This window comes from Danio aesculapii, chromosome 13 (assembly GCF_903798145.1).
Source record: "Danio aesculapii chromosome 13, fDanAes4.1, whole genome shotgun sequence".
In the NCBI taxonomy this organism is placed as follows: Eukaryota; Metazoa; Chordata; class Actinopteri; order Cypriniformes; family Danionidae; genus Danio; species Danio aesculapii.
The window spans coordinates 29,092,019-29,164,107 of NC_079447.1; the positions used below are offsets into that span (position 1 = coordinate 29,092,019).

The window sequence follows — 72,089 nt, forward strand, 5'->3', positions numbered from 1 at the left end:
TCACCATGGTCTTCTCCGGTGGTCCTGGTCCCCAAGGAAGATGGAACTTATCGTTTCTGTGTGGACTACAGGCGTCTTAACAAAAAGACCATCTTTGATGCTTATCCCATGCCTCTAATTCAGGACATCTTGGAGTCATTGGAGGGAGCTACCTGGTTTACATCCTTGGATTTAAGATCTGGATATTGGCAAGTCGAGATGGCAGAGGAAAGCAAAGAGTTGACTGCTTTTATCACCACCAAAGGCCTATTCCATTTTAAATCGATGCCATATGGACTGAAAAACTCTGCTGCAACATTCCAACGACTAATGGAGAGAGTGTTGGGAGAGTTGAGGGGTAAGATATGCTTTGTCTACATCGATGATATCATCATTTATTCAAAAACCCCAGAAGAACATAAGAAACACTTACATCAAGTATTAGAGAGACTTACTCAGGCCAACCTCACCCTGAACATGAAGAAATGTCAGTTTTTCACCAGACAACTGAAATTCCTTGGACACCTGATCACAGAAAGAGGGATAGAAATGGACAAAGAGAAGATTCAAGCAATCGTGAATTTTCCTACACCATCTGACCTGAAGTCCCTCCAACGGTTTTTGGGGTTAACAGGTTGGTATCATCGCTATATTCCTCATTTCGCTGATATCACCGCTCCCCTAAATCAGTTGAAGAAAAAAGGAGTGAGATGGGATTGGAATGAGGAATGTCAATCAAGTGTGAATGCTCTGAAGCAATCCTTACAACATGCACCTATACTTGCACAACCAGACACTACTAAGCCTTTCCAGATTCACACAGATGCTAGTGATGTGGGACTAGGAGCTGTACTCATTCAAACTTGTGACAACCAGGAGAAAGTAATCGCCTATGCTTCAAGGACTCTGTCTCCAGCGGAGAAGAACTATAGTACATCAGAGAAAGAATGTTTGGCGGTGGTCTGGGCAGTAGAAAAGTGGAGACATTACTTGGAAGGGATGCCTTTTGATGTTTTCACAGATCATTCTGCATTGACTTGGGCATTTAATTGCCCAAAGACCTCTTCCCGTCTGACACGCTGGACCCTGAGGCTGCAGCAGTTTGACTTTAGAGTTCAACACCGTAAAGGGTGTGTAAACTTGGTACCTGACGCTCTGTCCAGAGCTGGTGAGTCAGTACCTAAACCTTGTCTTTTCATCACTTCAACAACTGCATCAGAGTTGCCTATCAGTCTGGATGAAATACAAAAAGCTCAACAAGATGATAAAGCTTTACTCCAGTTAACATCCACTCCATCACGCTGTGCTGCCAAAGATCAAGCCATTACCTTTGAGAATATTCAGGGTATTTGGTACAGAAAAGTTCCCCTAAAAGGTGAAGGGAATAAGTATCAGCTTGTGGTACCTGAAGAACTCACTAAGAACTTTCTTCACTATTTCCATGATAATCCACTAGCTGGTCACTTGGGTCAACTCAAAACTCTTCTGAAGATCTTGGAAGTGGCATGGTGGCCATCTGTAAGAAAAGAGGTCTGGAGCTATGTTAAAAGTTGTAAGCTCTGTCAGCAGTACAAGCCCAGTAACAGTAAACCCTCTGGACTTTTGCAAAGTAATTTAATTACTGAACCAGGACATACTCTAGGAACTGACCTGATGGGACCGTTCCCCATAAGCAAGAACAGAAATGCTTACATTCTTGTGATTGTGGACTACTTTACAAAGTGGACAGAATTATTCCCCTTGAGAGACAGTAAGACCCAAAAGATTGCAAAGATTCTCAAAGAGGAAATCTTTACCCGATGGGGTGTCCCAAAGTATTTAGTTTCAGACAGAGGTCCACAATTTACTTCTTCCATCTTGGCTGATGTGTGTAAATCCTGGGGCTGCATACAAAAACTAACTACTGCTTACCATCCACAAAGCAATCTGACTGAGAGGGTAAATAGGACTCTAAAAACCATGATCGCTTCCTATGTAGGCCAACAACACCAGAACTGGGACAAGTGGTTGCCCGAGTTGAGGTATGCTATCAACACTGCTCAACAGGAGACAACTCGTTGCACCCCAGCGGAGCTTATGGTAGGACGTCAGATCCATGGACCTCTGGAAAGACTCATTCATTTGCCTCCATCACCTGATCAACCATCATACACTGTACTGGATCGACAACACCACCTTCAACAGGAGGTTGTGCGTAGAATGAGGATGAACCAGGCTAAACAAGCTAAGTACTACAATCTTAAAAGGAAAGATGTACAATTTAAGGTGGGTGACTTAGTTTGGTTTAAAACTCATCCTATATCCAGTGCAGTCAGTAAATTCACCTCCAAATTAGCTCCGAAGTGGGAAGGACCTGGGGTGATTACTAAGAGAAAAGGGCCAATAAATTACTCTATATCATGGGGTGATCCACCAAGAACTGATTGTTTTAATGTGGTTAATTTAAAACGCTTTTATGGTCGTTCTTCCTCCGAGATGCCGGCTGGGGGGGGGGGATCTATGTAGCGCTGCCACATAATTGAGTTATGCTGACTGAAAAATTCATTAAATGTGTGAATAGGCCATGCGGTTAAACATACTCACACTTAGTTTTTTTGTAGCCTAAATATATTTTGAGTAATGGCCTTATTTTACCGTCTTTATTTTGAAGTGATGAGGGGAAGTGAATGTGTCTAATCTATTTCCTGTTCCAACTGTTGCTGTTTTTTTTCCATAAATACACATTTACATAACATACACACCACAAGGGGGAGATAGTGGGCACATGGACACTACTCAGTGTGTCATCTAAAGAAGCCAGAGGAGCACATGGAGTGAGGTGTTTGCCAAAACTACCTTGTATATTTTTTTTCATTCGTGGGCAAAGGACAATTGTTTTGCGTGGATTTTTGCACTTTTAGGACTCATTAGTCTTGCAGACCCACAGTCAAGACTATCCTAGGAGGACCTTTAACGTACAGCAACAAGGCATGGTTCCAATTATCTGGACTCAAACTTTGGGGTGAGCGCGAACCATTTTGCACGTACACATCCACGGACTTTTGGACTTTACACTCACACACACGGGGATTCACCATTTTTTGTATTGTGTTATTGTACGAATGTTGTTTGTTTTTTTTGTTTGAATGTAAGGACATTTTCAGAGATCTGTGTAGTTATAATCCTTAAAGTATTCTTTATCAATCCATGATAAAATTTGAAAACGGGAACTAGAGAATTGAACCATTTTTTTATTTTTATTTTTGTGTATCCCGTTGATTTAAAGACGAGCGTTACAACATGCTCCTAGTAAATGGTTATCTCTCAAGAGCAATCACTGGCTGTTCATTGGTTATTACAGGGGGGGAGTTCTCGAGATCTACCTGAGCTCAAACTCCCCTCTCGCCTTGCAACGGGAGGGAGCCCCGGGCTCGAGGATCTTATGAACTCAGGGCTCTCTCCCGGGACAGCATGCTAAACAAGCATATAATTAATCATCAGCTAAGTGTGAACTCTTGAAATATAAATAATATAACTAGTGACAAGGAAAACCTGACACTTTTTACGTATGCAGATGATATGGCATTGGTGGCATGTGTAAGAGATACTCAGTTATTGGATAATTATTTACATTTTGTCAATTTTATCACAAGTTGGACAACAACAAGAATTTCTTACAGCTTAACATTAGTAAGACATAGGAAATGTGTTGCGGGACAAACAACATTTTGTGACCCTTTGCTAATTAATGGAAAGGAAGTTTAACAGGTGAGTTCTTTTAAATATTTAGGTGTAGAGATCGACTTTCAATTCTCTTCTAATAAACACTCAGAGAATGTTATTAAAAAGGCTCAGCAGCAGTTGAGTTTCTTAAGAAACGGTTTGATATTATTCCCACTGCTATTGTTTTTTTTTTAAATATGATTTTTAAATAATTGTGTAAGTGTATTGATGTTTTGTTGTTGTGTGTGAGTCTATGTCTATGTCTAAATTTTCTAACCCCTGTGGGATAGACAATGTTTATTGAATTGAATTCAACAGATATAGAAACAAACAAATGACCAAATACTGTACTTTTCTACAACTGCACAGCAAAGAAAGCTTTTCTTCTTTGAGTTTTGCCTTGTTTCAAATCCAAATGATCAAAATAGCAAACAGCAATGGGGTAAGAAACCTTTGTCTTTTTTCTTATTTAAAATAATATTACCCCACAGTTCAGGCCTGCTGTAGTTGTTGTATAGTACTTATTACAGTTTATCAGTTCACTATTACTATTTAGCATTCATTAAATTCAAAAACACTATAGTATTTAATATAAATTACTCCAGTTTCACTAGAGTTGGCACACTACTTTAATTCCTGCAGCAGGCAGACACTATCCATCTGGTTATTAAATGTAAATGATTGTATTATCATGCCATTATTGTAAATAATCAGTCACACTCTTGATAATATTGTAAATACAGGACGCTGTCCAAGAGGACGCTGTGCGTAAGAGGGCTGAATGAATCAGCTTTCCTCTTAAACTTAATCCTAAGACGCACTGCACAGTATATATACATACATATATATATATATATATATATATATATATATATATATATATATATATATATATATATATATATATATATATATATATATATATATATATATATATATATATATAGTATATCATTGTGGCATCGTCTTATTATTACTGTCATGTGTTCGCGCTCTGTGGACCACAAAATCATCGATGCTGTTATGCACATGAAAGTACAGCAAATGACTTAAACAATGGTCAATCAGCCTACTTCTTGTAATAAGAAATAATACTGTCATGCGTGCACAAAGCAAATATTGTCTATATGTGGCCGGTCACACCTTTCCCATTTAGATATGACCGGCTCTGTCGTCATAGGCGCCGATTGCACTCCATTTGATTTCATGCTTGTTTTAACTTGTTTTTCCTCTCCAGTTTCTTGCGCGTCTAATCAGACGACTCCAGCATCTGTTCTCACATATTTAATCATAGATATGCTTATGTACTCACCAACAATGTTATAAATTTAAACCTTTATGGTCTTATATTGAATTACAGCGCGATTTGAGCAGATTTCCAAAGTTAATTGAGCATAAACGACTCGCTGGAGAAAAGTGACCTTTAATCCATAAGCATATTTCAGCTTTCATGACTTATTTACCAAGCATGTGACAGCTCTTCCTTCTCCGGCTTTCTGCTGGAAATTATGGCTGTTTGGGATTTTGCCATTAGAGATGTTGGTTATGGCTTTATGTAGCGATAACCACGTGCTGTCAAGGTTAACGTCAACCGCTGAAGGACATGTTAACTCAATGGCCTTTTTGTGTGGTCAGTCCAGGTGCTTTTTTTCTCAGAGCAAGGATATCTGTGAAGCTCAAGCTGTTACCGTCGGACGGTAATGACCTACTGAAAGGGTTGTTTGTTAATGCCCACACCCCCCCAAAAAAGGTTAAAACTGACCATTTGCAAGATTTGATATTTTCCTTCTGGAGCTTCTTCCTGGACCCTTTAATTCGCTTATTTCTGAGATAAAAGTAGCTGGTGTTCTTGATCGTGAGCACAACCGGCGGTGATCTGCTGCGCCAGTATGTTATTCGTGATCCTGACACTGCAGAAATGACTCTGTTACAAGAATAAGTCAAACTGTGGGACCAGCTGGCCCTGCTATGCTCAAAGGCAGCACATCTCCTATCAGTGAAACGTCCCCTGTGATGATTCATCTTGATAAACATTGGAAAATTCCGTTCCTTTTATGCTTGATTTACTTGTAAATGAGCAAAATACCAAAGAGAACCAAAGCAACTTCATACATTTTAAGTCGTTCAACCTAAGGAGGATATTTATTTAGAAAATGCCCAAGATGCAACTCAAAAAACATTGTAAATATAAAAAAGAACGCAGGTCAGACAAGAGACATACTGTATAATGATACAGGTTAATGGTTAGAATCATTTTCAGAATTTTTTCCCTCCAGCTGATAAATGATAAAACACTAACAGCCAGTAAGAAACTTTACTTTATATTTTTATGAACATGATGTATTGGGCTGAACGGTGGTGCAGTGGGTAGCACGGTCGCCTCACAGCAAGAAGGTCGCTGGTTCGAGCCCCAGCTGGGTCAGTTGGCATTTCTGTGTGAAGTTTGCATGTTCTCCCCATGTTGTTGTGGGTTTCCTCTGGGTGCTCTGGTTTCCCCCACAAGTCCAAAGACATGTGGTACAGGTGAATTGGGTAAGCTAAATTGTCCGTAGTGTATGTGTGTGAATGAGCGTGTATGGATGTTTCTCATTGATGGGTTGCGGCTGGAAGGGCATCCGCTGCGTAAAACATATGCTGGATAAGTTGGCGGTTCATTCCGCTGGGGCGACCCCAGATTAATAAACGGACTAAGCTGAAAAGAAAATGAATGATGTATCTGTGCCCATCGTTATTCTGGCCTCATAATCCACACAGATTCATCATGATCAATATTGTTGCCATTCCTTTTCACAACACTTAAAAGATGATTAGGGGCTGGAGACAGCAAATTATGAAGTGTTTCAGATGTAATTTTGTCCCATTCTTCCAGTAAAAAAAGTCTGAAGTTGGGCAACAATGGGTAAATTCATTCATTTTCTTTTCAGCTTAGTCGCTTTTTTAATCTGGGGTCACCACAGCAGAATGAACCACCAACTTATCCAGCATATGTTTTACGCAGCAGATGCCCTTCCAGCTGCAACCTATTACTGCGAAACACACTCAAGAGTGATGACAGGAAATGAAGTGGAGGGCAGGATTGGGAAAGGTCCAAGGATTCAAACTCGGAAGAATCTGACTGCTATATGTCGATGCAATAACCACTGTCGATTTGCCCTCATTATCTTTAATATAAAAAACCATAACCTTCCCTCGATCTTCACTTTGGGTCAATTGCAACGTCTTTTAGATGGGACCGTCAGGCTATCTGCCCTGCTTTCGTCTATTCATCAATCATCCTATATTTTGTTAGCAACGCCTATCTTCCAACAATCAAATTGGTTCCCAAAGGACAAAATTATGCACCGCGTTACCTTTTTTTTTTTCTATTTCAGGGCCATTTCAATTGGATGCAAGCAGTGGTCGAAAGAGTACTGAAGAATCATACTTAAGTACTGTTACTCGCCTAAAAATGTGGAGCATGTAGAGTAAAAGTATCTGTTGTAAATATTACTCAAAGCATGAGCAAAAAGTAGCCCTTTCAAAAGTACTCAAGAGTAGTATTACGCTGTAAAAAGCTGATGCATTTACATATAATTTGTGGATGTGTGTGAACAACATTCTGTAGTGCATCGAGTTATTGCCCAGCGGGCACACAACGTCATAAGACATTTATATTAGGTTAGATTTAGGACGTGAAGTCAGGTGACTAAAACTTAATGTCTAAAGACGTTATTTTGATGTCCAATAACAACGTTAAATGACGTTGCTATTTGGTTGATTTTAGGTTGTGTTAGAAAGTTACCAAAATCTAACGTCGAGCCAACATATTAAACCAACTTATTAAAGTAAAATACTGAGTTATTCATTAGGTATGGCAAAGAAAATTCAACGCCTGATAGAGGTCATATTGGTAACGTCCACACAACGTCAAGCTGTAACATTATTAGACGTTGATATTTGGTTGGGCGTTAGATTTTCATTTCTAAACAAAATGCAACGTCCCCACAACATAGGGGTACATCAATCTGACGTCATGTTGACAACTTGTGCCTGCTGGGTGTTTTAGGCCATTTCGGTCATCACACAGTAAACATCCGTCATCTCTTCAGTGACATGCATCTAAACAGTCTCTGGGTCATTGCGTGTAAAGATTTTGGACATCTTATTGGACACTTGCTTCCAAACAGTTTGCTGCAATTATAAAGCGCTCATATCTTGTGGTATCTCACTATGAGGCGTTTTACCTTCTATGTGCGATTTGATTGGACAGGAATCACAGGACTGATTTTTCTAATTCCTATAGACAAGAAAAAATAAAGTAGTGACTGCAGGTTGAAGGAAAGTAGTGGAGTAAAAGTACCAATTCTTCACTAAAAATGTACTCAAGGGAAAGAAAAAGTACACATTTTTAAAACCACTTAGTAAATTACAATTTCTGAGAAAAACTACTCAATTACTGTAGTTAGAGTATTTATAATTTGTTACTTTACACCACTGGATGGTAGTCATGATATGGGGAAAAAAAAAAACAATCTTAACTTCCATTTTATGGCTTTTTTTAAGAAAAACAATGAAACCAATGTGTGTGTAAGAGTGTCAACTTTATTTTCTTTCAACAATACAAAACATCACAAAAAATGCAGCATTAAAAAAAAAACTTAGACCGAGAAAACATAGACTGGTTCTTAAACAACCAGCATGAGTCCATATGATCTTTCTGCACATCTCTCTGGCAGCAGTATGGATTCAGCCAAAGTATGCTAAGCATCTTCAGGTTTGTCAGCTGGTGGGCCGCAGGGCTGCAGCATCTTCTCCATTAGGTTAAAGCGCACCCGAGCCTTGCTCTCGTTCTCTGAGACGGCGAAGTAGTTGAGAAGGTCGAAATGACCCATGTAGGAGCAGTACGAGTCTCTGTGCTGGTTAACCAGCCATTCCCACTTGCTGGTGTCTGCGTGGCCCGTGCCGATGTATTTGGACTGCAGATGCTCCAGCTGACTGTGGATGTTGTAACGGTCTGTCATCTTCAATCAGAAAATCTGTCTCTCTGACACAAAAGACAAAACAACAATTATTATTAAATAAAAATAAGCCCGCCAAGAGTCCAAAACAATAATAAAATACTAATTAACTGTCGTCATAAATCTTCATGTGTTGTTTGTACTAGATTTTACACACTTGTGAACTCAGAAGTGTTTTAATCGCTTAAAACATGACAGAATTTAGTATAATACTTCATCGAATAATTTTCATATATATTAATAAGCACAGGTGAGAATAAGCATGTTGATTCATTTTGACTATAAATCGTGTCAGCCTCAAACAGAGTTGTCATTTCTTGTGAGACCAGCAAGACTGAGACGTAATGGCCTAAATAACATTCTTGTTATATACACATGTATATGTATGTATATGTATGTATATGTATATGTGTGTGTGTATATATATATATATATATATATATATATATATATATATATATATATATATATATATATATATATATATATATACACACATACACAAATATATATATATATATACACAAATATATATATATATATATATATATATATATATATATATATATATATATATATATATATATATATATATATATATATTTGTGTATATATATACACAAATATATATATATACACAAATATATATATATATATATATATATATATATATATATATATATATATATATATATATATATATATATATATATATATATATACATACACAAATATATATATATACAATATATATATAGATATACACAAATATATATACACACACACATATATGTATAGACACACATATATGTATACACACACATGTATGTGTATGTGTGTATATATATATATATATATATATATATATATATATATATATACTGTTTTCAACTACTAGATAAAGTACCTGTTTTAAATGCAATTTGGAGTGGAATTTGCATAAAGAAAAGACAATAATAGCGACATGTTAGGGCTGCACAATATATCGTTTCAGCATCGTATCGCAATGTGAACATTTGCAATAGTCCATTGCAAGTATATGCAATGTTGAGCTAGGGCTGGGCGATAAAATTTATATCGGTATTTATTGACCGAACACCATTATCAATATTGATAATAAATACTACGTTTCGGTATGAAGGCTATAGTTTTATTAAAACGTGGCTGCTAAGCACGCACCTTGGAAGCAGTGGCAATAAGCTTAGGGTGTCAAGTTTGTCATTTCAAATGGAGATGTGTGCTACGTGCACGACACGCACATGGGAGAGACGTGCACATGGTGTGCAAGCGGCGTTTTCCAGGTACATCTAGTTAAAAAACAGAGAAACTTTTCCGCAAGCGCTAGAATTAACCAATCTGCTTCACATTTTGTACGGAATATACACATTTCAGTAATAACGGCAGACTAATTACCTCAGACAAACACAAAGCACGCGCCTTTCACTTCTGGTCAGAATAACAACACATGCAAAAAGAGTGCCGTATAGCAGCAGTGAGGAGATTGTACATGAAAAAAAAGGATGTCGCCAGAGCGGCTTTTCGTTTTCTTTTTTTCTTGTGCATCCCAGCCACAAGCTCCCTATCTGAAAGATTTTTTAGAATAGGGGGTAATGTAGTCATTCAACTTTACAATTTGTTATGTTCAGCATGAATTTGAATAATGATGGCTGGTTCCTTTATTTGAAAGCTCAGATTTGATGATCATAGTTTTGTTTAGTGTTTGAGGTTTACTGTATCATTATTATTATTCACACCTTAAAGATGTTGATCTACCTTTACTATTGCACACACTTTGTAACATTTTATTTATAAAGTTTAAGAGTCTCTTTTACACTTAAGTTAATTTTATATCTACACACACACACACACATATATATATATATATATATATTTTTTTTTTTTTTGACTTAAAACTCTTGGCCTTGGTAATGTTGGTAAATTTAAATATGGTGGTTAAATAGCAAAATCCTAATATTCCTAAATGTATTGTTAAAAATATTCAATAGTTATTGATATCGAATGATATGAAACATAATATCGTGATAATTTTTTTTAAATTATTATTTAATGTCTTTAAGGGCCTGTGCGGGATTTAAAAGCATGCAGGCCTAAGAAATTTAACTGTTTTTAACTTTGACAAATTCTATTGAATCGTTTATAAAACGAAGACTATGCAGTATTATTTAACATTTGATTATTCATTTACTGTATACCTGAATACAGTTTGACTTGTCAAACAACAATATAACGCAGTTTATATAATTAGTGTCTTTTTTAATTGAATTTATCTCTGCCTGTAGATTGTTGCTTATATTTTATGCACTTCCCTACAATCATCCCAATCAATCTAAAATGATCAATTCTTTCCAAATAGTTATTCAACACATCTAGTGGAATTGGATTCATATCGCAATATATATTGCAGAACAAAAATATTGCGCAATGTTTGATTTTTTTCAATATCGTGCAGTCCTACGACACTGTATTTTAATATTCTTATTATTTTACAAACACATTGGTAGGTCTAATTCAAAAATTGGAAGAATATGTGTTTTTTCACATTTTTTTAATGTGTTAATAACTCAAAAGGATTGCAAATGTCTAAAAGAATATCCTTATTTTGTTGTTCTCCAAAAAACTACTGTTAAGGTCTAGTAATATTTAAGACCCTTTATGTGTCATTTCAAGAGACAGGTTTGTTTTAACGTTGCACAATAAGTAAATCAATAAAATGAACACATTTTCTAAACCAAATGTGAACAACTGAGCTAATACAGCTCTTTTAAAATTTATTTGAATGAAAAATAGACTATAAATGCATCATGTCTCAATCTAGAATACAGATCAGATCAAGACAATAGAACAAAATTAAATAAATATATAATTTGTCCAATGTTTGCATAACTGTATGCAGTATTCTACAAGTATTACATCAATCTTTATCTTCTTTTAACGGTAGACTGTTACTCTTAATTCCTATTGAATTCTTGCTTCGTAAAGGTTCAATTCAAAGACATATTGTGATATAGATGCAGATTCAAATCCAGATTGTTAAAATTTACCAAAGAAATCAAATCTGGATCATTTAGGCTAACTTATAGCTCATAGGTATTGCACGTTTACAAAGCATGCTTGGTTTAACGCAGTGTGACTAAATCTGTGCGTTATTCTAAATTAAGAACATTTTGCAATATGAAAAGAAATTAAATCTATTATTTCATAAATTAAAACAAAGACCTATCATCATAACGTATGCTAACGTTGCGTAAACAAACTAGCAAACTAGGTATGCTAATGTTGCTAAATTACATTACTTCAAATGATTTTCTCCCTCGGCTAAAACTAGTGGCGGTTATTACTGTAAATGTTATCGGTATACTTACCTATGATGAAAAACTGTGATGTGTTGGGGAAAAACGAATGATTCCTTCAGCAGTTACTGTACACAACAGCTGCGCGAGGAAAACAGACTTCACCCGGTCAGGAAATAGTTACTCGGAATCTGTACGTGAGGAAAACATCACCGCAGCCAAGAGTTCCGCTTTGGTGTAAAGCGCTGCTCATGCTGCAGTGATACGGGATATCATGTGATATGATAACGACTGGTTGATTATCCTTCGTATTACATAAATGTGGGATGTGTATAGGTGGAATATTGATTCTTGCTTACATTACGTTTTATTATTAGGTTACGTGACTATCATAAATACTCCTCTAGGAAATAACAGGGGGTTGAAAAAAACAGTCAGCTTAGCAACAGCTTGAACATTTGACTGATATTAATAGAAGATGCATAACAAAAATAATGTTATTGTAAAATATCTAGGTTATATAACGTCATTACATACATTTTAAAAGTCCTCCATTTTAGGTTTCTTGCATTAACTGAAGAACTCTAGGTCTTCGGCTGACTAATAAATATTGTATGATCAGCAGTCTAAAGGAAACTATTTTTAATGTTATTGAGAGGAGTACACTTTACCGTCTGATTGAAGTATGTGATGCCCAAAAAATCCACTAGTTGTCATCAAGTCAATCAACAGCACTCATTACAACATTTCTTTTACCATTGAAGTAAAAAACAAAGAAATCCCTCCTGCCATGTAAATCGTTTTTTGGTGAAAATCTGCAAGGTAAGCTTATGTTTGTACATTTTAAAAACTTTACATTACAAAGTTGTTACTTGCACATGATCACTGTTCCTTGCTGGTGGAATCAATTTCCATTCCCTTAATCTTTAATCCCTGTCAATATCTGAGAGACAGCTGAAAAATAATGTGTTCAATCAACACTTAATTGCACCCTACAGAAAAAAAATCAATACTTTCACTTCACATTATTTCTCTATTCTTGCTTTTATTACTGTTAATAATGCTTGAAACTAAACATTAGGAGAATGTTTTCTTGTTATTTTGGCCTTTTGTTTAATGAATCATTTGTTACATTACTCAATCACTGGAATCTCACTTATAATACAGTTGTCTGCTAAATGAATAAATGTAAATGCCTGATGGACATCATAGGTATTTACATTAGATGTCAATAGAGCCGCCATTTTAGTGTACAGGGTAGCGCTTCTTTGAAATGAATGTAGGACAAAGGTGCAACGGAGTACTGGTAATGCAGAGCCAGATATATTTATATATATATATATTTATGATTGGGAGTTTTCCCAGTGGTCAGGATGCAAATATTAAAAAAATTAATTAAATTACAAAAATTATAATTTTACATCAGTTTTCTACATCGATGGATATGTGACAGTACAGGCATTGCGAGTGTTTGTGTGCATGGAAATGTATTGTCCTCCCTACCTGTTAAATTTGATCTAATCCATGTCCTGAAACACACCCCCTCTCCCACATTCACTTCTAATGCTAATGAAGGGAGCAATTCGTTTGTGAATGAATCTCTGTTATGAACAGTTTGTCCCTGCGTCTCAGTGTGCATAGTATCCACCTTTCTGATCTAAATGGTATATAACATTTGTAATATTCAATAATTTAGGGTGGACAGTGCACATTGAGGTGCAGGCACTGTTACGTTATCAGGCATCCAAAAACTAGCCTTTACTCCACTTAGCAGACAATAATGCAAGTTTCTGGTACTGCAGCGTCTTGTTGTCATATTTAATTTACATTGTTTGCTTATTTTATTCAACAAAACTAGCATAAGCCTAGTATTTAGAGCATGTTGGTGCTACTTTGTCTAATGGTCAGTGCATTAAGAGACTGTATTATCATCAATAACGTGACTTGTTGAGCGCAAAAGTTCATAATATACAAAAACGTAAAAAACCAAATCTTACCTATGAAATGTTATGCCTTAATGCTTTGTTTGTCCATTACTACACTCGTACACAGTCCAGCATCTTCGCACTGGCATTAGTTTTGACTTGTGCGATTGAATGACATTTGTCCTGGGAGCATAAATGTGGTGGCGGTATTGACGCATGCTCAGGGTCCGTATGTGATATCTAGTGTATACAGTATATCTATGAATGCACATGGGCAGACGCTAAAGAGTTTTTGTCATGACTTATTACTTCTCTGATTGATGGAGATGTTATTTGTAAAATCATGTGCAATAACAGGTTTCATTGGGGAAAACAATCAAATGAAAGCAGATCTTATTTCCTTTTTGAAAGTGATTAAGAATCTTTGTCCTAAAGCGATTGGGAAAAACAAGCATGTGAGTCATCAAAAACTGAATCATGCAGTTGGGAATGGGTTTTATTTATCTCCTTAATGCAATTTTGAGGAAATGACAATAATGGTCTCACTTCTGCAACTCCTATTTTTGCTTAAGATTAACAATCTGTCACTAATGGAGTCTACAATTGACAGTATCAGTGGTCAAACCTTTATCTTATTGGAAGCAAAACTAATGTTGTACATTTTGCTCTACATGCAGACCAGTTCTTCTTGTGCAGTGCATTTATCTGAAAACAAGGTGACGGTGCAAGAACGTTTCAAGTGAAAAAACATCTGCTAAACACGTTTTTAACATTTTTAACATACTTTCTAAATAGAATGATTATTTTTTGACCAGAAACACATATTGTATTGTAGGAATTAGATATTGCAGATAAGCAAAAACTGCATAAGTGATACCAGTGATTTGTGTGCTTTCTATTATATGTGAGTCATCTACTATAAAAACACTCAAGCTCAGATCCCAGTAATGATTTATCTCTTTAAATCAGCTACATTTGATGTAAAATCTTTAGAGAGCAGAGACAGGTGTTAGTGGAATCCGTGGAAATGTGATAGCTGAGAATCACACATTAAAAATAGTGCTTCTTGGCACAAAGTCAGCAGCTCTTCTTTTGTCCTCACAATGACATAGTGCATGAGGTGTGAAAATCACCAGCTTTCTGACAGCCGTGTTGTTTTGTAAAAGCACAGCACACCAGGTATGGGGTTAGAAAAGGCTAGAATTTACAGAAAATAAGAAGAAAGAAAAAAAGATTGATTTGGGAGTTTGTTGAATTGATCCATTAATACAGGAATGTATGAAACTCATTTTTTCAAATTTTTCATCAAACTCGTTTTCTCATTTCATACAGTGTTTTCAAATGTATAAACTTTAACACCTCTAGTTTGAAAAAAGTCAGGAACGTGAGTGAGTCCAGCTTTGTTTAGGTGGGAGTGTCGATGGTGAAAGAGGAAAGGGTTTGCATTAAAAGGGGAGTTTTATTAGGTGTACACACAGATTTTCACAGCGGCAACACAAACACAGACGCAGAGGGGATAGGCAGTGACTACGTTTACATGGACATCAGCAATCAAACTATTTGCCTTAATCTGAATAAGACAATAATATGATTAAGGTGTTAACATGAGTTGCTTTTTGAGTATTCCTTTTATGATCCCGTTTTACACATAATTTGATTAATATAATTGCATCATTATAATGCTATCCCCATTTCCCCTGGAGTTTCATGTAATTTTGTGTGTTTCATTCTTAATTTATCGTCTTTAATCGAAGTTTGGCTCTTTCACTTTCATTCAGGAACATTTCATGCATTCCCAACCATGACAAGCTATATTGGATGTGAGGAACTGCTGGAAGAGTGGTGTTTTAGTGGAATTTTTGATATCGCACACCGAATGGGAGAAAAAAACCCTCCTCATTTCTTGGTAGATGCAGAGACTCTGTAGGTGCAGAGGATAGCGTCAAACAGCCGTATATCTATCCCATCACAAAATGCGTCGGAAATCATACACGCCGGTAATAGTTTGATTAAGGTGCTTACATGTTTACATTCGGAGAGCAGAATTTACAGCGGATCTTTCAGTCCATAATATTGTAGTGATGTTTACGTACTGTAAACTAAGAAACTAAATCAATTTGACTGAGGTATGTCTTTAAAAACCGAAAGAGTACTGTTGACGATACTAACTAACTTTGCCATCTGAATAAACATAAACAAAGAACATTGATCACACACTTACCAAATTCTTAGAGACAGGACAATCAACATGAAGTGGAACTGCGTCTTTTTAAAAAGTATATGAGTAGCAAATTTGGATTTCCCCATTTCCGGATTTGGAAAGCTCTCGGGTAAAAAATGTTCCTTACAAACAGTTTTTTGTCGTGTGTTAGCAGACCACTGTAATCCAACTGCTTCCACTTTCCACTTACACAATGGTCTCACCGCCGTGACGCAGGTTCAAAATTTCTTTTTAAACCGGAAGAACGAATTTTCTCTAAACAACGCAAAAACAACCAATTTTCACTTGTTAGCTAAGTATATGTGTCCTAATAGTGTTTTTAGCAATGTGGGACATATATATGACTGTCAACATCTAAAAAAAATGTGTTTTGGTGTTTTGTGACCCTTTAAGAATAATGCCATCTTAGTGTGGATGTAAGGTCAAAAAAAAGAGGAAAGATGCCTTGTCAAATAAAAACTCATTACCACTTACCACTGATATTAAACACTAATGTGGTCAAATGCATTCAATTATTCATGAAAAACACCTACTCTCTGACCGTATTTTTGAAGTCCACAAGCCAGACAGGACTGAAATCATAGGTTTGAATTGAAAATGTTAAAAGCATGACTTTTGGTTACAAGTTCAAACCACCTTCTGTACTTTTGTGGCAGTCAGAGCAGGAATAAAAGCTGCTACTCTACTCTTCTTTCATTCAAATGTAAATTGCATGAGCTTATTTTGCAGTATTACATGAAAAGATCAGAAAAAACCCAATCGACCATAGACCTTTCCATCAAAAGGCATCAGGAAAGATGAAAGTGAACAAAAGAGATGCATTAAAACTCTCTGGTCTCTTTGGTCTATTGTGAAATCGTCAAGCAAAGCACATCTTAAAGGTGCCATAGAATGAAAATATGGATACTTCACCATATCATGAGGCTCATACATCATTGTTTCCATGTTGTCTTTGTGAAAAACAGGCCAATCAGAACAAAACACTCACAGGATTGTTAATATGTACACCCCCAGCAAGTCTTTGATTGGTCACAATGTTTCCTAATGAGATTACAGCAATAATATTTTCCCCTTATTTTCTGTTTAACAGCTTATTTTTACACAGTATCAAATATGTGCGGGACTCTTATTTTGAAAAATGGACAACTCTGAGACGAACAATTGCTGCGTCCCAATTAGCATACTTATATGCCCTAAAAGTATGTGCTTATTTGTGAAGGAAACGTATTTACTTTTGAGTGTGTAACAGAAGAGTATGCAAGCTTTGGGACATACTACTTCCTCATTGTTATGTTGCTAAGTTACAAGCCCTGTCAATCATCAACACATCATCCACATTTATTTCATATTTAATTTCCTACCTTATTGGAGAAGCAGCAGCAGGATATTCTGCCATTCACGAGTTATTCATGCAGAGAAATCTCCTCAGCTCTTTGGGTAATTATGCATTCTGAAGTTAATGTCCAAACATATCTTGATATAAGTTCACATTGTTGTTGCAGATTAAATATAAGACAGAAAACGTGATTTAAATATTTTACAGTTGGCTAGACATTAATTAACAATCATACAAACATCTTTACCGAAGCCTCTCTACTTGATGGTTGGTCTCGCGTGTCCATCATGTTTGTAGTTTATTTACACTTTTTACCTGCGTTTGTAGTTCTAATCAAATTCACCTCCAATGTGCAATCCATGGTGGGCAATATTAGAGGTTAGAGTATGGACGCTTCTACACTTAAATTTTTTTTACCGGAAATAGTAAACCATGTGGGAGCCTTTGGCACACTCTTTTCAACATACTACCATTTGGGACATACACGTTTATATGTTATCTCTCTCTTTTGGTACTAACCAATTTTAACTTGAGATTTCGGAAACCAGATCTAAATTAAGCGAGAATGGTCAGATCGGTTAGAAAACTGGGTGGGTCGGGCAGCGGGTGAACAAAGGCGGAATATACAGCTGGAGCGGTCGGGTCCGGAATAAAACCTGGCGGGAGCGGGACTAAAATATTCAGTCCCATGCAGATCTCTAGTATGAAGTATAACTGAAGTATGATTATTATATGATTTTGCACTTGTGTGTGCAGAGTACATCATACTGTGAGCATCATGACATGACAAGCAAGACATGACAAGCATTAGAACAGTGCTCAATAATATTCACAATCTTTCCAAATAAGGTCAAAGCAGAGCTTTCATAGGGCGAATTCTGGAATTTCTGGATCGTTTACTTATCAAACTTATTTATCCCCATATCTTCTATGTGAATATCAGAAAATAATTTATACTTAGGGTATAAATACCATCAATATTATTACCTTTAAAACCAGCTGTCAACATGGCTTTAGTTATAAATGATGTTTTTAAATCAAGTTAATGAAAAACTCTGTAATGGTTACCTCACTCTCATATGATTTAAATCTTGCATGACTTATTTTATCCGCAGAATTCAAGTAATTTTTAAAGGAAATCAAAAAGGGTTCAGAGTTATTTTGAACCCCATTGATTTCATCATATAGACAAGCAAACAATGACAGAATTTTAATTTATGCGTGAACAATCCCTGTTGCCATGGCTTCATTATTGATCACATTTTAAATGAGCAGAAAAGCACAATACAATACTCTTATTGGTGCACAGGGACACTAAAGCCTATTCTGTTTCTGACAAAAAAACGAGATGTTCTTCAAGGTGTCCGAGTCATTAAATAACAATGTTTATAAAGATCCCTCACTCTCTGAGCCATTTTACAATTAATTAGATCAGATTCAACGGAGTCAATTACTACTGCGGCAATCTTTATTACCTCAAGTTTCATTAACTCTCAAGTGCACGTTGTAGAAGTATTTAAAGGAGGATTTCATCCACAGCCTATGGAATCCATGTCGAAATTTAATTAGCTTGTATTCATCAAAGCCAGCCTTAGGGATGAAAAGAGGCAGATATATAACGCTTTTTTCCCGCCGCATGGTGCAGTCAACCTAAATGTTCCTTCTTGGTTTCACGATATAGACTCTGTCTTCGCAATTATTTTTAATACATTACCATATGTGCCATGGAAAAGAAACAATCTTGCATTGTTGTGAAAATCCTACACCCTAAGGCTACAGTTAAATGTGAACTCCAGTAATGACCCGAACTGCCGCTGCTGTTTCTGTGGCCTCAGGTTAAATGTGCTGAGCTCTTCTTCAGCTCTCATACTAGCTCTCTGTTCTTTAATTTCCCCAGGGTGTTGCAGCAAGACTGCATGTGGGGGGAAATTCTGCTACAAAATGACTCAAATGGCAGCTCAAAGGCCAAGATTATTTGATTCCAAAGTATTAGAGAGCCATATTATTGGCCCCTTACAGCTGGCACTGGTCTCAAACTAGATAAAAGCTTCTGGTGATAACTGAAAACAGCTGCTGCAGTCTTGTATTTTCTGTTAGTTCTTCTTGTACTAAAAAGTGCCCATTTACACCTGGTTTTTGCTGATTGGATTACAATTTGACGACTAGTGTAAACGGTGCCTAAAATGGTCAAATAAGTTTATACAAACATATGCAATGTCATTAATATTGTGATAGAAAAGCTCTGTAGCTCAATAATGTTAGATGTTATTGTATGTTAAGACTCAGGTGTCAATTCCAGTTCCTGGAGGGCCGCAGCTTTGCACAGTTTAGTTTCAACCCTAATTAGTTTTTCAGGCTTGTTTGAGACCTACAGGTAATGCTGCGGTCACACTAGAGTTTGTGTGTGCGAAATTCTGATGTACAATGCTGATTAAACAGGATAATTAGACATTAAAAAAGCAAGTGATTGGTCCATGTTTTAAATATCTGTCCAGAGAGGTCATGTTTTGATCTTCGATTTGTCTCATGCGTGTTAAGGTGAAGTCATTTTGCTATTTGAGTGTCCATTGTAAACACTGTACACTCTTTAAAATGCTGGGTTGTTTTAACCCAATTTTGGGACCATTACTGGAGAAACATGAGTATTGGTTTAAAACGTTCAGTGAAGCTCACACTGAAATGACTTTAAAACCAAGCACCTTTTTGTCAATGTGGTAAATCAATGGGATCAACTTGTATGCGTTAAAATCATAGACTGTAAAATATATGGACGTAGCATCCGTGACGTCACCCATAGGTTTCTGAACACTGCAAAAGAAGCTACAAGTAGGCGCGGCCAACCGTCGCCATTTTGTTCGCGCGTCATCGCACCCACGGCGGGATACCAAACAAGGGCAAAGAGGCGGAGAGTGAGCGGAGCTACAGACACCTGATGGCACTTTGCTTAGACCTGGCAGACAGACTTTACTTTGGGAGAAACGCTTGATACTCTATTACCTGCGACTCGTTTGTGTTCTGACCATATGTGCTTGGCTGTAAACTATATCAATAAAGAGTTTAGACTTTTAAAAACACTGTAGTAATACATTGAGCCACTAAACATTGTTCTTATGACGTTTTTCTACAGGAGGAAAATGCAAATTACTTCCAAACACTTCAAATATTGTGTGTGTTAGTAAATGCAAGACTATTGATGAACTCCAGGCATAACACTGTATGATAACGCTTCAGATGACTGTTCTAGAGGCTACAGCTAATCAATCTGTCAGATTCTAGAGTGCTTTATGGGTCTAAAGAAAAATGTTAATGATAAATTATCTTAAATAAAACAAATACATTTATAGAGATGGTATACAAGTATATAACTTTACTCACATGGGAAGCAGAGGCCACGTGAATGGTTTGTGAGCACAATTAAGTGCACACAGCATCCCATATCATCTGATAATTGTAATAAATAATCCCAAAAGGCAGCTGACTGTGTAAAGCCACATAAAACAACACAAAAATAGGATGAATATGCCGAGATCAGTGGCTAATCTGCCGGATTCAGCTGAGGTGAAGTGACGGCGACCAGCGAGACCTAGCTGTCACTCAAGTGGCCACGCCCTTAATTATCCAAGCTTAATATAACCTAATATAAAGGAAATGGATGAGTTATAAAAAAATTCACCCCCCTCACAGTTGTCATGGAGGGTAATAATAGCTATATGAACCAAAATCGTTCTTTGTACCAGGCTGTAAACACCTTTTTTTCTGCTGTAAAATTGCAATTTGCTCTATTATGGAGCCAGGACTAGCGGAATTTTGAAGAATTGCAGTTTCAGTTACTTCCGTATTGGCTTCCCGAGGGAGAGCGGGTGGTTGCCGCTTGGTTAAAATGCATTTTGCCCCCTTTTTCACCATTGTCTGACTTCCTATTGCAATGACTGGATTTCTCCCATCAAACATTGGTTATAGTGACTACACTGTAAAAAAAAAATCAGTTAATTAACAGTTTCTGTATTCTGTGTTTTCTGTCTATTTACAGTTGTAAATTGCATTATGGTACCTTGATCTCTGCTCTGTCGACTTTTGATGTTGAAAATTGAACTCTACAGTTTAACAAAGGGACTTTTATAGACATTTTAGTATAGTTTGAGCTAAGATATTGTTTAAGAAGTAATATTTAGAGAACTAAGTTTGTAAAATAACAGAAAATGTACTGGGCGTATTACCAGGTTTTTGCAACATAATATACAACACCAACCCAGACAATATATCACTTCAAACTATTAAAAATGCCCAAAAAAGTAGAGATCAAGGTACCATAATGCAATTCTAAGCGAATAAAAAAATACATGAATAACAAAATATGGAAATTGTCAATTTACAGATTTTTTTAAACAGTTTACAGTGTACAATGGTTAACTTTTACAGTCAGGCCCTTGTGCTATGAAAAATTGTGTAACACAATCTGGGGTTTGTTTCCCAAACAATGACGCAACTCATAGTACGATCATAGTACGATCGTTTTGGAAAACAACGATGTAGTGACGAGTGTTTTCCAAAACCCGTAGTTCTCTGTCGCAGATCCGTCGTTTGAACCATGTTAGTTATAAGGTAAAATACCCATAATGATGCTCTAAATGGGGTTGAGTAACAACTTCTTTACAGAAGTACCCCATAATTTCTTTGTGCAAATTATATTGTTTTACACGTACATGAATTTAAAAAAAAATTCTATGTTTTGGTTAAAACATGCACTCCTTTTCCATATGAATTGAAATATATGTAAACGGCACATATAAGACCTATATATGTTTCCTTTACAAATTTTATTGAGAACATTACATATTCTATTCAAAACATAATATCACTTACAAAAGCTAACACAAATTCTAATATCATATATAAATCATATAAAAAATAAATAATGAGGTTATTTATTAAGAAATGAAATTTTATATTTATTACTTATTTGGGAATGAAAAAAATCCTATTTTAATAGTAATAATAATAATATTAATGATGATGATGATGATGATTATTATTATTATCATCATTAAGTAGGATATTGTTTATTTTACAATTTTACTTTTACAATTTGGCACATGCAAACCACTGCAGAAATGTTCTAACGAAGTGGCCCATGTCATATACTGATCCTACTATAAATTAAAAGCATTAACGTTTGCTATGTTTTTTTTTTCACAAGCTTTGGAGACGTAACATAAATTCTGCTTTTAAAGAATAGGTCACCTACAGCTTTCCTCATGAGCCACGGCTGTGTTCAAAATGACATCAATGTTTTCAAAGTGCACTACGAAGGGAGCGCAATTGTAAACATGAAGATCGCTAAAACTGAACTGTAAAAATACTTTGAAAGCAAATTACACCTAAAAGAGATGACCTTAATGTTTTTACTTTTATTTTTTAATAATTTCAAGTTTAAATGTTAGAATGCTCTTAACGAATAGGGCATAGGGGGAATACCTGGGAATATAACACAGCCAGGAACTATGTTTCTAACTACAGCTCCAGAGGTGTAGTTGCAAGCATACATGTTTATGACGTAGTTTGCAAATGTTTGTTAGAACGATGGATTTGGGAAACGCCAATGAGCTATGTTTGTAATGACGGAACTTGCGACCTTAGTTGACTAACGATGGTTTTCGGAAACGCACCCCTGCATGGTACAATTTTTGCCCCCACATAAAATTCTCCTTTGAATGAATTTCTATTAAAATGGCTGGATTTTGGCAACAAAAATAAATCAAAATATTTATCCTGACTACAAACTCTTGTCAAATGATAAATCACATAATGAAATCTGCAATTTTTAACCAATTGTAAAAATCTCAATTATGTGGATTTCTATTAAAATTATTGTATTTTATGCCCCCCAAATTAATCAAACAATAGCTAACATCACATTTAAAAAAAATATAAACAACTGTTCACTTTTACAGTATTTACATTTCACATGTCTCATTTTTTATTCAAAGAGACTTCACTAAAGGCATTCATTTTTAATCCGTTGAAAATGTTGTGCCCTTGTGAAATTCCACATTTTCTGAATTTCTATTGAAATGATTGGATATCACCTGCAAAAATTAATAAAGCAATAGTTAGCATGGTCATACCTTCTGAAATATAAACAGTGATTCAACAGTGATACCAGTCGAATTCTTATGCTATGACAAAAACAAAATTACCAAAACAATAAACATATAAATCATCCCCAAAATGTGAATATATGTTTTTAAAAACTCAGAATGGACCTTATTGGCATTTAGCTTGATAAAATATAATTTAATATTATTGTTGTTGTTAAAAACTGACTCAAAACACCTGAAGTTTCATAACCTTCAAACCAAATCTAATTATTCAGCGCAATCTGACTCAAAACACATAATACATTGTGAATTATTTATTTCTGATGCTGCATACAGAGAAATCTAACAGAAACACCTGCACACAGATCTTTAAGGTAATTTAAAGCATAAAACATTTCCTTTTTTTTCAGACAGAATGCCTTGATGTGAGTGACAATCAGACGATTACATTGGACATTTACATAAGTACAAGAGATTTGCATCCGAGTACAAGCACAATACATTTGTCACCACTGAAGCATGAAAATTATCCATTGTTGCGAGAGGCGTTTCTTATTGTGTTTCGGCTTTTCTATGAAGTCCATGGTAAATCAGAGCAACAGCGCCAGCGTCACTTCCAACAGTCATCCGATGATTAATTTCAGTCACTCCGAAAGAACATAATTGAACAAGGCAGCTTAGCCAAATCATCTTGTTGGCCATGAAAGCAAGTTACAATCGAAATACGATTTAAGGGAAAGACAAAAACACTGAACATTTTGAAGAAATGCCATTTATACATCATTTACATAATTGTTCAATTTAGAATTGAATCGAGACTCTTTCTTTATACAAATAAACAGTGTCGCCACTTATAAAATAACTATTAGACTATTTAAATGTTAAAGGGTATTTAAGATCTATCTATGAGAGAATATAAATATATATATACAGGTGGAGATCAAAATTAGAGAACAACCTACAATTTCTTAAATACCAAAGTCACTGCTTTATCTTATTTAATGTTAACCTAATAGGAGGAAAACAGCACTTTTTAAGAGTTACATATACTCTGAAACACAGTATAAAAACGTAAATTAGATATTTGAAGAGAAGACTGATCAAAGTCAGTGAACACTTACAGAAAGATCCCAGTTATTGGTGTTAAGATGATGATTTTTCATTTTGAATGATCTGACATTTAATCTGGAATCTGGTTAGATGGTAAACTGTTATTAGAAACTCACATAAATGAATTGCTCAAAAAGCTTAAAGCCCATACTGGTTTTCTTTACAGAAACGGATCTTCTTTTACGCACTCTTCAAAGCAGTATTTGGTCAAATTAACAGTATTACCAATTATGGATTATGGTGATTTAACTTACAGATCAGCTTCAAAAACTTTCCTTCACAAACTGGATGTTATTTACCATGCAGCAATTCGAGGTGAGATGTCTGAATAACACTTTTGAGAGTAATTCACTGTTTAGTAACGGTACTATGCAGCGGGTTTTGGGTGGCCGCTGCGAACGGATACTATACACAAGATGGGCACCCGGTGGTTTTACAGCCTAAATCTCCAGTTTTTATAGTGAGTTTGTAAGATGGTGAGCTTTTATAAATTGACTGAAACCCTCATAGAGCAGCAAGAGAAGCTAGTCATTCCAAATTGGTGATTTCTGATTTCTGCATCTCAATACTGCGTCAATAACTCATTTAAGTTCCCTTTAAATCAGCTAGTCATCCAGGAAAGGCAAATGCACAAGAGGACAGTAGAATGTGGAGAATCTCAGTGGTCAATGAGTTCAACACTGCAGCTGGAACTGATCACTATGGTAGAGTTGCACTAGCTATTCGTAAGTTCTTGTTTAAACTGTAAACATAAATTCCACACTAGGGCTTTGTATTTACTAGTAGCTCGTTTATAACTAAATGTACTTTCTTTGGTCCCACCACATATTCTTAAGATAGAACGTAGTAAGTAGGTTGTAAGTTCTCTTTAAGGTAATGCGTAGTTACATTGAATGATGTAATATAATAAGCCTTTGAACTGTTTAACAGCAAAATAGGGAGAAACTATCAGTTCTTCATTATCAATCATGAGCTCAATCAACAGTTGCTGTCATCTCTGTCCTACCATAATTCATGAGCAGAGGCTGCTATAATATTTAGTTGGATTATAGAGTTGCGTTCAAACTAAGCAACACAAAACTATTTAGTAGTGTGTTAAGTTGTAACTTAGTGTCCCTTTTAATCGCAACTATAGTTTTAACTTAACGTCAGTGTGAATAGGAAGATGCTGAGACTTTTATTTAAGTATGTTGATGTACTTCCAACTGAAAAGGAATATTGAGTAGGGGGCAAGGCTTTTTTGCGCACCATTCCCTCATAGCAATCTAACAGCAGAGCCCTATAGAAAGTTGCGTCAACGTAAGTCAAAAATAATCGATCGTCACATGATTAAAGTGAACTCAAATTGTTCTAGGAAGCATACCTGCCAACATTTGTCCCTAAATACATGGGAGACTGGCCATTCCAGGTGAGGTGTCTCAATAACACTTTTGAGAGTAATTCATTTTTTAGTAACTGTACAGAGCAGGTTTTGGGTGCGAACGGATACTAACTATACACAAGTTGGGGACCTGAGGGTTTTACAGACTGTACCAACACGCTGAGGATTGAGAATTACGGGAGTTTTCCGGCAGAAATAACAAAACGGGAGGGTGTCGGGACATGGGTCTGAAATACAGGAGACTCTCGGGAAAAACGGGAGTGTTGGCAGGTATGCTAGGAAGTGCTTCACTGTTAATTCAAATAATGTTAGAAAACTTTTAAACACAAACAATCTTTTTTCTTTAACTTTGTACATTTTATAGCACTTTCATACACTTTCATATTGTACATTTTCATAGCACTTTGTACAAGTGCAAACTTCAGAGAACTATTGAGCTGCAGGCTACCATTGCTGTTGAAAATATTTTCCATAGTAATCAGGGGAGTTATCGCAACTCTACCTCTCTCAGTGGCTCTGACTATGAGAGTGTAAGAGAGGGAATTAATATGCAGTTGCTATTAATTCATAAATAAAAAAAAAAAAAAATTTCAGTAGATTAACTTGTACGGATTAATTATTCACATTAACAATAACAATGTTATCTAGCAAAATAAACATTGCAAATTTTGATTTCACGCTGAAATAAAGCACTGGTGCAACCAGCCCCAAGTTCGGTGATGGACATACAGTGACTGGACACACAGTCTCTCTCATTTTAAAGAATTTGGCCTGAAAGTTCACAGTAACCAATGGACGAATCAAAAGGCTAAAGTAACATTTGCTGAGGAACATGTTTTTTATGGACAGAAAACAAAAAGTGTGACGTTCCCTTTAGTGATGAAAGCAAGTTCAGTTCATTTGTGTCTAATGGGAAACATTATGTTTTTCATCAAACTGGAGAAAGACTGAACACAAAGAAGGAAAAGAAGTCAGTGAAAAGTGGAAAAGGAAATGTCATGGTTTGGGGAAGCTCACTGAAACATTATTCAGAGCAGGGGTTTGTGCTGTATACTTTTGACTGCTTTAACATTCAGAAATTTCAGTTGTTATATTCCTTTGTGCTAGAATCTTTACTGGTCTCTAAATTTGATCACTGTATTTTCAACAAAATAAACTGCCTTGGTTATTTTTACATCACAGCAGTTTTAGCAAGGAATGGCCACAACTAAAACTCCTTCAAACTTTGAATAATAAAGGTAATAATATTTTTGAAAAACAAATGCCTGTGTCTTAATTCCAAAAACGCAGAGAGCAGATTTGCGTTCTTCTAAAGGGAATTCTTGCAAGTTACCTCAGAAAAATTAACTTAGGAGACCACAAGAACACAGAACACATCCTGTGAGAAATGAGATGCTGTGTTCTTCCTGATAATCACATGACCTTCACACGTTTTTAACGGAAAGTTATTTAAACATTACATCATTCATACAATGATCCCTTTTCAATATATGTATAACATGCACTTACTATATGTACAACAAAGCCTTACAAATATACTTTGTTCAATACAAATAAAATAGATTTTAATATGAATTTCAGCATATAAACACCCTTAATGTGTTTATACTTTTATTATCATTTTCATGTTAACATTTACTTTCATCATAGGGAAACTCCGGAGATTATTAAGTTACATCTCTAGACTTTAATAATAGAAATGCTGCATCTCCCACCTTCTTTATTCAGCCACAATGACTTCTTGGACTTCTAGAGCAAGTACTGCACTCAAGTTTGCATCCTCGATATCAAGAACACATCTGGGATCTTTCACAGGTCCACTGTTTTGCAGTCTTGAGTTTTGGAATTGAACTTTGGTGGTTGATGATGACATTACACAAAGACATGAGGACGCAAGATCATTTAAGAACGCATATTGAGAAACAACCTATATATATAAAAAATAAAGTGTTCAGTAGTTCTCTAATTTTGATCTCCACTAAAGTGTTGAATGATGAATTACTGTAGTCTTAAATGCTGGACTAAGTTTACATCAGGTGCATGACTGTGAACATCACAGACAGTGAAATAAGCTTAGCTTATTGATGTGTCCTAGAGGGTCATTAACATAATATCCTTCATATTTCGCACTAAAAAATAGTTTAACAGTCTTTCCTCAAACTAAAACTGTGAGAGGCCTAGCAAGATGTTTAAAGAGGTTGAACCTACCGCTGACGGTGTCAGACACCTGTGGTGACCTGCGTGACCTCTGAGCTCATGTCAACACTGGGTTGGCTGCGGGACTCCAGTGATGACATCTCCAGGACTAGTCATACCTGCTGGTTTGTCCTGTCTACCGTGTGGCCGCTGGACTGACCATCACGCTGGGGGTTCCTGCTGCGGGTGGAGTTCTGCAGGTCCAGAACTGATGGGCTGGGAACACAGAACTCTCGAAAGCAGCGCTTGAAGTTTTCATCCAGGAAGGCATAGAGCACCGGGTTGAGGCAGCTGTTGGTGTAGCCGAGGGCGATGCAGAAATGCCAGGTGATGGTCTGCAGGAGAGAGCTGGGAATTGTCACCAGAGCCTTGATGATGACAAAGATGTGGATGGGCGTCCAGCAGACGATGAAAACCGCCACTACCACCAGCACCATTCGGGTGATGCGCCGGAGGTTGCGGTCCTTCTCCTTTGAGCCAGAGAGCATTCGCACGCTCTTCAGGCGGAGGATCATCAGGCCGTAGCAGACTGTGATGATGAGGACGGGCATGATGAAGGCGAAGATGAAGACACAGATCTTCAGGAGGTTCTCCCAGTACCAGGACGGATGGGGAAAGAGCAAAGTGCAGTCAATGATGCCATTCGCTACGAAAGAGAGAATACACCACAGTACAATAACACAGTGAGACATGTGAAAATCAATTCTAGTTTCAAGTAGTCATTAGATCCTCATGGCTTTGTTTACGGAGCTTTTGAGTCTCTGCTACAGCTATTAAACCACGTTTTGATTTTCTTGCCAAATGACTAGAAGTGACATCAATCTAAATTCACTCAATAACAATTTTCTGCTTCAACACTTCTCTAGTGTCTGTAAAATTTGTGTCACTACAGGATCAAAATGGAACGCTTCCAGTATTGAGAAAGATGTCTTAATGCATTAAGAAGAGATCAAGTTAAGCACTGGATGGGTGTAGTGGTTTACAATTGGTGGGGTGTAACAGCCTGGAAAAAATATGGTACTGTGTGTCATACTGAAGAAAGAGAGTTTTGTTGATTAATGTTAATAATCTTATTTTTTAAACAAGTTTTTTTATAAACACTTTTATAATAACACCCTATAACATTCATTCATTCACTTTCTTTTCAGCTTAGTCCCTTATTAATCAGGGGTCGCCACAGCGGAATGAACCGCCAACTTATCCAGCACATGTTTTACAAATCGGATGCCCTTCCAGCTGCAACCCACCTCCGGGAAAACACCATTTAAAAATGTTTATGCATATTTTATTTGTACATTTATATGTACAGTGTTTAAAGCATACATTTCTTGCAAATACATCATTTTGTTTTGTAAAATATTAATATCAATATATTGTAGTTTTGTATTTTTAATTGACAACTAAACTCAGTTTAATGGCATGTTTTATGTTCAAAAATATGAAAAAAATGACATGCTGTACTTGTGAAAGGTCAGTACACAAACTGGTGACTGGTTAATTGAAAATGTTAACTTTCAAATGAATATTTTAGACTAATTTGTCAATTATGACTAAGAGTCAATTATTCCCATATTGTATACTCCTTCTCATACTGGACTGATGACTGTCAGTTATTAATATATAAGAAACTCTGGGCACAGTGCACTTTGTCAAGAGAAAATCTGATTAAACTGCAACTGACTGAAGGATTGTCAGATTTGTAGATTTTGTCTGGTTTTGATCATTGTAGTCATAGTCTTGAGCATTTAATTGTCTGTACTCAGTCCAACTTTTTCAGAGTTTACAGAGTTTAATCTGTCTAAAATTACGGAGTTTTCATTGTCATTGGCTTAAAAGGGAAATAAAGGCATAATTAAATGTAGTTTAACAACAAATGAATATTAGTTTTTTTCATTACTCATCTATATGCCCTTCTGAACCTGGCATTCCTTATTCTATAAAACCCAAATTAAGATATTTCTTCTTTTTCTAAAGATTCTTTTACACATTAACTTACATTTTATAAACAAAGCAGTTCAAAATATCTTAAAAATATCTTCTTTTGTTCCATTGAAAGTGAGTCAGACTAAAATAAAAATGAATAGAAGCAAATAACAGAAATGCCATTCTTGTGAAGACCTATCCCTTATCTACAGTAATATCTGAATTTTCACAATGAAGAATGTGGTGGTAAACATACAGTGGAGATCAGAAGTGGTGGAGGCCATGACCATGACAGGGAGACCGATTGCAGATGAAAGGATCCAGTTACACACGTTGACAATCTTGGCATTTCGGGGCGTTCTGAAGTCCAAGGCTTTAACAGGGTGGCAAACAGCGATGTAACGGTCAACACTCATGGTGGTGAGGGTAAAGATACTGGTGAACATGTTGTAGTAATCAATGGACATCACAATCTTGCACAGCTCGTCTCCAAAAGGCCATGTACCCATCAGGTAATTCACACTCTGAAAGGGTAGAGTACTTGTCGCCAAGGAATCTGCTAGAGCAAGGTTGAAGATGTAGATGTTGGTCGCAGTTTTCATTTTGGTGTATCTGCAATGGACAAAAATAGGTGGAAATCATTACATTCACTGCTTTTAATAAATAATATGATATGCAATGTGTTTTCAGAGTGAGTCATGGGTATGGGAACTATAGAAACATACATGAAAGGATACTCTTTGTCCAATTAACCGCCTGTAATGAACTCCACTACACATGATGCTTCAAGCCATTAAGAAATGTACAATGTGCATCTTATAATACAAATATGACCTTCATTGAAATGTTAATTCAAGAGGCCAGATAACCACCATTATGTACACCATTATGCAAATGTTTCTCTGCATGAATACAACTGCAGTGCAGAGCAATATCAAATCAAGTCCAATTTATCAGTTTTGAGCACTCTTTTAATATTTCAATTGGATGATGGATAGATTAAAATTCAGGAACAGATGGATGGATAGATGGATAGAGATTGAAACACAGATGGATGCATGAATGGATGAAGAGACTGGGAGACAGTTGGATTAAATGATAGAGAGATTGAGAAACAGATGGATGAATGGAGGGATTGGGAAAGAGTTGGACTAGGTGGTCAGAGAGATTGAGAAACAGATGGATGGAGAGATTGGGAGAAAGTTGGATTGGATGGATAGAGAGATTGAGAAACAGATGGATGGTTGGATGAATGGATGAGAGATTGAGAGAAAGTAAGATTGGATGGATAGAGAGATTGAGAAACAGATGAATGGTTGGAGTGTTTTGGAGACAGTTGGATAGGATGGATAGAGAGATTGAGGAACGGATGGATGGATGGTTGGAGAGATTTGGAGACAGTTGGATTGGATGGATAGAGAGATTGAGAAACAGATGGATGGATGGATGGATGGATGAGTGGAGAGATTGGGAGACAGTTGGATTGGATGGATAGAGAGATTGAGAAACAGATGGATAGGTGGATGGATGAATGGATGGATGGATGGAGAAATTGGGAGAGTTGGATTGGATGGATAGAGAGATTGAAAAAATGGATGGTTGGATGAATAGATGGAGAGATTGGAAGACAGTTGGAATGGATAAATAGAGAGATTGAAAAACAAATGGATGGATGGATGAATGGAGAGATTGGGAGACAGTTGGATTGGATGGATAGAGAGATTGAGAAACAGATGGATGGATGAATGGATGGAGAGATTGAGAAACAGATGAATGGATGAGATTGGGGGATAGTAGTATTAGATGGATGGATGAATGGATGGAGAGATTGGGAAACAGTTGGATTGGATGGAAAGAGATTGGGAAACAGATGCATGGTTGGATTAATGTATGGAGAAATTTGGAGACAGTTGGATTGAATGGATAGAGAGATTAAGGAAACATGGATGGATGGATAAATAGACGGAGAGATCATTGGGCAGATAAACAGATTGATAGACAGTTGTATGAATGGATAGATGGTTAAATAGACAGAGATCATTGGATGGATAGACAGATTGATAGCCAGTTATGGATGGATGGATGGATGGATGGATAAATAGACAGGGAGGTCATTGGATGGAGAGATAGATCTTTTAAAACTCTTTTTCTTTTAAGCTCTTTCTGTATCTCAAAAAGAAATGCTAAGCCCATACAGTTTATAGATGTGATTTGAATAAAACCACTGTTGGAATAGCATGAAAGAACGGATTGCACACATCATGAGCACAGCATGCTAATTACACCAGGCATTATTGCCTTAACTGAGCGGCACATGAAATGGAAAGAAGAAATGATGGTGTGATGAAATGGAAAAATACCTCTGGTGCAGAAAATGGAAAGTAATTTTTCAAGCTATTGTCTGATAGAAAACCCCATGAATAATAGAGCAACGGGGGGATCATTCAATCGCTAAAAAAATGAGATATTGATTTAAACAATAATTTAGTTTGGAATAATAAAAACTCAGCACATAGTGGTTACCTGCACCAATCTAAACACACAAGCTTTTCATAAATAATGCATAATTCATGGAGGCTTGGCTCGTTTTCATGAATTATACTGACATTTAGGAGCAATTTTCTGTTGTTAAGCCTCTGACCCTCCCTTAATAGTGCGTTATGAGACTATATATCACTCTTCTATTATAAAACAAAACTGCAGCTCCATTCCTTAAACTTTGTTCAAGCGTTTAAGCAGAATCTCTTGGGAACACTGAGGACTTTTCCTAATATAATCTTGGATATGGCTGGTATTCTTCTGTAGTAAACACTGCACCCAGCTGAAAGAAATACCTGCTTTAAAGTTTATGCTTATGTAACTACTCTTCTAGCCAGGATAATAAACAAAAGATGAGCCATGCGCCGATTTGGATTATTCAGATACACAATTTTTGATGTATTGCAATAGCAGCAGAGATGATAAATTAAGAGCATGTACACTATGTAAACTAGCAACCCTGTAAAAAGATTATGGTTTGTCAGAGCTCCACTGTTTGACTTTCACAGAAATACACATAAATCAAGATACAGTCTTGTCCATCCAAATATATACTGTACAGTCAGCTATAGAAATTATGGCCTGTGCATATGACAACATGAAAAAAAAAACAGCATGTGTCTGATGAATGTACTCTAGATGTAATTCTGATGAATGTAGATGTAGTTTAGCTTTACAAATCCAACAAACTCAAAAAAACATTTAAGGTCACAATCATGAAGGCCACAAACATAATCATAAATCATTAATTCATATTTTTATTTGGTCAAGCAACTGAAGCAGAGCTTGTAGGTAAACAAACAGCGGTTTATCAGAAGCTTTTTATCATTACTTTTTTTACACAGTTGGCATTAAGAAGGAAGATAGAAACAATATCTGACTAACATCTAGCAGCGAAATGTGTCTGGAAAAAATATTCAAAGGCTTTTATTTTCATAAACAGCGCGGATGTGAATGCGTCTGAGTGTTCTGATTGGCTGGAGTAGACGTCTCATATCAGTGCATTCTAATCGTGAATGCGCTCTTTCCGGCAATCTTCCTTGAGCATTCACACAACGCAGCATTCCGGCAAATTACTAGTAATGTTACAACTTCTCTTTCCAAAAATTGCTGGAACAAATTAACCGGTATTTTCAAAAAGGACCTGTTCACACATACAGACCTTTCCGGAAAATTGCCGGTAATTTTGCCGGAAAGTTCTGTATGTGTAAAAGGGGCTATTAAAAAGTTATTTCTGTTCCATTCATACTGGACACTAGAGGGTGCCCTTGTGCAAAATCTCCACATATACATTGCTGAAGAAAAGATTTCAGCTATGGTAAACTATCACTTGCTATGTTTCCATCACACTATTTTAATGTGCAGTTTGGACCTACGCATAAAAAAATCGGTTATTTAAAATGGTAAGATGCACATAAATTTTGAAAATGCGCATAAAAAAACTTGCGTATAACTGAGTAGGATAAACGTTTTATTTGATAAGAAAAGATGTGCATAAAGTACGAGGGAAACACTTTTATCGAACAAATTCCTACTGCAGTAAATGTTGTTTTTACTGTTGATATTTGCCGCCAGTTTATCAGAAAATAATAATTTATTTTGACTAGTTCACACGTCTTTTATGCGATATTCCAGTTTTGTGCATAAATTTAATTAGCATTTTTGGGTGGAAACTAGGGTTGGGCCGAAAGACGATGCCATCGTCCATCACCGATTGCCGATAGACAACACGATGCTGAGCCGGCATCACCAATCCTCCGCCCCGCTCCCATCGCAAACCCACTCGCGAAAAATACACACTTAGGCCCCGTTTACACTAATAGGTCTTAGTTTTAAAATGGCATTTTAAAACAAAATGATCCACATCCACACTGTGTTTTACCTAGCATTTCTGAACAGCCCTTCATCTGCTGAAAACACACATCACGTGACCACACGCACACACACACACAGCCACACATGCTGTCATGCGCTCGTCTGAGCTCCAGAGAGCAGTGCTCGTCAGACAGGTCATCAAGTATGTAATGCTGGATCGCGTCTCACTATAGTTGTTAAACATTATATTTAATTAATTTTGCCTCCATCTAATGACTCTTCGATCTTTTGAATCTGTCAGGTAACGTGTCACAGCATCAGTACACTGCTTTAATCTTTCACTTTCACACTTGTGGTAAGTAATTTTAGTGAAAACCTCAGATACTGTTGGTTGTGCACCTTTTTTACCGACCAAGTTTGTAGACGCCATTATAACGACACAGATCACTCTGCCTATTCATGCCAGAGTCCTGCGGAAAAAGTGATTGACAGGTGGTAATTTGTGTGTAACTTATCTTTATTTATTTATGATTTGGTTATGGGTAAAACAAAGACCATGCGGGTCAGGTAGTTGAAAAGGTAGGCTACAAAAAATTAATTCCTTATGAATTAATTAATTATTCATAAATAACTAATTTACCTCCGCCTATGACGACAATGCCAACACAATGCGATGGTTCACATTAGACATCGTACAATGCCAAATTGGTCGACATTGCCCAACCCTAGTGGAAACATAGCTACTGACTGCAGGTCAACAAACAGGATAAAAATTAGAGATATGGATTTAGTGAGGAGGTGAGGGGGGGTTGGGAATTCAGGAGGAGGACAAATAATAATTATCACTATATTAACAACAATAAATAATTAGTATTATCATAGTAATAATAATAATTAGTCGAAAAAGGAAAGAGAAGAAATAAAAGAAGAAAGAAAATCTAGGAAAGGAAGGCAAAGAAAGAGTAGAAGAAGAAAAGGAAATAAAAAAGGAAGTGGAAACAAAGTGCAGCAGACAAAACAATGAGAATATTAAGAGAAAAAACATTACTATAATAATGATAATATACGGATAGAAAAACTCAAAGTAAAGAATAATATTTAAAAGAAGAATTTAGGTAATACGATGATGAATTATTATCATTATTAATAATAATAATAATAATAATAATAATAATAATAATAATAATAATAAATAATAATAACAACAATAAAAAGAATGAAAGATCAAGAGGAGGAAAGATAAACGTGATCACTATAATATACTAACGCCGATAATAATAATGATAATAATACTAATTATAATAATAAAACAACAACAGCTTTAACAATAATTTGAGGGGGTGGAAGATAAAAGATCAGCATTGAAGTATACAGTTAGTCAGTTGCTTTGTGATGCATTAAAAAAGTATATCGTGTGGCATGGATCAGTCCAGTGTAATGCCTAGGCTGCCATGCCCACGCCACACTTACCCTTTGAGTGTAGTATATGTAAGTATATGCAAGTAGGAGTTTTTTTTTTATCAAATAATTATTATTTAATCTGTTGTTGGACTGGCCAGGGGAAAAACTGGTGAAACCAGGCCCCACATCGCACGCACCTCTATCTCTATCACAAGCTTTACATTTGAAAATATACGGAACTTGGGTGTGGAAAAAAGGAGAGGAAAAAATAAAGAAAGAAAATAAATAAATAATAATAATAATAATAAATGAATAAATAAGTTTGATAGAGACAGAAAAGGAGAATGTATAGAACAAAAGGGGAATTAAAGAAGTATGTAAAAACCGAATTATAATGTGGGGAAGTATTAATAAAATAATACTAAATACTTTGTTTTGTTTTTTTCCCCTTTTAATTTATTTATTTATAATTAGATTTGATATTAAAGACACATTTTTTTCTTTACCCTTTTTATTTCTATAAAACCCTTCTGGCTGACTGATGCATTTTTCTCTTTGGGCCGATCTCAGCTCAATTTTGTACACGTGGAAGGCCTGCTCTCGATGTGGTTATGTTTATATTACTCGGCTCGAGTGACACGTCCTCTTTCGGATAGTTGTGAGTTCTGACCGCGTTCTTTTTGCCAAAACAGGTTCAATTTGACTTCGGCCCAAGTTTGTATGGTCACAGATGGGCCACTGTCAGAACTGAGATGTGATTGACAGGTTGTCGTGTTTGATTAAGCACGTTCCCTCTCCCAACTACAAATGATTCACTCATCGAAAAGTTGTTCTACTAAGGTTAAAGTCAAGTATTTTGCTTGTGTTTCTTGCTCATCTAAAAATTCTTAAACACTTTATAAGCCTGTGATGATGAGTTTTATTATGTGTAGGTCTAAGCGGTGTTTGTTTATTTGTTTATGGCTAAACTTTACAGCTAGTATTCTCATGGCTAGTATATTAAGTTGGCGGTTCATTCCGCTGTGGCGACCCCAGATTAATAAAGGGACTAAGCCGAAAAGAAAATGAATGAAAATTTGAGTTATATTTTGTTTGGATATAAATTTGCATCATCTGACACATCTTTTTGTTAAATTGAACTTCAATCACAGCTATATGTTGTCACCCTGATGAACTCAAGGTAGATAGACAAATCTGTCTGATAGTGCCTGCACCAGATCTGGCCTGATGACCAAGACGGATCTCAGCCAGATCTGTCTGATAGTGTCTTCGCCAGACTTGGACCACATAAAACCAATTTAATAGGGGTTTGGTCAGATCCAAATGTATGTGTCAGTTTCCGGTGTGTGTGTTAGTTTAGGGCAAAGGACCCAGGCATATAGTGGGCCAGCACATATGCCAGGTTATGGCCCAAAGGTGGGCCTGATACTGGGAACTATCGCACACGTACTGCTGTAATAAACAATAAAATTGCAGACTGTTTATAGATTTTATTGCTTGTATTACGATAATTAAATGTTTTTATCATGGGGAGAATTTTTACCGCTATATTGCAAATGATATTGCCCATCCCAAGATACTTGTATTAACTATTTCAACATCTGTACCACCCGTGGAGAAAGGTGGCGGTGGGAGTTAAGACCTGTCCACCACCGTCTCTTTTGTCTTTGAGATACTCCAGGTGGTTATCATCGCACCAGTTCACAAAGTCCTCAATCAGAATCCTGTACAACCCCCCCCTCCCCTTCCGATCTATCCCAAATGCACCACACTGCTGTGTAATCAGAAAATGTCTGCATGTGATATGTCGAGTTATAGCTGAAGTCCGTGTACAGGGTAAACAGGACAGGAGAAATACTGTGCCCTGTGGTGCACCAGTGCTTCTCACCACAATCCCTGAAGAACATTCCTTAGCCTCACAAACAGTGTTCTCTCTGTGAGGTAATATGTTATCCAGGATGGCAGTGTTGAATCCACCCCATCTTTAACAATTTGTCTCTCAGCAGGACAGGTTGAATGGTATTAAAGGCACTGGAGAAATCAAAGAACTGTTCTAACAGCCAGTAATTGTTTTTATTACTTCCCAACCTCCTTTTACGTTTTTTCCTGCAGTTTTTGTTCCACCTTTCTTCTGAGTTCACCTTGCAGGTGCCTATGCCTCAATTCCGTTCATCCTTGAATGTTCTCTTTTTATTGTTCATCACTTAATCCAGGGCTTGCTGTTATTATTTATGCATGAATTTCAATTTCAAAAGAATTTACATGTACCTTTATGACTGGTTTTGTCATGGTAACATAATGTTAAAGTAAATTGATCAAAATGAAGCATGAGAATAATTGCAAATTCTGGACTATTTATCCATCCACAGATGAATTGCCTGATAAAAATTTCTGAAGCATAAAGTGACACAAGACTGGAGAAAAGACACTGAAAATTCTTTAGAAAACTTTAACATCACAGGAAATAATAATAATAATTTAAATTTAATGATGTTTACCAATGTAGAATATTTATTAGGGGCTGAGCCAAGTAGGATGGGTGACCTCTAAGTGGGAGGGACAACCACAAGTAGGTTGGGTTTAGGTGGTGTAGGTTTAGCAGATATTAATAAAACACAACAAATTACTGTGAGGTTGGGATTAGGGTTGGGGTAGGTGTAGATATTAATAAAACACAACAGGTTTCTGTGAGGTTGGGATTAGGGTTGGGGTAGGTGTAGATATTAATAAAACACAATAGGTTTCTGTGAGGTAAGGTTTAGGGTTGGGGTAGGTGTAGACGTTAATAAAACACAACAGGTTTCTTTGAGGTAAGGTTTAGGGTTTAGGTAGGTGTAGACTTTAATTAAATACAACAAATTACTGTGGGGTTGAATTTAGGGTTGGGGTAGGTGTAGACGTTATTAAAACACATCAGGTTACTGTGAGGTTGGGTTTAGGGTTGGGGTAGGTGTAGATATTAATAAAACACAACAGGTTTCTGTGAGGTTGGGTTAAGGGTTGGGGTAAGGAGTACTTCAAACTTCAGCCTGTCAGCATATCAAGTCCACAAGGTTCCCGTTGCTATTTTGGTTCGTGAAATGAGATAAATCCGATAAGACTGAAAGCTGACGCGAAAAGGGCAAAAAACACTCCTGAATCAGTCGGAGATGCAGCTCGATGAAAACGAGAACTGTACACGGTAAGACAACTCGTTTTTCTTTTATGTTTGTCAACTTTGAATGAATGAATGTGCTAATATAAAACCAACTTTACCTCTATCTGGGAGGCAGTGATGCTGACCCGGAGCTGAAGGCTTTCTCTCCATGGGCCTCTTGCTCAACTGCGCTACACTTTGGCTCACAGAGTAACCTCAACTAAGGTAAAGTTGATTTTATATTCGCATATTCGTTTAGTAACAGCTTGTGACACACTCTCTGTATTGTTTACCATGGTACGTTGAATGTAATGACGTAAAAACACGTAAATAAAACTTTAGCACTTGCACTATTAAACTGAAAGTGAACAATGTTGTACTTTGATAGTCATTGGCTGCTAATATGATGTTATTATTAGGAATTAGCAAAGAATACTTTTCTGAAATTATATTATTAGGGACAAAGTCAGAATGTGTGAATATAAAACCAACTTTATCTGAATGTAACCTCAGACCTTCATTCGTTCATCGGGTAAATTATTATGACCCCTATCGTGAATTAATTATACATGGTGTTATTGGATAACAAAAACTAGAAGGGCAAATACTTACTAGAATATTTTATATAATGCAGTCAGGTAAACTCAGACACTATCTTTCATTTCCTTTTTTTTTTTAAATATTGGAAACGTGTAACCATTGACTTCCATAGTATCTGTTTTTCCTACTATATAAGTCAATGGTTACAGATTTTTAGCTTTCTTCAAAATATCTTCTTTTGTGATCAACAGAAGGAAGACAATAAGGTTTAAAACCACTTGAGGGAGAGTAAAAAATGTTCTGTCCTGTCAACGAGGAAAGGCACTTTTTATTCACATATGAGGAATATTTATCTTGTAGAAGAAAAACAAATAACATTTGAAAAATTGACGTTTGTTCACACATGCTCATTTTATAATGGGTAAAATCTACTGTATATTTGTGAGATGGTTTGAGGTTCACTATCCAGGGGTCTGCAAATGTGGTTGGGTTTTCTGTATTTTGTTATATTAAAAATCATATGGTGAATTTTAAAATCTACATTATTAATAAACATGATTTAAACTTTTGCATTATTTCCCCAGCATATATGCATCAGCCCTCAGTGCGTGTCTGACGGTGGAATACTGGAGGTCATCACAGACTTGACGAGAATGTAGAACTGTCCACTACATTTGCTCTCTTTTTAGATCCTTCCAGCGGGTTTACAAGGATGAGGCTGTTGGCATCTTTTTACACAGCATTCACAATTTAGCACACATTAAAGACATGATGGTGTGGCACCCACATAAATGTTGGCCAACTTACTGAAAAATTATTTTAATAAGGTTTACTTATAATGGGTGTAAGATGATATATTTTTCTTTCAGTATTATGTTTGTTACCTACTTATACACACAGTCACACAGATACTTATACATATATAAAGTAAAAATGCTATAAAAATGCTGGGTACCTACGAATAGTCTTTTGGAGCGAAATCTCAAACCCAACAAGAAGGCGGATATTTTTTGCTTCCTCTGCAAAAAAAGTGCAGTTTTTGCCATTTCCAGGCATTGTGTTTTAACAAACTCCTAGGGATGTTTTTAAAATCATCAGAAAAGGGGATTGTCGTCTAAAGGCCTTGGCGATATTAAATTGCGAAGATCTCGTCAAAGGGCGTGTTCAGTCTTACAAACTTTGGTGTTTTGTCACAAACAGGGAGTTGTTATAACTCTGGCATGCCTTGTCTGATCTGCCTCAAAATCCACACATTTAATAAGAGTCCTGACCTGAACAAGTCTATAGAAATATTAGAAATATTAGATCGAATCCATGTTCTGTTTGTTTAATCCATAGGCCTTTGTGATGTTATATTGTAAAAATCTCGTCTTATACTGTAACTGTCAGATCTGCCTGAAAATTTGCATGTTCAGTGAGATTCCTCTCCTTAAGATATTACAGTCATCTGCTTACAGATGCAAGTCTAGTATGAATTTGTCCTTTTCCTAGTTTTTTTATTTTCATAAGGTTAAATTATTAATGTCCACAAGGGATGTCAAAATTAATTGTTTCTTCGGTGCACCGCGATGCAGACGCGGACAATTCGGTATAGGTTCAGTAATAATCATAACCGGTTATTATTTACTGACGTCATTTATCTCATATGCACTCTGTCGGGAGGGAGGCGAGCACGGGTATTTACAACACTACAGACGCCAACTACTTAAAAATTTCACTGTGTGTGTGTGTTTTCTGGAAAGTCTTTCACTGGCACTTACAGCAGAAGCCCCTGTCTCTGCGATTGAGGGAATGAAAATACTCAATTTCTCTCTCTCACTGTGGCCCATTTCACCTTCGTGACTTTTCCTCTCGGCTGTATGCATTCCCGCAGCTGTACCTGTGCATTGTCGCGGGACCCAACCAGATTTTATGCGGCACGGGAATACATTTCAGAATAAAGCGCGCCATTGGTCGGTAACTCTGGTGTAATTTTAACAGGAGTGGGCGGTCCCACAATATCGCTCCCAAGTGAGCGAGCAAGCAAGCTCGCGTGGCGCGCGTGTGTGTGTGTGTGTGTGTGTGAGAGTGTGTGAGTGCGTGCTGTCTATGTTTGTGTATGTGTATGAATGAGAGACAATGTGGTGCTGTGTGTCCATGTGTGTGTGTGTGTGTGTGTTTATACAGACAGCTTGTTATAGCCACCCCCCAAAATACAACACTGTGTATGGAAAGCATCGTCAATTCACCGTGATGCACCGAAATATCGAATTGAACCGAATCGATGGCATGATAATCGTAATCGTAACCGAACCGAACTGTGAGACCATTATAGGTTCACTCCTCTATTGTCCACTCGTCTCTGTCATGCCAAGGATCCCTTTGATCGCTGCTTGCAGCTTTAATTAACATTTATTTAAATTAATAATTATAATTATTTAAATTACATTTAATAATTTTTTGCTTATTTATTTAAAATTTAGCTTTTTATTTAATTAAAAATCTTTTTATATCTAAATTTTATGCATTGAATCGTTAAACACATGGAAAAAAATGCAATGGTGTGATATTCAGATTTTAATCTGTTGGATTAAAATTTATAACAAATTATTTACTACTAATTATCTGTAATTGTGGTTGGCATGGATGGCCAACAGAACTAAAAGTCTATTGAATATCATGACATTCTCTTTAGACGATAAATGAAAATGATTTGAATTATTTTAATGCCATAAAACAGGGTTGTGATTTGCCTCTAGTTTGACTGATCTCTGAAGTCTTGGCAAAAACACTCTTCCCTGTGGTGAGGTGGATGGATTCATTCATCACTGGAAGTCTCATACAAGAGTTTAGGCTGGCAGCATTTCCTAATGATTACATTGTAATCCAAAGGCTCTTTGCACTAGATAAATGATCATGCTGCTTATTTTTCCCACAGGGTATTGACTAATTATGAGAGCATCTCAGGGATGCACAGCTCCTCTGTATTTCACATGAAAGACTTTTGAGGTGAAATGCCAGACCACTGAATCCAATCAGCAAGTGGAGGAGCTGCACTTTGGTATTGTGAATACCACTTACTGGAAGCACATTAAAATGTTTTCATATCCCTTGCTGAATCTACATTACACTGATGAGCAGCAGGATACAGTACACTCAACAGTCACTTTAGTAGACACACCCATTAATGCAAATATCTAATCTGTCAATCACATGACAGCAACCCAAGGGATTTAGGCTGACCTTAAAATGGTTCATAAAAAATTCAAAAACGCTTTTATTCTAGCCAAAATAAAACAAATAAGACTTTCTCCAGAAGAAATAATATTATCAGACATACTGTGAGGGGGGGTGGGGGGGGGCTTATAATTCTGATTTTAACTGTACTACTCAACCGTTAGAAAAGTATGTTCTATACGTGACCTACTACTCAGCTTGCATGTAGTTTTTAGCATACTATATAGTATGGAAGTATGCGATTTCAGACACAGCGCTGGACACACTTTGGTTTCATTTACACTAGTGCATTTTTGTTTTAAAGTGTCATTTTGAATGAAAACGCTCCTCGTGCAGGCTAGCATTTTTATTGCATTTCAGAAAAAAGATCTCGGTCCACACTTTATAGCCTAAAATGTATAATATATGATTATTCATGCTCAGTAAGTATGTGCATATTTTGCCAGCATGCATACTTGTACTCTACTGCATGTGAAAAGCTCATAAGAGAAATTTGGGATCTTGATGAATCAGGGAACGATATGCAATAATCCTGAAGACCAGTCAGAGAGTGGTTGTGGACAGCCATGCCTTCATTTTAAATAGCTCTGTTTACAATGAAATAAAACACCAGGGTTACCAAACCAAAACGAGTCTTTAGTGTTTTCACAAGTCAAAGATGCCGGAGTAATGTGGATGTCAGGTGTAACCATAAGAAAACATAAGCTTTTTTTTTTTTAAATGAAAACTCATAAGTGTAAATGGCACCTTAGTACCAACTGAGCATTGTTTAAATGCCACAGCCTGTCTAAGTATTGTTGCAAACCATGACCATTCCTTTGTGTCCACTGTGTACTTGTGATGGCCATTTCCACCAGGAAAACACACCGAATAACAAAGCTCAAATAATCTTAAATTGGTTTCTTGAACCTGATTGTGGCAGTAAGTTTACTACTGTGTAATCAAATGGCTCCACAGTCACCAAATCTTAGTCCATTGGAGCACTTTATTGTGCGTTGACCAGGAGATTTAGCAAAGCATAGATGTGTAGCCAGCAAAACTGCAGCAACTGTGTGATGCTGTCATGTCAATTTGGACCAAAACCACTGCGGCATGTTTCCAGCAGCTTGTTAAATCGATGCCAGAATCGATTACAGAATTTCTGAAGCTTTGCAATGCAACCAACATAAGTTTACCAAAAAAAAATATTCTAGTCAACATGCCTGGCAGTCAAGGCTTCTGGTTAACCTAGAGGTAGCTGACAAATTCAGTGCAAAGTTCAACTGATTCCTGAAGGATGTCTGGGTGATTAAGACAGAGGCATGCCTTCTAGTTAGGAATAAAAACCTGTCATTTAGAAAGTGGTCTTGTCTGTATCAATTTGCTTGAGTCAGGTCAAACTGATTTAAGTCTGAGTCTAATAATTATCTCTCTGCCTCTGGTCAAACATGCTTGTGAAAAATGACAGATGACACACTGTGAAAACAGCTTTTAAATGCCCTGCTTGTGGACCTTCAGGCCATCAGGGTGAGAATATTTCTGGCAAGATGATTCATTTTCTTTGGGTTCTTTGTTTTTTTTTCTGATTTGTTTGTTTTTATTAATTGAGCCTAACTTTTAACTAAAAATTGGATATTCATAGTACCTAATTGATATTAAAATTTGTGTTACTTATGAACATGCATTGAACCCCCTTCTGTTTCTTTATAATGGATTTTCTTCATTTGCATATCTGTACTGTAAAAAATGGATGATTTTAGTACATTCTTAAATTTCTGCTTTACTATCAATGACATATTTTACAATATTATCATTTTACTTTTGAAATCAAATGAATGCAGCCTCTAATACCGTAGTAGGGAACCTACACTGTAAAAAATGCAGGGTTCCACACAATTCATTCCTGTTGTACCAACACAAATCAATGAGGTTACTTAACACTTTTAGCAAATTTATGTTGATTGAACATAAAAAATGAAGTTGTCCCAATGAAATCTCAAGAATTGTGTTGTTTCAGCTCATTTTAAATAAGTAGGTTGAACAAGCAAACAAAAAAAAATGTTTTTGAGTGTATGGCACAGAAGCCACATGTGGCTCTTTGACAAAAAATATGTGGCTCATAAACTCTCCTTTCCACAATATATATATATATATATAAATTATTTAATTTTTTTTAGGGTTTTCACTTTTAATCGATAGGACAGTAGAAGAGTGTGGGGAGCAGAGAGAGGGGCAGGATCGGCAAAGGACCTCAAGGCGGGAATCGAACTTGGGTCGCCATGAGCACCAGAGTGCATGTGTACTATAACTATATTTTACAGTTTAAAAATTATAACCTTCACTATAACTTCACTAGAAATAGTTTTTTATTGAAAATACAATAAAAATTTCATTGTTATTGTATTTTTTAGAGCAAAATGAATAAGAACTTTACAATTAGGGTTGGCGGATGACCAATAGACATCACGATGCTGAGCCAGCATCGCGATCCTCTGCCCCACCCCAGTCGCAGCAACCCACTCGCAAAAAATACACACTTAGGCCCTGTTTTCACTAATACGTCTTGGCATTAAAATGCCATTTTAGAACAAAAGCGATCCCAGACCACACTGGCGTTTCATCTAGCATTTCTGAAAAGCCCTCCTTCCACACTATACCACTGAAAACGCACATCATGTGACCACACACACACACAGACACACACAGACACAGACACAGACACACACACACACACGCACACACACACGCACACACACACACACGCACACGCACACACACACACACACACACACACACACACACACAAACAAACTCTGTCATGCTGCAGCGTATGCATGGGTCTGAGCTCCAGCAGTCTTGAGCACAAAACCCCAGAGAGCAGTGCACATCGGACAGTTTAACAAGGATGTCCCGCTGGATCGCGTCTCACTATAGTTGTTAAACCTGATATTACATTAAACTTGTCTCTATCTAACGACTCTTCTGTCTTTTGAATCTATCATGTAACGTGTCACAACATCAGTACACTGCTTCAATCTTTCACTTTCACGCTTGTACTTAGTAATTTTAGCGAAAACCTCAGATACTGTTGTTTAGTTTCTGTTGGTTGTGCACCTTTTTTTTACCAACCAAGTTTGTGGATGCCATTATAACGACACAGATCACTCTGCCAGGGTCCCGTGGAAAAAGTGATTGACAGGTGATAATTTGTGTGTAACTTATCTTTTCTATAACTTATTTATTTATGATTTGGTTATGCGTAAAACAAAGACGATGCTGGTCAAGTAGTTGAAACGGTAGGCTACAAATAATTAATTCGTTATGAGTTAATTAATTATTTATAAATAAATAATTCACTGCTGCCTACAACGACGATGCCATTGTCCATCTCGATGTGTCACATTAGACATCGTACGATGTCAAATTGGTCGACATCGCCCAACCCTATTTACAATACAAGGATGTTTCGACCAATGCGTGTGTGCAGAGCTGTGAATAAGCTTGAACTGCAACACCAATAAAGGGCAAGTGTAAATTAATGTAAACGTAACCTTGTGCAATTCAAACAACATTCATAAGTGGTTATGGCAAAATGCCCAATGGCTCTTTAAAAAAATGCATTCGCCAAATAAATCTGAAATGGCTAAAATAAGGTTCCCGACCCCTGCTCTAAGAGAACAGAAACATTGCCAAACAGTTGATTGTAATTTTAATTATTGTAATTAACATACATTTCAACTATTGATCCGTCTTTTATGTATTTTAATTATACATGATTATTACACAGCTCTCAAGAATACTACGTTCTGATTGGTAACATTCTGAAGTGTGCTATTTCCTGCTAACAACAGCAGAGCTGAATAACACAGTTTCATCTCAATTCAATATCTCTTGCTCTCATACTGTAATTATTTATGTGGTGAATATGTGTGTAATTAAAACCGTGTTGCAACCTTTAAATATTAATCTAGTCTGACTCTGAACTAGTGCAGTCATCAGCTAGTGTAAAATATTTCAACATTAATCAGTATTTGGTACTTCATTCAAACATTATTCATATTGAAAGTAGTAAAAATCATGCTCTTGTAAATACAGCATGTATATTTATCGCAAAATACACCACTCAGGGATAAACAACATTGATCTGCTTCATGTCTGTACCCAATCACCCTTGCAATAACAACTGATTGATGTACTGTACATTCCTCCTTTCATACTCTCCTTATTATTTAGATTACAAACCATAAATGATTCAAAACACAGTGTAATTTCATCTTTTCCACTGATCAGACAATGCATTTTAAGTGATTTTGGGTGAATAAAGAAACAGTAGTAACCAGGCAAATCAGATTTAGTTGTGAAAGAACCAAGGACTTGCTTGTTGCTAGGGAACACCGGGACATGTGCTGATTTCTGCCATCTACCTATGTGCAATCTGCTCATAGTTGCGAACATATTGCTGTATGAAATTCCAGATACTTGTTAAAGACAACACTTGGAACAAATCAAGTTTTTGGTGGTTTTCTGAAGAATCAACTTTGAATTGCTTAAGATTGGCATAACTGGGGAATATGTATTACTTTGAAAGATGAAAGCTCAAAATAAATGAAGCTTTGAAACTATTGTTATCGCTAATGTCTCTTTTCATTTGATAGCATGTATATGAAAAAATGAATTGTTTAAATAACTAATTATTAGCCTTTAGGCGCAAGCTGTCAATCCAAATGACAAGCTTTTAAAATGAACACCAATTTCATTCATCTATAAAAGCGAGAAAAGAATAATATGGGATGGAAACAGATGAATAAATCAAAAGCTTCTATGCGCTTTTGATTTCAAAGCCTCCAGAATGGCGGATGAAAATATGATAATGTAACTAGAACTAATCTGGGTGAGTCACGCATGAAGTGCCTGTGATGATTTTGAAGTAATCAATGGTGATTTTTACATTTAGGATGTCAGATACGGTTTAGTAAGTTACAGTTGCTAGGCTGGAGTCCAGTCCCAGGACACCTGGAGACCCAACAGCAGCCAGCCAGTCTGCTTGAGCTGAAATTTCCATGCCGATCAGGTGGGCGTCAGGTTCAGTCTTGTTTTCTGTCAGGCTCTTAAAGGAATAAGAGTGCTGACAAATAGTGCTTTTTAGGTCAGTCTGTGGCGCTGAGTGGCTGAAGTGCCTGCTGCTTAGACTTTGAACATAATTTATTTTTATTTACTGTAGTCACTGGCGCACTTGCTCTTACTTTTGGGCTTATAAAAAAACAAATATATATATGAACATTACAGCATGGAAAATAAGAATTGAACACGTCATGTTTTTCCTGGGAATAATATTTCTAAAGGAGCTGTTGGGTTGAAATGAATTGAACCAGATTTTGGAAAACCCAAACAATACAAACATAAAAATAAAACTAAACAAAAAAAATCTGAAAATCAGTTATGGCGATGAAAAAACCTAGTTAAAAACATTGAAATGACACAAGGACAAAGTACTGAACTACTCAAATGTATTTAATACTTTATATAAAAGCTTTTTGGTGATGGCAGCTTAAAGACATCTCTCATATTGAGAATGAAGTCACATGAATTGTTCAGTTGTGATTTTTTTTTTTCACAGACTTCAGAGTGTAAAAATCTTGATGGTTCTGTAGGTTTCGTCGATCAAATCTGATCTTTAATTTGTATCTTCTATTGGATTCAAGTCAGGTGATTGGCTGGGCTATTCTACAGCTTAATTTTCTTTCTCTGAAAGCATTTGAGAGTTTCCTTGGCTGTGTTTTGGATCATTGTCTTGCTGAAATGTCCACTCTGGTTTCATCTTCATCATCCTGCTAATGTAGATGCTGGACTGAAGCAGCTGATATTACAACAAAAGAACTGATGAGAGATTTCAGCTGCTGTCTGGGCTTCGACTACTTTTCTTCACCTCCTTTTCTTTGTGTGTTTAATACTTTTTCCCTGCATCATTTAATTTTACTTTGCATAACTTAATTTGTAAAGTAATTAGATTTGCTTTCTTGGCTTATATGGATTTCTGTGGTTGTTACCAACATCCGGGGAACATTTTAAGTCAAAGGCACCTTTAGAAATATGTTTTTTGAGAAAACTGGTGACGTTTTCAATACTTATTTTCCCTTTGTGTATATATATATATATATATATATATATATATATATATATATATATATATATATATATATATATATATATATATATATATATATATATATAACATATTTCTAAAGATGCCCTTGACTTGAAATTTTCTGTATAAATAAAACTAAAACTGTCAGTTTGGTTTGTATCACGATTCTCTGGTCATTGTTTTCAGTTTGATTTGGTTTACATTGTAAAAAAACATCCCTATTATAACACTTAGAAATAACATACACCATCAGCATAAAATACATAGCCTCATAATCTACTGTTTATAGTATTTAAAAAAACATTCTCAAGGCCATGTTATCAAAAAACTGAAAGAATAACGAATAAGGCAGATTGATCTTAGTAATAGACACACATTAATTTGACCAATTAAATGTGAGATTCTGATACAACAAGAGGCAAAATGTTGTTAATTCCAAATTATGCATGTAGGATAAAATTCACAACTCTTAATTCTAATTTCAGTATTAATGTTTTATTTTTGTCTTTTGTTGTTGTTGTTGTTGTTACACATTAGCCTATATGTTGTTGTGTGAGAATACTCAGGCTCTAAATTAATGAACATTAAACCATGAACAAACTCCTTCAAGTGGCTGAAATACCTGTGCTGAGTAAACAGCTGAGATCCGAACATACGAGAGAGAAAGAGATATACACACATTTCAGTCAGATAGCAAAATACTTCAAACACTCACTGTTAAATGAAAAAACAAAACAGTGAACCAAACAATACGCATGCATCCAGAATTGTAATATGATAAAACATAACAAAACTGCATAAAATTAGCAGCTGAAATAAAGCACTGTTTGCAATATTCCACTAATATGGGGAGCAGAACCAGGCAAAAAAGCTGACAAACAAAAAACAAAAGTCCTAAAATGTGATAAAATGCAAAAAGAAAAATATTCATGACATTATGCTAACCATTACATTATTTATTTACCTGTAGTTTCCATATAAAAACATGATCAAATGTATCAAAAATAAGAATAATTCAGAATTAAAAGTTAAATTAAAACAATATTTCACAAAATATAGTGCCAGTCATTCATTTCACCCAAGACAAAGACTGCAGTTTTGATTCTTTTTTTTATAATGCTGTGCAGCATACTGGCTTTTCCCTTTCATCTTTGTGAATATTCTATTTCATTAGATCACATGGCACAACAACTCCATTACAGCATCACGCCTGATTGGCCAAGACAGCTTTAAATCCTCCTGTGAACATCCGCTCCACACAGCAACAAGTATCTTTTGTGTTCAATGCACTGTGTTAATTAATCAGCAATGACACTAACAATAACAGCCGAACATGAGACATAATGTCCAATAAAGCTCACCACTTTTCCTCTAAGTCATTATTCTAATCTTGAAAACTGTAAACACATTCTTTAAAGTATACATATGTTACTTTTTTTTTATAAGACTTAAGACAAGTAAGTGTATTGTCGGCACAGCTATCATCCAAGTCAGAGATAAAAAAAAATACTAATATACATTTAACTACAAAAACCATATATATATATATATATATATATATATATAGTTGAAGTCAGAATTATTAGCCCCCCTGAATTATTAGCCCCCTTGTTTATTTTTTTCCCCCAATTTCTGTTAAACTGAGAGATTTTTTTCAACACATTTCTAAACATAATAGCTTTAATAACTCATTTCTAATAACTGATTTATTTTATCTTTGCCATGATGACAGTAAATAATGTTTTACTAGATATTTTTCAAAACACTTCTGTACAGCTTAAAATGACATTTAATGGCTTAACTAGGTTAATGGTTAATTAGGTTAACTAGGCAGGATAGGGTATTTAGGCAAGTTATTGTATAACGATGGTTTGTTCTGTTGACTATCGAGGAAAAAAAATAGCTTAAAGGGGATAATATTTTGACCTTAAAATGGTTCTTAGAAAAATAAAAACTGCTTTATTCCAGCCGAAATAAAACAAAAAAGACTTTCTCCAGAAGAAAAAATCTTATCAGACATACTGTGTTAAACATAATTTGGGAAATATTTTTAATTTGGGCTAATAATTCCAACTGCAATTGTATATATATATATATATATATATATATATATATATATATATATATATATATATATATATATATATATATATATATATATATATATATATATATATATATATATATATATATATAAAATCTGATAAACATTACTTCAGCAGGATACAGCATCTCAAATCTACTTCCTTTCAGCCAAAAGCCCTTTTTACACTTATTTCATAATGGTTCAAAAGAGCCATTAGGCTTTCGCAAGGATCAATAAACATTTGTGGCCACTATCCCTTATGTTAGCTCAGAATACATCATAAGTACATATACAGTAGTCACCTGCACATCTGGAAGCCAACTTCAAAATATAAAGTGCGAAAATTAAACACTGCTGGATTGAGTCATGCTGTGTGAAATGTGAGGATATTCATAATTACTCAGGCAGTATGAGCTGAATAACACTGCTTTTAGTCGTCTTTGTATAGGATGAGAGTGATATGATTTTTATTTTTATCTAAATAATAGAATTTTATACGGTTCACCTGCCACAAATCAAAGGGGGGAAATGCAAAGATAACAGTAGGCTATCAGCAGGCTTTTGATAAATAAAACAAATGAAAGAAATTATGGCCAGTATTGATTTTTTGCCTTGTCGCTTGTGTACTTTTCTGTGGAAAAATAATAAAAGCACGAACAGCTTTCAACCTTTGCTCATGATGTATATGGTATATGAGAAACTCATATAAAATTAATTGATCTGTACAAATGTTTACTCTAATCCAAGCATCTTTCAGCTTACAAAAACATAATAGATGAATGTTTTCCATTTGTTTCTCATTTGTTGTTAGCTGCAGGACACATATAAAGGATGCGGTTATTGCCTGAGCTGAAATGTTGTAAACAACGACATGAGCTTCTAGAAACATGCCATTGTAATTCACAGCGTTTATCCTCACTTAGCACATAAAACTCATTTTCTGCACAACTGTGACTGTTTCTCACTTGCTAGAATGCCTGAACATCGTCTGCTCAACAGGTTACAACAACATGAATCAAAATGCAATTATCAGCAGCTGATGGATTTAAGCAGTGCATTTAAGCAATCTGCCCATTTTCTCTTTACGTTTAAATTTCCACTGTTTCCAGCAATGGGGAGCAAATAAAATGTCAAACTCATTGCTTTATAACACATTTTGGGGCTGTGTTTAATTTTACTATCATTTTCTGATGTACATCTAGGCTTTGTATCAAGGGATTTCTATGTAGAACTGTGTGAAATATTTATTCATTAGGAAATAGACCTTCAAAGTTCTCCCTAAATGAAGCCTGTAGTGTGATGGGCTGGTTCTGGGAGAAGTGTGACACCAAAGCTAGAAGCAGGACTTGAAGGACGTGGCTTTGATGTTGACTTTTGATCTTGGGATTGTATGTAGGACAATCTGATGTGTCTGAGACAGTGATGAGTATTTGAATTTCACTATATTAGCAACCTTCAGTGTTTGAAAAAAGTTAATATTTTGTAAGTGGATATTTATGCTATATATATATATATATATATATATATATATATATATATATATATATATATGTGTATATTACAGTAACAGTAATACAATACATGTTTACACCAATAGCAACAAGTAGCATCCTTATGCATAACCTCAGCAAATGGGCCTGAGCATGTTAAGACACTCTGAAGCATGTGTTTCCTGTCGCACAATGACCTGTGTTTATACCCTTAAATTCATATGGTTTGATTCTGTTTGTTTGTTACAAAATTGTAATATGTTGCTGCATTCAAAATAACCACAAAGTTTATTTTATTTAAAAATAACATGCATACACTATGGCTAATTTAGCTTATTCAATTCACCTGTAGCGCATGTCTTTGGACTGTGGGGGAAACCGGAGCACCCGGAGGAAACCCATGCAAACTCCACACAGAAATGCTCAAACCAGCGATCTTCTTGCTGTGAGGCGATTGTGCTACCCACTGCGGCACTGTGCTGCCCTTAGCTTGTTTGAAATATTTGCAAATTCATTAAAGACAAATCACATATACAGACTTGTTTACAGCCTTTGTTTGAACATTAAAAACTGAGCTCAGGTGCACCTGTTTGCACTGATCATCCTTGAGATGTTTCTACAACTTTACCGGAGTACAACTGTGGCAAAGTCAGACGAAGGACATGACAAGGCACACAACTGTCTAAATAAGGTCACTTTTAACAGTTAATATCAGAGCATAAACCAAGAAGCCATGACGTCCAAGAAATTGTTTGGAGACCTACAAGCCAGGATTGTATAAAGAAATAGATTTTGGGATGGGCACAGAAAAACTTCTGCAGCACTGATGGTCCCAATGAGCACAGTGGTCTCCATTATATATGGTCAAACTAAGCAACTGGGGAAGAAGGGCCTTAGTCAGGGAGGTGACCAAGTTTTTCTGTAGAGAGAAGAGAACCTTGCAAAAGAACAACCATCTCTTCAGCTATGTATAGAATCTTCCTTGATGAAAATCTACAACCCTAAACACAAAGCCAAGATAACAAAAGATTATCTACGGGACAGCTCTATGAATGTCCTGAGTGGCCCAGCCAGAGCCCAGACTTGAACCCAAATGTACATCTCTGGAGAAATCTAAATAGATGGAGCTTGAGAGTTAATGCAAAAAAATGAATGGCAGAAAACTGCCTAAAAAGGCTGTGTTAAGCTTGTAGCATCAAACTCAAAAAGACTTGAGGCTGTAAAGGTGCCAAGGTGCATTATCAAAGTACTGGGCAAAGGCTGTGATTACTTTACGAGAATTAGATTTTTAATATTTCTTCTGTAATAAATTTACATTGTTATTAAGAGGTGTTGTTTTTGGAATTTTGAGGAAATAATTAATTTAAATATATTTAGAATAAGACTGTAACATAACAAATTGTGTAAAAAGTGAACTGCTTTGAATGCGTAACATATGCACTGCAATTGCACCAATGTAGCTGGTGCATAAGAGCTAAAATTAGGATCAAGAGAATTTATATGCTTATTACTACGTCCAAATATATCCAAAATCATCATTGTGTGTTTGTAGTAACTCCAGATTGCAATTTAATAGGGGTTTAAAACATCTAATCACATGCCCTCCTCAGCATTTCTCATGTAAACATAGATAATTATTCTAAAAAAAACTCACAGTAGTTTTATTTTTAAAAGTTTTTAATGGAGTAAGGAGTAATAATGAATAATTAGTCAAGAATTTATGATTAAGGTAATTTAAAGGTAAAGGCTCTGCATATTTGCAATGCCTCATATTTAGTTTTGATTCCATGCACCGATTTTCTTTCCATGGACAAATCTTAAGTTAGGATTTATAAACGTGTAGAAAGAAAAAAAAAACAGGTCTGTTGCCCTCTACTGTCCCTCATGTTATTTCAACACGTGTTTGACTTTTTTGTAGAACGCCTAATGAGCCCCCATCCCCCCACTGACTTTCAATAAACAAGCAAAAAAAAATCTAAATGATTGCCTTTTGACCATATGCTCACTACAAGGTTTCTGGATTTAAACGTGTGAGTAAATCTCATCAATTATCCATCTGTGTGTGTGAAAAACAAAACAAAACTAAAGAACGTCGAAATTATTGACTAATTTCAATATGGTTGTCAAGTCATGTAACAGGAATGAACCACTCAAAGACTCAGGAGGTGAACGTATCACTTCTGTTTCAATTACAGAATATATAAGATGTAAAGTCAACACAAAATGAACCAATCACTTTCTAAGACAACTTGTTATGCCCCACAGAATAAAAGTAAGACTGAAGAAACAATGTTTGAAGCAAGATGAAGATGATACATTTTTCCTTTTTAAACCAAACTACTTAAAGTGGATATTTCCCTGCTAGATCATTCTAGGCATTTACAGAGAAATGCATGAAGGGAAATATGGTAATGTAGTTTTAAATCAACTTATGTCATTTCTCAACATTTTTTATTTCTCTCAAAGCTGATTTTATTACCACATGATGGAGGTCGATAAGGCAATCTGCATTGGCTCATTTATCACACATGTAGATTGCACTACTGGGCAATAGCTGTCTATGATTCCCACTTTAGGCAGCTGCCTCTAAAACTGTGATTGGTTGCTCATAAATGTTTGTAAAGCGCTGAGGCTCTGGAAGGCAAAGAAAATCATGCAATCTTTTGCAGAGGTCAATGCTTTGACTATAAAATACAAATTGATTGATCCCGATATGTCTTAAACCCTTTCAAATCTGATGAGCAAATATTATTGTTTAAGAAGTGGATATTAAAGATTCCTTCAACCTCTTAGACTCAGCATCTCTGACTTAATTTGCGATTGATCTGCACTAAACTGCAGCCTATTTAGGACAAATAAGCCCCCACATCCTCATTGAAATTCAGTCACCTCTGTTTAATTAGTGTATTGATTGCATCCTTCCCTGACATATGTTACTGTGATTGTAAGTTCACAGGATCAAGTCAGATGTGTTTGTCATGCGTGTGTCTGGTTTAAAAAGGCAAGTCACAGAAAAAATATGAATCATTTCAGTTGACAGCTGTGAAATGTACTTGTTGGGGAAACAGCATAGGCTTAAGTACAAACACAGTGTAAAGAATGACAAATGTTTAATTTGAACACTACAGGGAAAATGTTGATTGGTTAATAAAATGTTAATGTACTGTATATAGGAGAAAAATAAACAATTAAAAATGACCAAATGTTATGTAATTTGATGTAAGTGATTGCTCCTAAATGCACCATTTCCAGAAGGATATTCCCAATATTCACTGCATGACATCATATTTAATTCAAATAATTGTTACTCAGATCAGATAATAAATTGAAATAATAAATAATTGATACTTGGATAAATTGGATGAATTATTCTTTATCATTTATGTACATTTGGGTTTGTTAAGTTTTATTACTTAGAGATTGTTTATTGCAATGTTTATTTGTGTGACTTCTATACATACATACTATGTTTTTCAGTTTGTGAACTTTAATCCTTCATGACTTTTATTTTAGCAGTTAAGTTATGATGGTGTACTGGTGTTAGTGCACAGCATATTTTAGCTGCAGTGTTTGTTGTTGGGTTTACTTGTTTACAATGTGTGTGTTTTCACCCCACTTTTGTACATGCAGGCCTCCAGGTAGTAGATTTACATTTATTTTGGTTTTACCAAAGCATACAGGCAACCACAACTTTTCTAAAACAATGCATCTTTTTACATCGCAGATAACTTCATCTAATTAGATCATCTATCTATCTCTTTCTGTCTGCATCTCTGTCTGTATAGACCATCTCTACCTAGTTAGTTTTTTTTTTTTTAGAGTAGGCTATTCCTATTCATTTATGTGCAGATCTCTGATTATGAGCCATTCACTTTGTGCTGCATTTCAGTATCGATTATTCATGCAAAGCATCCGCCCAGTTGTTCATTGAATTGTCGTTCTTTTTCATCAAAAAATAAGTGCATCTCTATTTAGCGGCACTTCTGATTAGAGAAATATGCGGTGCTACACCGCATCATATGAAGTGTGAAATCAATGTGAACGAAACAATACAATGTTGTTCTCCAGTACACGCTGACAGGAACATTGGAAACGCGTACACACACTCGGTGGAGAACAAACACATTTCTGAGCTGTGAATCGTTTATATTATTTTATAAACAAAAGCAAGCATATTTATATAAACATAAATGGACTACAATAGTAAAATATTCTTTTATTCTATTATTAACAGGCCGTCTTTAGTAATTGGATGACTGCAAAACAGGGAGTTTCTGCAATGCCGACTTCTATTATACCAGAAAACAATCAGCATCTCTTTCAACAGGTCTCTTTTCAAAACAACTATCCTATTTCATAAACAAAAACTATTAATATCCTAAAATGTCTATTTTGAGGAAGCAAGACTCATCAAATCTCTTATGCATCGTAACAAATACATTCCCCTATACATGTCTTCTCTTACCTTATAATAACATACATGACGAGGACGTTTCCCACCAGTCCCATCACACACACTATAGAGTATAAGGCAGTGATGACGATGGCCACAATCACTGGAGTTGAGCTTTTGTCCAGCTCAGGCGTCCTGTCACATACTGAGCTGTTCATGTTCACGAGACCGGAGCTGTTGCTGAAGTTTCGGCAGAATATGCTGCTATTCGACACCATTGGGTTGGAAAGCGCGTACAGAAGGTCCGAAATGTTGCCAGTGTTTTCCATCATGGCAAGTGCCGTTCGGGTGATATTCGCCCAAGTTCTGCACGCGCGCGCTGTTTATCAATCACGCTCTCAGATATCGATACCTGTCCGCTTCAAAACACTCAACGAGTCCCAACCGATCAACCGAGGCAATCTAATGTTGCTCCCGCCGCTGCTGCCACAAGTAACAGTAGTCGCTTTTGTTTACGAGACTCTATGATAAATCTGTCCCCGCAGTTCTTGCATTACCCTCGTGAAATTGTATCGAGCGTCGCATTTTATTCAACAAAATGACGTCACGTATATATGCACATGACTAGAGGCTTTTCGGCAGTCCGGTGTTCCAGCTCCCCACTTTCTCATCGTTGAAGAGATGTATAAATTTACAATCGCTCATCTTCATCTCTCCAGCTGAGTTTATGGCTTGATTTTATATTTACAGAATGCGAAAAGGGAAGTCTGACTTCCCTAATTAGGCTTTAACTCCACGAAAGGAGGTCAAAACTAAAGATTGGTGGTCCCGAAAGTACATGTTCTGAGTGTAGTATTTTAACTGGGGTTTAAATGTTCAGAAACATCGAAAGTATATAGATAAAACTTAATGGAAGCGCATGTTTTGACTAGGAGATAAACAGAAATATGGTTTGTCAGAGGTAACCATGGCAACAGCTGAACGCTTGGGCTTTTTCTCCCATTTAGAATGAAACGTTGAGTTGTGTTACTATTTAACGTTATAACTTCATTATAGAGATATTATTAGTATTATTTTAATTACATTATACATTTTAACTTTGACATTACAAGTTTGTGATATTTTGAGCTGACAGAAATATAGTAATAATGTGCACCCTTTGTAAAGCTGCTTTGGAATGATAGTGTGAAGAGCGATATACAAATAATCATGAATTTAATAAATGTATTCTAAATGTAAACTCTCAAAGTATAATATTTTATTACAAATAATGTTTTATTTTTCAAGTTAAGCATAAAAGGCTGGACTAAACAATTTGTTCATTATGTGAGTACATTTTAGGTTTGAATATGATGAGTTATTTCTCTTTAGATCAGTATGGCTGATGTTTATTCTTGCTAAGACCCTATCAATTAAATTATTGCGACATTTAAGATTCAATATTGTAAAATAATAAAAAAATAAGACTTTATAAAGTGCAGGAACATGGTCAATGCTTGCTTCACAATTTCACATTAAATATATTTAAATAATTTACATTATACAACAACTAACATTCATTCATTCATTTTCCTTTGGCTTAGTCCCTTTTTTCATCAGGGGTCGCCACAGCGGAATGAACCACCAACTTATCCAGCACATGTTTTACACAGTGGATTCCCTTCCAACTGCAACCCAGTTCTGGGAAACACCCACACACTCTCATATTCACACACATACACTTTGGCCAATATAGTTGTTTCAGTTCACCCGTACTGCATGTCTTTGGTCTGTGGGGGAAACCCACACGAACACAGGGAGAACATGCAAACTCCACACAGAAATGCCAACTTACCCAGCTGGGACTCAAGCCAGCAGCCTTCTTACTGTGAAGCAACAGTGCTAACCACTGAGCCACCATGCCGCCCCAAAAACTTACATAAAAATACAATTTCATCTCATTTAATGTCATAAAATGCCTCTAAATCATCATGTTGACAGGCCTTTTTCAAAAGGGTGAGATGTTTATGAACTCTTCATTTAAAAGATCTAGATCATCTCCTAGATAAACTGCTGTAAATTTTTGTTCATATTCTTATTTGAAAATAAATAATTTACATATTTGGGATTAGAACATTAATGCTATTGGCATGAATTTAAACATGTTCTTAAAATCATTTATGAAAGGGTTCTGATTGGTCCACTTGTGTGCATTTGAAGCGCTAAATAGATTTTTATTATATGGCTAGGGCCAGACAGAATCTGCAGAGATTTTTTGTTATTTCTGTGCAGAATTTTGTAAAAAAAAATTGCCGGATTTATGCTGAATGATTTTGGGAGTATCATAACTAAAAACTTAATCTATGAAATGAAAAATAATATATTTTTAACTTAATGTTTACTGTTTACAATGTAAAACCAGTTAGTTCCACTTATTTGGTAAACAAAGCAAGTCTAATATATGTACTAAAATATTACTTTACAAACTGTATTGTAAATAAATCAAGAACATTTTAATATTAGTCAATAATGTTACTGAAATTAATAAAAACTGAATAAATATAAATGTACATTTACACAAGTAAATGACTCAATGAGAACACAGACTCAAACTCAACACAGATGTGGTGTGGGCCTAGCTATGGCTAATAAATCTGCAGTATATGGCTAGATTTAAAGATTTTATGCATCACATTTGAAAGTAAAGTTTCATGATGACACATAGCTAATTTTCTGTTAGTCAAACTAGACTGCACTTGTATCAACAATTGTATAAGTGGATTTTTCCAACTGAGTAATTATAATAATGTGATTATTATTTGGTCATTACAATCAAATTATAATAACCAAACCAGGTTCATGATGACAAATTGCTGTTAGTCAAACTGGATTGCACTTGTATCAACACTTGTATTAAGTGGATTTTTCCAACTGAGTAATTATACTAATTTGATTGTTATTTGGTTGTTATAATGAATTCAAAACATAAGAATTATAAATAATTTTAATGACACAGGTTATAAAATGCAGCATACATAAGGGATTCATTTAATGAAGGCCACATTTGGCTTCGTCATTGCTATGATCGGCTTTTCATGTTCAGATGAGTTAAATGATAATAATATAGATAATAATTAATGCAATTAATTTCTTTTAAAGAGGCAGCGCAGTGGCGCAGTTGGTAGCACTGCCACCTCACAGCAAGAAGGTTGGTGGTTTGAACCCCGGCTGGGTCAGTTGGCATTTCTGTATGGAGTTTACATGTTCTCCACGTGTTGGCGTGGGTTTCCTTCGAGTGCCCCGGTTTCCCTCACAGTCCAAAGACATGCGCTGTAGATGAACCGAGTAAGCTAAATTGTCCGTAGTGTGTGTGCGTGTGAATGAGTGTATGAGTTTTTCCCAATGATTAATAAAGGGACTAAGCTGAAAAGAAAATGAATGAATGAATTTCTTTTAAAAAATCTACTTAGGAAATACATTTAATGAAACATAAAAAGTTTAATGCAGTATATTGACATTACAAGATCATTCCACCCGTCTTCACTAAAAATAAGAATGCAGGACAGATGGATTTAACAATCACAATTATGCCCTCCACAAATAACTTATAACTGCAACTTAACTCAGCTTTGAACTGAATCTTAATGAATAGTATTTAATGAGGATTTGCTAGAGACCACTAAATTGCTTGAATCCAATATAAGGTGCAAATGACAATTACAAACTAATTTTCTTCTATCCAAGGCAGTGTCGAGGCCAGGATTGTACTGATGAGAGGTTCACCCAATCAAATCAGCCAAATTGGTATTTTGCGGGACAGAAGAAAAATCCCTTAAAGAAAAAGTATGAAGTAATAAGATCCTAGTTTATTAGTGCAGATGGTGTTATGGTCAATGGCTGGAGGGCCTATGAGGCCCACTAGAGGGCACTCCATCTTGCGTCTGGGTCATTATCCCGGACTTCATTTCCCAAAAACCTTTGTACCGATTATCATTCCACCTGTTTATCATCTGGAGTGTTTCCCTGATTACTGTTGCATCTATTTGTAATTATCTGGACAATTTAAGTTTCAATTTCATGCTTACAATTCTCAGTCTTATTGTTATTGTGCACCCGCTGACAATTGCAAGTGGTTCCATGTAGTTTTCTTGCCTTTGTAGTTTTCTTGCCTGTTTTTGCATTTCAGACTGCTAGCTGCATGTTGTGATTGTTTGCTGCCTGCCCTGAACTTTTGCCTGTTTTACAGACCCTTTTTGCCTTGCCTTTGATATTGTGTATTTTGGTATTCAACCCTACCTGTTTAAACTATATTCTTCTTATAAAGCTGCATGTGGATCCCCACCTCTATAGCCATGCTTTAGTACACTACAGCTGCTTTTATATTCTATGGCTAATGGTAAATGCAAGAGCTGTCCAGTTGAGTTCTCAATCTCTAAGCTTTCTCCTATTTTAAAACAGTCCCTAGTCCTTAATTTTCATCTCTACCCTATATATATTTATACATAATATACACCTACTCATCATACTTAACACCCACTTTCTATGTGAAACCACTTGAAAAGTGGATTTACTGCAAGATATTGGCTTGAGGAAAATTTTACATTTGTTTTATTCTAGGCTCTGATTACATTTCTTCCACATTTCAGTGACACTTTATTTTAAGTACCAATTCCCATTATTAACTACTGGCTTATTACCTATTATTATGACGTTGGCTGTGTTGTTATAACTTTTTAAATATTATGTTGTTCTACAGGATGAATTCTACCACCTTACTAAATTTTAATGAGCAGCAAATTAATAATTTATTGAGTTAAAAGTCTTGGTTAATAGTTTACTGTATCTTTAAATGCAGTGTGACTATGATTTCAACTTTTTTAATTTGACATTTAGAACATTTTATCTTGGAAAATGACAGCTGGTCAGAATATCATTAGCTGTGATTAAAAATCAGGTATTGTTTTCTTTTTTTTTTTACAATTTAGGAGTTACATTTTAATTTGAATTTGGATGAAATGTCATCTGTGGTTTACAGAAAAAAAGTGTTTTATTTAGCACATAACTACAAATATTAAATCCAAAGAAACTGAAAATTTTCATCTGGTATCTTAATTTTATTCCCTTAAACACAATTTTGCAAGCAATACAATTGGAAACACTGCGATAAAGATCTACAGTATTAGTTAATGTTAGTTATGTATTATAATAACATGAACAAACAATGAACAATGCACTTTTACAGTACCTTTTCAATGCTAGTTAATGAAAATAAAGTTGTTTATTGTTAGTCATTAATGCTATACCAAGCACAAATTTGAATTTTAATAATTATAGTAAATGTTGAACTATGATTAATAATGTTATACAAGTAATGTTCATTCTTAGCTCATGTTAGTAAATACACTAACTAGTGTAACCTTAAGTGTTACCATTTGTTAATCACAACTCAATAATAGAGATATCCTGGTCATTTTCTGCCAGTAGATTATTGTTTTTTTGATTATTTTACAGTTTATGTTTGCATTTAGATTACTTTTTCAGCTTAACATCTTTATTTAGGCATATATTTTCAGTTCTTAGTTTGTTCACCTTTTTCTCTTTTGAGCCAAAAAGATATTTGCATCTGTATTTACTTTCTGTATTGTAAAAGGATGTAATTTAGTGTACGAGCAGTCACCAAGGTCTATCCTACTTCTCTAATCCAGAGAGAAGAAGGACTTCTTCAGCTGAATGTTTTGTTATCATGTAATTCTGTTATTAGTATCAGATGTCAGGTGTTAGCTGCAAAGTCTCAGCTAATCCAATAGTAATTGATTTTAATTATGCTAATGTAAATGTCTGTGACTTCACTTTCCTAAACGAAAGAAATTATATTCTGAGGACATGTTAGGTGAGCATTAGCCAGCATTACTTGAACGTAATTTCGAATGCAATCCATCGTGCAGATACTAGCATGCATGAAGGTGCAGGAAAGTGACATAAATTAAAGGAATCCAATTATCTTCTGGCTCCTGGGTTGCTGGAACAGCATTTGCACAAATGATGTTTAACAGAAGTGCTCAGTGTTCACATAAAATCATTTCTTCGTGCCTTTGAGGTGTGCCTATGATTCGCATTCACCGCTGGCGGATCTTTCTGAGTCATCACGTCCCTTGAAGAGTTCAACAAGACACAGCCGTGCTTCAAATGATCTAATTTTTTAAATTCGCAATGTATTTTTCACATTTGATAAAGGAGATCATAGAGGACACTCTGTTATTTCAAATCACTCAAAATATGATTTTTTTAGTTTGTAGATCTGTTGTCTGTGACACATATGACCCAAGACCACAGTAAATGATTCAATAGCTGAAATTAGAGCTGAACAGTGTGTCTTCTTAAAGTAGCTACTGTATAGTTTATAGGTGCTGACCCTGATCCTAACTCCAGTTTTTCACTCAAAAGCTCCAATGATTCACACAGAAAAACTGATCTTTTTTTAATAGAACACAGGATTTATTGGCCTATTTTTCATGCCTTCCCTATTCAGGGCTTTAAACAGTTCTGATGGCTGGCTGACTCTGTCTTTCTGGAAGCTCTAGCATATAAAACTTTGATATAAATGATGATGTTAATGAGTCAGACTAAATTTGCAATCAATAATTTATAAGGGCAATGCAATGGGGAAAGTTTATTGTTGCTGCCCTTAATAAAAATGCCTTTTAAAGAATATTAAAGAATGTGATTCCTGATCTTATATTCAATAATGCAGAGGCAGTGGAGCATTAAACTATTAAATGGGCTCAGTTGACATCTCACCTCATTTAAGATCTTTCATACTATAGGACAGAGCTGGCAGGGTTTCAAATTAAACATAATTGAACATATACTCAGAAGCTTTTCACTGTTACAAAGTGACATAATTATATTAGCTTCAGACTTGTAATAAGTATGTTGATGACATTTTAACATAGATAACGCATTAGCTAACATAAATTAACCATAAGCAGCATATTTTTTATATCTTTCTTAACCTTTGGGCATACATTTAAAAGACATTGCTAAAAGGTCCTTTAAGGACAAAATGTCCATGTCAGAAATGGCAAATAAAATGTATTCGTTTTTTCTTCTTCTGCCAATATCAGTCCTGATCATAACTACCAAAAATGTTATTTATTTTCAGCATTTAAATATTAATATATCAGCTTGTTTACATGATCTTACTGTTATAAAATCGTTGTTTTTTCAAATACCAAATGCCAGATTTTTATTATTGTTAGTATTGTATTATACACTCACACCTGTCCAACTGCTCATTGACGCAAATTTCTAACCAGCCAATCACATGGCAGCCACTGAATGCATTTAGGCATGTAGACATGGTCAGGATGATCTTGCTGCAGATCAAACCAAGCGTCAGAATGGGGAAGAATGCACAACACGTCCAACCTTGAAGCAGATGGGCTACAGCAGCAGAAGACCACACCAGGTGTCACTCCTGTCAGCTAAGAACAGTAAACTGAGACTACAATTCACACAGGCTCACCAAAATTAGACAATGGAAGATTGGAAAAACGTTGCCTGGTCTGATGAGTCTCAATTTCTGCAGCGAAATTCAGATGGTAGGGTCAGAATTTGGCGTCAACAACATGAAAGCATGAATCCATCCTGCCGTGTATCAAGGGTTCAGGCTGGTGGTGGAGGTGTAATGGTGTAGGGGATATTTTCTTGGTACACCATGGGCCCATTAGTACCAATTGAGCATCATGTCAACGCCACAGCCTACCTGAGTATTGTTGCTGACCATGTCCATCCTTTGATGACCAGTGTACCCCTCTTCTGATGGCTACTTCCGACAGGATAACACACCATGTCATAAAGTGCTAATCTTCTCAGACTTGTTTTTTGAACATGACAATGAGTGCACTGTACTCAAATGGCTTCCACAGTCACCAGATCTCAATTCAATAGAGCATCTTTGGGATGTGGTGAAACGGAAGATTCGCATTATGCATGTGCAGCTGACAAATCTGCATGATGCTATCATGCCAATATGGACCAAAATCTCTGAGGAATATTTCCAGTACCCTGTTGAATCTATGCCACAAAGGATTAAGGCAGATCTGAAGGGAAATGCGGGTCCAACTCGGTACCAGTAAGGTGTACCTAATAAAATGGCCGGTGAGTGTATACTGTTTATACTGTATAGCTTATATATATATTTATATTATACTGCACACACAAATTATAATAACTTAGAATTACATGCGTTTAATTCATTTGATGAACATTTAATAATAATAATAATAATAATAATAATAATAATAATAATAATAATAATAATAATAATAATTTTAAAGCCTTGCCAACAAATTGAAAGCCTATGAACAAAAAATGCATACGTACATATGCTTAAACGACACTGGGATTAAACTTTCTCTGCAAATATTATTGTAACTTGTGTGTGAAAAACATTTAGACTTTTGGCTAACTATATGTTGTTAACAGACAACATCATTTAAAAATGCAAATTTGACTGTTCGACTGTTAATAGCACTGTAAAAAGTGTTGTTCATGATTAGTACATGTTAACTGTTGCATTATAAAATGGAACCTTACTGGAAGGTGAAACCGGTACATCTAACAGAACATCAGGCATATTCACTCACTCATATCCTTTACATTAACAATGCAATGTAAAACTACTGTAAGAGGCACAAATGCACCCAGCAAGTGTGAAAATGTCTATGTATATTTCCAATGATACTTACCAAACATTTCAGTTTTATGTGTCAAATAGCTATCGGATTACTCTTGATAAATACACCAATGGTTGATGCATTCTAGCAGATGATATAAATTGCAGCGTTTATGTTTGTTGGTGTGTATAGGGTGAAATAAGTGGATGAAGCGCAGCTGTGAACATGAGCAGAAATGAGTGGCAGAGCGGTATCTCTGTTGCCATAGAGATCAGAACATCCAAGGTGCACCCAAGCAAAGCCTCAAATCCCGTCAATTAGGGATAATTTGTTAAAATGTCCATAAAACAAGAAAAAATGCATTACCCAGGCAAGCTTTCAAAGCCACTTCTCTCTCAATGACTCTGTTGTCTCTATTAAACAAAAACAACATCAGGAGGAACGCACTTACTGACCCCCCTGAACATCTTGTTTATTATTGGAAAATTCAGTCACATTATGTATAATTATTGTTTATTATTATTATTTTTTTGTATTTGCTAAAGATGTTCTCTTATCAATCAATATATTAGTGAAGCTCATTCAAAATAACAGAAAGAAAAGGATAAAATATTAGTTATTTCCTTTTATGTATAATTACTGGTCATTTGTATCATTATTTCTGCTGTGTTTCCTTGTTATGTTTAGTATAATGCAATAAGCTTTATTAATAATGCTCATGCTATAATCTCATTCATTCGGCTCTCAGAATGAGAGATTATTGAAGAGGAAACCACTCTTGCTGCTTCCTGAATTCAAAGAAATACAGTGCGCAGTGTACAGTGTTAATACACTCCTCAAATTAAGTTTTTTGTAATTGGCGTTGATGATTTGTGAAGAACTTTTAACATCCACCTACACTCACGGCCACTTTATTAGGTACACTTGTCCAACTGCTTGTTGACTCAAATTTGTAATCAGCTGATCACATGGTTGCAATATAATGCATTAAGGCATGTAGACATGGTCAAGACGATCTGCTGCAGATCTGCAAACCGAGCAGCAAACCGTGACTTTGAACGTGGCATGGTTGTTGAGTATTTCAGAAAGTGCTGATCTACTGGGATTTTCACTCACCATCTCTAGACTTTACAGACAATGTTCTGTACAAGAGAAAATATCTAGTGAGCAGCAGTTCTGTGGGCGCAAATGCCTTGTTGATGCCAGAGGTCAGAGGAGAATGGCCAGACTAGTTGGAGCTGAAAGAATGCCAACAGTAACTCAAATAAACACTCGTTACAACCGAGGTATGCAGAAGAGCATCTCTGAACACACAACATGTCCAACCTTGAGGCAAATGGGCTACAGCAGCAGAAGACCACACCGGAAGCCCCTCCTTTCAGCTAATAACAGGAATCTCAGGCTACAATTCACACAAGCTCATCAAAGAATTGAACCATAGAAGATTGGAAAACTGGTCTGATGAGTCTTCATTTCTGCTGCGAAGGGGTCAGAATTTGGCGTCAACAACATGAAAGCATGGATCCATCCTGTCTTGTATTAACAGTTCAGGTTGCTGGTGGTGGTGTAATGGTGTTAGGGATCATCGTGTCAACGCCACAGCTTACCTGAGTATTGTTGCTGTCTGACCATTACCATCCCTTTATGACTACAGTGTACACATCTTCTGATGGCTTCTTCCAGCAGGATAACGCACCATGTCATAAATGGCGAATCATCTCAGACTGGTATCGTGAACATAACATTCTTGAACATGAGTTCACTGTACTTAAATGGCCTCTGCGGTCACCAGATCGTAATCTAATAGAGCACCTTTGGGATGTGGAGGAACGAGAGATTCGCATCAGGAATGTGCATGATGCTAACTGTGTGATGCTAACATGTCAGTATGGACCAAAATCTCTGAGGAATATTTCCAGTTCCTTGTTGAATCTATGCCATGAAGGATTAAGGCAGTTCTGAAGGCAAAAGGACGTCCAACCCGGTACTAGTAAGGTGTAAGTAATAAAGTGGCTGGTGAGTGTACTGTTTATTACCTTGTTCTTTTCAGAACTGTTTGATTAAAGGTTCTTTGTGTGTACTGCCAATTAAACAAAACCATAATTCTATAAATAAAACATAAAAACCAGACTGTTATAATGGGTAAAAAAGGTCATTGTCAAAGTGGATTTAAATGAACTATGACACTCTGTCTTGCCTTCACACACACATTATTGTCATTGTTTTTTTTTAACTTGTGTGAACCAGGTTTATGAGTATATGAAAACATAAATAGTGTAAAAAAATGTTTTTGGCTCTGGGTTAACTATATGTTGTTTGCATTTACAGTGACAAAATAATAATAATTATAATAACATTAGTTTACCTTTGAGTGTTAATACTGTAAAAGTATTTTTCATTAGTAGTATAATTGCTATTTTAATAAAACATACAAACCCAGATTTTAATAATCTATTAAGGTAAATTCTTTTCCACCAAGCTCTCTTTCTGCCTAAATCAATCACATGATTATTATAAAAAGCATTTATTATTTAAAAAAAATCCTTTGCACTCTGTGGCCTAGTCTTTCTGGCCTAGAGAATGATTCTATAAGACTGACTGGGAGCTAATCTTGAGTTCTGTCGTATTAGACATCTGGGAATAAATTAAATATTAATGCAATGGGCCTTTTGATGAGAAAAACTATTTGCCTCATATTTCAGCAGTGGGACAACTTGAATGCCTCATAAAAAAGCATCACTGATGTGTTCATCTTTTTTTTCTGGTGTGCTGTTTCCATGGAGGCCGTACAATTTTTTCCAGTGAACTCTTAAACTGGAATAGAGGATTGCTGAAGTATGTACTGCAATCATCCATCCTGAATCAAAACACAGATGGTTAAACGTACAGGCTATCAGTTTATATAATATGAGGTTATACTGTATGTCCCCAGCATCTAGACCATAGTTGTGACTACAGCCAGACTATGTGTGTTCACACTTGGCAGGCTTGATTGAATTAAAACAAACTCTGTGTTTCAGTCCACTTACAAAGGAACTATGATGCTGACTGAATAAAATATGAAAGCGACACAGAATAGTGACATCTAAAGAAAAAAACACGACATGATTTCAGTAGATGCAACCATAAAATAGACAGAATACTTGAGCATACTGTATGCTTTTTTAATCCTCTCACCATAGTCATGCAGTTGTCCATTACAGTTCAATACAGACAAACAACTTGTCTCCATAGGGCAGATCTTTACTTGTGTGTGTGACAAAGGAATTCTGGGCGACATGGTGGCTTAGTGGTTAGCACTGTCGCCTCACAGCAAGAAGGTCACTGGTTCAAGAGTCAGTTGGCATTTCTGTGTAGAGTTCTCCCCGTGTTGGCCATAGTGTATGTGTGTGAATGAGTGTGTATGGATGTTTCCCAGAACTGGGTTGCAGCTGGAAGGGCCTCCGCTGTGTAAAACATATACTGGATAAGTTGGTGGTTCATTCCGCTGTGGTGACTCCTGATGAATAAAGGGGAGACTAAGCCAAAGGAAAATGAGTGAATGACAAAGGAATTCTTGCTGCTGTTTCGACTTCTTTAAATAAATAAATAAATAAATAAATAAATAAATAAATAAATAAATAAATAAATAAATAAACAAAGTAAAAATAAAATTTAAATACAATGAGCATGATTAACCTACAGTATCACACAGGTCTCGCTGTTATGGATGTTCCTCAAGTTTTGTTGTAAAATATGTCAGATTTAAAGATTTTTCCATCTAGACTAAAAGAATATCAACATATTTGAGATTTTGTCACCTTGGAATTATAAGGTTCTATCTGCATTCTGAATGATTTTGAGATCTTGATGCATTCCATATAGCAAACAGTATGTGTGTAACATTTGTTTTTTTTTTAAATAAAAAGTCTTAAAATGTAAACAACTTATAAAAAAATCCCATAATGTAAATAAGTTGTCATTTAATAAGAATATGTCAATAACTCAATTTCGACAAAAATGTCAGATAGACCCTTATAATTCTAAGGTGATGATTTAATCCGATGAAACTGTTCTGCGGTTGACTGAGCTAATTTTTTATATATATTTATACAACATTTATATATTTATATACATTTATATGATTGGCCGTGTGATATTCCAGCCTGATCTCACGAGAAAACACAAGTATTTATTACGTTTTGTCAGTTTAGTAGGTACTTCAGTCGTTCAGTCGTACAAAATTGTACGATTGTAAAAAGGAGGCGTGGCACCTAATCACACCCCTACACCCAACCATCACTGTGGGATGAGCAAATCGTACTAAAATGTACGAATTAGATCGTACAAATTCATTTGAATTAGCCACTAAATCAAAAAGTTACGAATTGCCGTGAAATTGTGTTGGATATTCTGCAATATCGGAACTCGTAGAGCCTCCTCACCCTTCTGCATTACTCCACCCAAATAGAATGACAACAGATCAATAAACTCACTACAGTTTGACAAATATTGCAGCTGTTGGACAGCATAATGTACTTTTGAGGCTTTTTCAGGCGAGAATGTAGTTTATTTATAAAGATAGTGCCTATTTGAAATGTTTATCATTTTTGAGAGACAGTGCGTTGGCATCCCTCAGCCTGTCATATTGAGCATAGCAAAAGATGGTTGACGTTGTCCATCTACAAGATGGCAACAGAGACCGCATAATAAGCCCTTAGAGCAGGAAAAACTTAGCTCAACTTCAAACTACAGCTGATCAAATCATTATAAAACTTGTAAGTGATTTTTTAAGTCGATCGCTCTCTTTTATTTGTTGTAGTGCTGTATTTATACCATAGTAGTTGTAGTGTATTAAGTGTGAGATGGGACAAACATATCAGGAATGAATGATTGTATTTTGTGTTGGGCACTCTTTGTATAACCCTCACTTACTCTTTAGTTGGCCATCAGTTTGCTTCTAATGAGCCTCCCGTTTTTGTTACTGCAGACTAGTTCAGTAAAAAAAAAAAGAAAGAAGAAATGCCCGCATGTCTTTTGTGTTTTTCCTTATCGCAAACACAAGAGTAATCTGGTAGTGATTGCGTTGCTTTGGCTTTTTCAGGGTTAATTATTGTGATTTCCTAATTGCAACAGAGAAATACTGGGAAATCTCTGTAAACTGATAACATTTCAAAATCACCTGTTTTGTCATCACTTTAGACATTACGCTAGAGAATCATTTAAATACTAGCTCTAAAGTGACATTTGTGAATTAGATGTGAATGAATGGTGGAAGAAAGTAGTTCCTCATACAAAAGAATTTTCAGACTATCCGTGATCGATTTTCTTTTTTATATACACAACTATGCCGTCAAACTGTTGTATAAACGCAATACCACACTCGTAGCAGTGCGACATGGTTGTATATATGCATACTAAACAATCTAAACAAACAAATGTTTATTTTTATTTTCATTATTAACATATTTGCATCATCATCAACACGCTCATCATGTGCATGCTTATCTAAATCTAAATATGTTACATACTGTTACATGTTATGAAATATGTAAATGCACAATTGGTCATCCTTACCCTTTAAGCAAGTTTGCAGTCTAAGAGAAAAACACATCAAACAGACATGTTAAGTGGACCACAACATTTTCAACATGGCCATTTTGAATAAGCCTCTTCAGCCTTGAAGCATTCACTCTTACTATATAATTTAAGTCTTCCAAAGCCCATACTGCATGACAAATGCATGGATTTAGCTGGTGATGGGAAAGTGAATAATAATCCACTGCAACCTAATTTTTTTTATCATCATCTCCTTTGTAGTGGTTCAATACATGTAGGAAATTAGAGGGCAAGGGTACTGCGTTTGAAGGTCTCTACTTCTTTAATAATTGAACACATTCTCACAGAACATGGTTTTATCTGTCTGACCCTAAAGAGTGAGTTCAGATGCATGCTCCAGACTTCTTCACCTTCGCATTACAGTCTGTTTGAGAAAAGACAGACTTGCATGACAGAGTTGCAGTGACCATATGCTTACATGTGACTCACTGCTCATGCTCGTCTTTTTGACATTTTTCTACACAAAAAACTGTGCAGAATAAATGTGTTATGAAAGCACTTGAGCATGGAATTTTTATATTTTTACAACTTCAGTGCAGGTGTAAACTAAGGATTATTAATTATATGCAGTGCTTTAGCTCTAGTAAAAAAAAAAACAAAAAAAAAAACAGAAACAACATCACTTAATTAGCATAGCAACCACCTATCTTTATGTGCATTTTGTCATATCGCATTCAAAAATGCTTAATGGAAATGCCAAGATGTGCATAATATGTGCACAACTGATTAGGATAAACCTTTTTTTTCTGATAAGACAATGTGCACATAAACTATGATGGAAACACATTTGTAATATAATGCAATGTAATGTGTGTATTTATATAGCACATTTATTGTGTATGGCCATACACCCAAAGCCGTCTTTCCACACCACCATGAGTGTGCATCGACAGCAGCCACAGGACAATTTTGTGAA

At 35.8% G+C, this 72,089-nt stretch overlaps 2 protein-coding genes across 2 annotated transcripts; both read right to left on the minus strand.

The window, feature by feature from the left end:
* Window positions 1-8,242: 8,242 nt before the first annotated feature.
* On the minus strand, window positions 8,243-12,184 carry sf3b5 (splicing factor 3b, subunit 5). The gene is made up of 2 exons (XM_056470937.1): window positions 12,062-12,184; window positions 8,243-8,704 (listed from the first exon to the last, which is right to left on the minus strand). The coding sequence occupies exon 2, from the start codon at window positions 8,679-8,681 to the stop codon at window positions 8,421-8,423; it is 261 nt and encodes an 86-aa protein (XP_056326912.1). The 5' UTR covers window positions 8,682-8,704; window positions 12,062-12,184; the 3' UTR covers window positions 8,243-8,420.
* An 11,696-nt stretch (window positions 12,185-23,880) lies between these two features.
* On the minus strand, window positions 23,881-57,463 carry oprm1 (opioid receptor, mu 1). The gene is made up of 3 exons (XM_056471520.1): window positions 56,991-57,463; window positions 30,436-30,791; window positions 23,881-28,902 (listed from the first exon to the last, which is right to left on the minus strand). The coding sequence occupies exons 1-3, from the start codon at window positions 57,248-57,250 to the stop codon at window positions 28,370-28,372; spliced, it is 1,149 nt and encodes a 382-aa protein (XP_056327495.1). The 5' UTR covers window positions 57,251-57,463; the 3' UTR covers window positions 23,881-28,369.
* Window positions 57,464-72,089: the final 14,626 nt, after the last annotated feature.

What these genes read in the sequence shown, in the direction of transcription:
- oprm1 (XM_056471520.1), bottom strand. Translation starts at nt 57,250, where the DNA reads ATGATGGAAAACACTGGCAACATTTCGGACCTTCTGTACGCGCTTTCC. An exon ending in GTCATGTATGTTATTATAAG is followed by an intron (nt 30,792 to 56,990) that starts GTAAGAGAAGAC and finishes TGTCCATTGCAG; the next exon opens with ATACACCAAAATGAAAACTG. An exon ending in CACCACTTCTGATCTCCACT is followed by an intron (nt 28,903 to 30,435) that starts GTATGTTTACCA and finishes TCTCTTTCGTAG; the next exon opens with CGAATGGCATCATTGACTGC.
- sf3b5 (XM_056470937.1), bottom strand. Translation starts at nt 8,681, where the DNA reads ATGACAGACCGTTACAACATCCACAGTCAGCTGGAGCATCTGCAGTCC.